At 42.0% G+C, this 72089-nt stretch overlaps 1 protein-coding gene across 1 annotated transcript; it reads right to left on the bottom strand.

Annotated features, from left to right (window-relative positions):
• Positions 1 to 33094: 33094 nt before the first annotated feature.
• Positions 33095 to 56112, bottom strand: CDX1 (caudal type homeobox 1). Its single transcript, XM_044277869.1, has 3 exons — positions 55680 to 56112; positions 34313 to 34458; positions 33095 to 33742 (listed from the first exon to the last, which is right to left on the bottom strand). The coding sequence occupies exons 1-3, from the start codon at positions 56110 to 56112 to the stop codon at positions 33530 to 33532; spliced, it is 792 nt and encodes a 263-aa protein (XP_044133804.1). The 3' UTR covers positions 33095 to 33529.
• Between the last annotated feature and the right edge of the window lie 15977 nt (positions 56113 to 72089).

Genomic DNA, 72089 nt, shown 5'->3' with positions numbered 1-72089 from the left:
ACCCAGTGTGCTGTAAGGGAGATATAACGTCCCTGACCGTGCTTACTGGTCCACATATCCGGACCTTGCCACAGATGGCGTTGCGCAGTGCACACCTGATTTTGTCCCCCACTTGTGCAGGGAAGGGATGGCTCGCCTGGAAAAGTAGTGGCGGCTGGGCACGACGTATTGTGGGACAGCCACCGCCATCAAATTCTTAAAACTGTTTGTGTCCACCAGACGGAATCACAGCATTTCAAAACCCAGGAATTTGGAAATGCTGGCATATAGGGCCAGGGATCGCGGGTGGGTAGGGGGGTATTTCCTCTTTCACTCCAGTGCTGAATGGTTCCATGGGACATTGTGGAGATGCTTGGTGACCGAGGTGGTGGCGTTGCTGGAACATTCTCTGTTTGCGGGGTGGCAGGTGCCACTGTCACTCCAGAGGGGGATGAAGAGCACGAGACTGCAGCAGGAGGAAGCAGGAGGAGCCAGAGACCTTTTTTTGTTTTTTGAGGTGTCTACTCCGCTGCATCTCATGCTTTGCACTTAGATGCCTGGTCATGCAGGTTGTGCTCAGGTTTAGAATGTTTATACCTCGGATCAGGCTCTGATTACACAGCGTGCAAACAACTTGTATCTTATCGTCAGCACATTGTCTAAAGAACTGCCACGCCAGGAAACTCCTTGGAGCTGGTTTTGGTGTGCTTGGTCCCTTGGTGCGGTGGGCAGTAGCAGGCGTACTGTCTAGGGGACAACCACTCTCTTTTGCACCCTGCTCCCTCTTTTGCTGTGCTGGTGGCTCTGTGCGACCACCGCCTCTTCCTCCGAACTACACAGGAGGAAGAGGCGTCCTCCTGTGTAGTCCTCCACATCATCTTCCACCCAGTCTTCACCCCTGCCCTCCTTGTCGGTCTGCACACTGCAGAAAGCCACAGCAGTTGGCACCTGTGTTTCGTCATCATCCGAGACGTGCTGCAGTGGTCCTCCCATGTACTCATCCTGAAACATAAGTGGTTGGGCATCGGTGCACTCAATCTCTTCCACTTCTGGGGCATGGCTATTTGGATGGCCCTGGGAAACCCTGCTAGAAAAGCATAAGAGACTGCTGCATGATTGGGGCTCAGACTGCTTGGCTGATTTGCAAGAGGGTGAGGTGAAAGACTGATGGCCATGGGCTGCAGGTGCCAACTCTGATCTTTCAGCAGGGGACTGGGTGGGAGACAATGTGAAGGAACTGGAGGCACTGTCAGGCACCCAATCTACTATCGCCTGTACTTGTTATGGCCTCACCATTCGTAGAGTGGCATTCGGGCCTACCAAATAATGCTGACGGTTCTGTCACCTACTCGCACCTGAGGAAGGTGTTTCACTTGTGTGTGTAGCTGGCACAGATCGACCACATCCTCTCCCTGCAACAGGAGCTCCACCAACACCAGCAGCACCACATCCAGGGCCACGTCCCTTATTTGACGCTCTCCTCATTCTTTGCGTTCACCCACCAAACTAACAGATGGTTTATGTTAGGTGACAATGTAACCGCCAATAATCAACAATTAAGTTCACTGACAGTAAGGCTATGCCGGTGTCATAAAGAGAAAAAAATTATTTAGGTCACACAACAGGCAAATTTAATACAATTACTTCATGGTCACAAAAAAATGTGAATTTGTCAACCAACAATGTAAAAGCAGTATTGACTGGTTTTATTGGACTGTCAGAAATGCAGCGCAGGCCGCAAATGTACTATCTAGCATAAAAAGGGTGTTTTATTCAAACAAAAATATAACAGCAGTATTTAACGGTTGTATTGGACTGTCAGAAATGCAGCGCAAGCCTGAAATGTACTATCTAGCACAAAAAGTTTTTTTTTTTTCAAACAGAAATACAACAGCAGTATTTAACGGTCATATTGGACTGTCAGAAATGCAGCGCAGGCCACAAAGATACTTTATGGGGAAAAAAAAAATTGACCCACATGTCCTAGTTGTATTAACTGATTATATTTCACTATCAGATTTGCAGTGTAGGCCGCAAAGGTACTTTTATAAAAAAAAAATATTTTTTTCACCCACAAATGAAAGAGATGGATTTCACAGATTTTCTTTCACTATCACAAATGCAGTGCAGAGCGCAAATGTACTTTTTAGCAATTTTTTTTTAATTTGTCCCCCCAGAATCTAACAGATGGGTTTACTGAATTGATTACACTCACATATGCAGCACAGGGGTACTTTACAAAAAAAAATGTGAATGTCACCCCCCTGGGTCCCTGAACTCACAGACGGATTCCCTATATTATTTTCCCTTCCCCTGGCACATATGCAGTACAGGTGCACTTAAAAAATGGGTATATGTTGCCCACTGAGCTAAAAGAACAGGATTAAATTATTGCGCCTGGCAATTATTGAACTTACACAAAATGGCCGCCGACGCCCACCTAACTAACAGACGGATAAAAATTATTTTTCTGTGTCACTGGGCTCAGGGCAGAGTACAAAAATGTTGCATTGCACCCACAAAAAAAAATAAAAAAATCGCTGTAGATTGCAGAGTTAACAACAAGTTCTGATATCAGATAAATTCTTTCCTATTCTCTCCCTCACAGCAGCAGCATCCTATCCCTACACTAGTAACAGCAGAGTGACGTGCAGCGCTACGTGACTCCAGCTTATATAGAGGCTGGGTCACATGCTGCACTGGCCATTCACAGCCATGCCATTAGTAGGCATGGCTGTGATGGCTTCTAGGGGCACACAAGTTAAGTGCAGCCTTTCAAAAAGTGCCATTAAATCGCTGAACCCGAACTTTTACTGAAATGTAAATCCTAAAGTTCGGTACGAACCCGAACTTTACAGTTTGGGTTCGCTCAACCATAATCATTACCTATCCTGTGGATAGTTGTAGACTGGAGATATAGCTAGTTTATGGGTGCTTGTTTAAAGTGCTTTTACATGCATGGGGGACGAATGATCATTTGTACGATTATTCATTCCCCATACAGTTTGCATATTGTCAGCAGCATATCCCCTGTTTATAGACAGAAATGTGCTGCTAACAAACACTGATTTTGGCCTCATGCACAGTTGTTTTTTGCATCCGCCAATTGTGCGTCCGTTAAAAAATACTGATGCGGCATCCGTTTTTTGGGGAGGATCCGTTTTTTTTCACAGATCCCTTGTAATAAATGCCTATCCATTTCCACAAATGTGAAAAAGTAGGACATGCACAATTTTTTTTGCTGAAGGGAAACACGGACAACGGACGTGGAACACCAATGGATGAGCTATTAGCATTTTTTGGCTGACCCATTGAAATGAATGGGTCCCTCCCCATCCTATCCGCAAAAAAAAAACAGAACAGAGGCCGAGTGTGCATGAGGCCTTTTACGGCAGCATTCAAGTTTGCATGAGCCCCAAAAATTTGCAAATGGGGGGGGCGTTTCAAATATTTTGAGAACAAGTATTGATGTAGTGAGTACAGAAGTGATCCTGTGAAGATAACCCATTTAAACAATACCCTATTAGGTAATATGGACATAGAAATATGGAACCTCCTTCTATGAGCCACAGCTGCTAGTAGGCTGTGGTCCCTTTCTGGTGGACTTGGGCAAATTAACTGAAAACCAGCATGTAATGCATTTCCCCTTTATCAGCTGCCATTTAGCTGATTGTGTCTTCGTCCAGAAATACTGTATGCCAGTGGGGGTTGACTATGATATTAATTTTTTTCATTTATTTTACTTATAGAGTTCCGTCACAGGGGGTCTATACTGGAAAAGAACTGATCAGGCATATCCCCATGCATTTTGAATGGAGAGTAAGTATACTTTCACACTTGCGTTGTTTGATTCCGGCAGGCAGTTCCGTTGCCTGAACTGAATGCCTGATCGGGCAAACTGTATGCAAACGGACGTCATTTTTTCTGACTGATCAAGATCCTGATCGGTCTGAAAAATGCCTGATCAGTCAGAAAAATGCATTCCAATACCGGATCAGTTTTTCCGGTGCCATCAGGCAAAACGGATCCGTTTTTTTTTCTTCTCGGAGATAAAACCGCAGCATGCTACGGTTTTCTCTTTTGCCTGATCAGTCAAAATGACTGAACTAAAGACATCCTGATGCATCCTGAACGGATTGCTCTCCATTCAGAATGCATGGGGATAAGCCTGATCAGTTCTTTTCCGGTATAGAGCCTCTGTGACGGAACGCTATGCCGGAAAAGAAAAACACTAATGTGAAAGTAGCCTAATCCGTTCAGGATGCATCAGGTTGTCTTCAGTTCAGTCGTTTGACTGATCAGGCAAAAGATAAAACTATAGCATGCTACGGTTTTATCTCCGACGAAAAAAACTGAAGACTTGCCTGTTTGCCGGATCCGGCATTTTTCCCCATAGGAACGTATTAGTGCCGGATCCGGCATTCAAAATACCGAAATGCCAGATCCGTCCTTCAGGCCTGCGCATGCGAAGACCGGTAAAAATTTGAAAAAAGATGCAAGACGGATCCGTCTGTCCGCATCCGGATCCGTCTCACAAATGCTTTCAGTCACATGCAAATTGGCGGATCCAGTGGGCAGTTCCGACGACGGAACTGCCCGCCGGATCACACTGCCGCAAGTGTTAAAGTAGCCTCACTTGGGCTGACATATTCCTCAGCGCTTTACAGACATTATAATCATTCGCTGTCCCCAAATTGTGGTCACAATCTAAGTTCCCTATCAGTATGTTGTGTGAGTTCTAGAGGAAACGGGAGTACTACAAACTCCATGCAGATGTTGTCCTTGGTCAGATTCCTCGGACCCCAGCACTACAAGGCACCAGTGCTCACCACTGAGACACCGTGCTGAAAGAGGTTGGCTGTTGTTCTATGAGACAACCCCTTTAATGACCTGAAAATAAGTATTTTAGGGTATATTGAGATGTATTACCATGACTAACGCTAAACTGTGGCAAAATACTTTGGTTTTGTGTCAAAAGTTGCAATAATTACAATTACTGTTCATGGTAATTGTGGTAAAAATGGGCAATTTCATCACATGATATTTCACAGCTATAGACCTGACTAATATATCAGGTGTCATATACTCTTAGATGCAAGCTTGTTAGAGAAGAACAACCAAGATACGTAATGGCAACCCAACTCTGCCAAAAGTTTTATAACCTTCACATAAATAATTTCACATGAATGAGTTTCTTGTTTTATGCATTTCCTGCACGTAAATTATTAATTTCAGTTTTTTTTTCTTCGTTAGGGCATTGACCTTTTCAACTTTAGTCCCTCACCGCTTACCTGTTGTCTGCTCTCCCCTCTGCCAGCTGCTTCCACAGATATCTCGGAATGCTTCAAGTTTATGGCAGTGGGATATTCAGTCTGTTGTAAGTCGTAGACACTGATTAGACAAGATTCTGGGACGTTGGTCAGAATCCAAAGATTTTATAAGGGCTTGGCCTTGTTCTTTGACCTCCTGTTGTGCTTTTCCTACATATGCTATCATCACACCTGTCCCACATGTTATACACCTTTCACTAGTTAATAATTAGAGATGAACGAATCGAAGTTGATGAAGTGGAATTCGATTTGAATTTCTGTAAAAATTTGATTCGCTCCGAAGCCGAATTTCCTCACCCTCCATGGTAACGATGCATAAATGTATGGAAAGATACATATGTCCTATTAGCCGTTCTGCAGTGAATTTTGATTGTTATACTTTTTTGGGGGGGTTATTAATGGTAAAAAGAATACGTCTTAATTGCCGTTCTGCTGTGATTACATTGTACTACAGCAATTTACGGGGTGTATTAAAATGAAATATATACGTACGTCCTATTAGCCATTCTATGGTGAATTGTGATTGCTATATGGGGGGTGTATTAATAGGAAGTTACATTGTACCTTCCTTTTTTGGGTTCTATTATTTTATTTTTTATGTAATTCTTTTATTATACAGTATGTCAAACAGACAGGTGACAGGCCCTTCAAGGGAGACAGGCAGTGGCCAAAATGTTTCTATCGCAGGCAGAAGTAGCAGCATAAGAAGGGGAGGTGATAGCAGGAGTCGCAGCTAGAGGCCTGAGCTCCCAGTGTTATCTAGCGGTTGTGTCTTGACCAGCAACCCAGCGGTGCTTGAATGGTTGACTCGGTCTTCGACTTCATCGCAAGTGGAATCAGACACACCCATCCAAGTGTCGGTGGGTTCCTCTGACACAATGCTTAGTTGGCATGGCCCAGGAGCAGGCCCTGTGCCCCCCACCTGTCCTGAACCTGCCTCTGTCATTTTCTTTTCCCTCAGCACGAGAAGCATTATATGCCATAGGATCGGCTCCACTTTTCAGCAAGTACGAGCTACTAGAGGACAGTCAGCGGCTACTGGCCAGCCAAGATATGGAGAAGACTCTGTTAGGTGAGCAAGTAGTGATGATGAGAGTTGCGTGGGAGCAGGTGTTGCGAGCGGTCAGGCTCCTGGCCCTGAGACCGTTGAGGGGGACATAAATCACGTGCAGACACTAGCGGATGATGATTATGTAGCCGATCGCACTTGGGAGCCAGGTGAAGAACATGGTGTCGGCTGCATCAAGGAGGGCTGAGCCATGCGCCCTGCATGGCGCACGTGTTCAATCTGGTTGTAAAGCGGTTCTTGAAGTCTTCAACCCATATGTAAGTCATCCTGAAAATGGCCAGGAAACTTTGCATGCACTTCAGCTACTTGTACACCGCAAAGCACACCATGCTTGAGCTGCAGCGGCAGAGCGGCATCCCCAAACATAGGCTGATATGCGACGTTTCCACCTATTGGAATTCCACCCTCCATATGTTGGACCGATTATATGAACAGAGAAAGGCCATAAACGATTTCTTGATGATGCAGCTGGACAGAGGTACTCCCCTATGTAACATCGATGTTAACCAGTGGCAGCTCATGCGTGACACCTGCCATTTGCTCAGGCCCTTTGAGAAGGCCACTTTATCTGTCAGTCGCCAGGACTACAGGATGAAGAACGTCATTCCACTGATTCATATCCTGGAACAGATGCTGCTAAATCTGCCTGGCCAGGGAACAGGAGACGTGGCGACTACATCTTATGGCCACATGAGTCCTGTGGGGGCTGAACTGGAGGAGGACATTTGAGCACAAGCAATGCATAGAGAAATGGGTGGTTTTTCTACTCAGGTGACAGAAGAGGAGGAGCAGGAGCAGCCAGAGGAGCTACATGGCGATGAGGAAGACGAGGCAGAGGACCCAGACACCCCGTGGCAGTATGCAGTGAAGATAGAGGCAGGGAGTCCCTCCAAGTCACTTACTCAAATGGCCCGACGCATGCTCACTTGCTTGCGTGATGACAGCTGAGTTTGCCCTGGACAAGCTTTTCTGTCCAGCCAGCAGTGTGGCATCAGAGCAGTTGTTTAGTGTGGTGGGGGCCATAGTTACCCCAAGGAGAACTCACCTGTCCACCCAAAATGTAGGGAAACTGACTTTTGTGAAAATGAATCGGGCATGGATCAGCCAGGAGTTTCAAACACCAATGACTGATGCATCAGACTAGATCATCCATGGTGAGACACCAACATTTTGACAAAAGAGACCTGTTTCTTTTGGCTACCTACTATTCTGATGCTGCCACCTGTCTGATGCCACACCTGCTGCCAGGTTCCATCAAGACCTTACTGCCAGCACCCATCTTCAGCTGGTACTGGTATTGCCCCCCACCTCCCCTACCTCAACATTCTGTCACTGGGCCACTCTGTGGTCTCCTCCTGCTGCCGCCGCCATCTTCCCACTGTGTCACTGGACCACTCTGTGGTCGCCTCATGCTGGTGCCACCTCCTTGCTATGTCACTGGACCACTCTGTGGTCTCCTCATGCTGCTGCCACCTCACCACTATGTCACTGGGCCACTTTTTGGTCTCCTCATGCTGCTGTCACCTCAACACTCTGTCATTGGGCCACTCTGTGGACTTCTTTTGCTGTTCCCACCCTCCCCACTCCATAACTGGCCACTATTTTGCCTTTTTGGCATAGTTGACATCGTCATTTATTTGACCTTTCTTCTGATCTATCAGAAGGAAGGAAAAATGTGATGCACAATGGATCCTGTCTATGTAGCATCTGTAAGGCCTGTATGACAAGGTCCCTATTTCGCATCAGAATTAGCTTATGATTTGGTAGCCAAAAGCAGGAGTGGGTGCAAAACACAAAAGACATGCAAATATTCCATTCACGTGTCATCTCTGTTTTGGATCCACTCCTGTTATTTTTGGGCTTTAGCAATACTGATGGATTACTGACCAAATGCTGACTGAGTGAAGGCGGATGCCCAACAGACAGTATCAGCTTTTTGGGGATTATCGTTCTGACGGTTTAGAGGAAGGGCAAAATAATCGGTGATGTCAACACAAATTTACTGTTGACACCCTCTCAACTCTGCCAGGGGGGCTCTACTTGTATAAGTGTTTAATAGAACAGGTTCTGTAGAAATCTATTCTGAATCAGGTGACGATGGTGTAATAGGAGTGAGCTCTTTCACACTATAGTCGGATCTTAAATAAATATAATATTGACTTGTAAGGCTGAGTTCACTTGAGTTATTTGGTCAGTTTTGGCCCCATAACTGCCCAAATACAGTCAGGTCCATAAATATTAAGACATCAACACAATTCTAACATTTTTGGCTCTATACACCACCACAATGGATTTGAAATGAAATGAACAAAATGAACTTTAACTGCCTACTGTCAGCTTTAATTTGAGGGTATTTACATCCAAATCAGGTGAACGGTGTAGGAATTACAACAGTTTGCATATGTGCCTCCCACTTGTTAAGGGACCACAAGTAATGGGACAGAATAATAATCATAAATCAAACTTTCACTTTTTAAAACTTGGTTGCAAATCCTTTGCAGTCAATTACAGCCTGAAGTCTGGAACGCATAGACATCACCAGACGCTAGGTTTCATCCCTGGTGATGCTCTGCCAGGCCTCTACTGCAACTGTCTTCAGTTCCTGCTTGTTCTTGGGGCATTTTCCCTTGAGTTTTGTCTTCGGCAAGGGAAATGCATGCTCAATCAGGTCAGGTGATTGACTTGGCCATTGCTTAACATTCCAACTCTTTCCCTTAAATAACTCTTTGGTGGCATTTGCAATATGGTTTGGGTCATTGTCCATCTGCACTGAAAAGAGCCGTCCAATGAGTTCAGCATTTGGCTGAATGAGTAGATAATATTGCTCGAAACACTTCAGAATTCATCCTGCTGCTTTTGTCAGCAGTCACATCATCAAAAAATACAAGAGAACCAGATCCATTGGCAGCCATACATGCCCACGACATGACACTACCACCACCATGCTTCACTGATGAGGTGGCATGCTTAGGATCATGAGCAGTTCCTTTCCTTCTCCACACTCTTCTCTTCCCATCACTCTGGTACAAGTTGATCTTGGTCTCATCTGTCCATAGGATGTTGTTCCAGAACGGTGAAGGCTTTTATTAGATGTCGTTTGGCAAACTCTAATCTGGCCTTCCTGTTTTTGAGGCTCACCAATGGTTTACATCTTTTGGTGAACCCTCTGTATTCACTCTGGTGAAGTCTTCTCTTGATTGTTGACTTTGACACACATACACCTACCTCCTGGAGAGTGTTCTTGATCTGGCCAACTGTTGTGAAGCGTGTATTCTTTACCAGGGAAAGAATTCTTCGGTCATCCACCACAGTTGTTTTCCGTGGTCTTCCGGGTCTTATGGTGTTGCTGAGCTGACCGGTGTGTTCCTTCTTTTTAAGTTGTTTTTGCTGTCTCTCTGATGTGTTGTTTTTTTTTTTCAGCCTAATGATGGCTTGCTTCACTGATAGTGACGGCTCTTTGGATCTCTTCTTGAGAGTTGAAAGCAACAGATTCCAAATGCAAATGGCACACTTGAAATTAACTCTGGACCTTTTATCTGCTCATTGTAATTGGGATAATGAGGAAATAACACACACCTAGCCATGGAAAAGCTGAGAAGCCAATTGTCCCATTACTTTTGGTCCCTTAACAAGTGGGAGGCATATATGCAAACTGTTGTAATTCCTACACCATTCACCTGTTTTGGATGTAAATACCCTCAAATTAAAGCTGGCAGTCTGCAGTTAAAGCACATCTTGTTTGTTTCATTTCAAATCCATTGTGGTGGTGTATAGAGCCAAAAATGTTAGAATTGTGTTGATGTCCCAATATTTATGGACCTGACTGTAAGTGAAGTGTGAAGTGATTCTAAGAGCGACGCCTGTCATCTGCGTGTCATACTGCTTCACTACCACGACTCCCTATGCGTGTTTATGCAAGGCACAGTGTTCTCCACCACTATACAGGCTCTCTGCAGCAAGGAAATAGCTGTTTCCTAACACGATTTGCCACAAATAAATTCGGACCGAATAAAATTTTTGAGAAATTAGCTCATCTCTATTAATAATCTAATTAACCTTTTCTGCACCTTGTTCTAGGATGTTATTGTATGGAAGATTTTAATAGAATGTTTATGTACATGTAGCCCTGCTCGTTGTCCCTAATTTTACACACTTATTCTGCTTGTGATGAGACAACAGTTGAAGGTAAGTAGTTTTCAGATACTTTTACCTCAACTGTCATATACGTTGATCAGCCATAATATTAAAATAATTGACAGCCCCTCCAAAATACAGCCCTATGTAAATAACATAACTCCCTCCCACAGCCGCCATCAACATACAGTCCCATGTAAATAGCATTACTCCATCACACATCCGCCTTCAACATACAGTGACATTTTAATAACATCACTCCCTCCCACAGCCGTCTTCAACATACAGTCCTATGTAAATAACATTATACCCTCCCCAACCTCCTTCAACATACAGTCCCATGTAAATAATATCCCCCTCCCCAGCTGCCTCTAACATGCAATCCCATGTAAACAACATCACCTCCTCAATACTCAGTCCCATCTAAATAACATCACTCCCTTCCCCAGCCGCCTTCAACATGGAGTCCGATGTAAATAACATCACCTGCTCCCACATCCACCTTCAACATACAGTCCCATGTAAATAACATCACACCATCTCTCCCGCCCCCCCAATATACAGTCTCATGTAAGAAACCTCCCTCTCTATCTACAGCCCCCTCCAAAATACAGTCCAATGTAAATAACATCACTTCCTTCCCACAGACGCCATCAACATACAGTCCCATGTAAATAACATTACTCCCTCACACATCCGCCTTCAACATACAATCCCATGTTAATGACATAATTCCCTCCCACAGCCATCTTCAACATATAGTCCCATGTAAATAACATCATCCCCTCCCCAGTCACAGCCAACATGCAGCCTCATATAAATAACATCAACCCCTCAACGTTCAGTACCATGTAAATAACATTGCTCCCTTCAGCCCTAACATACAGTCCCAGTTAAAGGGATTCTGTCACCAGGTTTCACCCCTGTCAGCTAAACATATGCTGATGTTCAGGGCCTCATCAGGATTCCTAATGTGGGCTTCTAAATGTGATCCGTAGCCTTATTTTGCTAAAAAAACTGGTTTTACTAACCTGTCATCCAAGGGGATGTCAAGGGATGCAAGGTGCCGGCCGCACCCACCGCCATTCGTGCCCAGCGCCGCCTCCTAATCCTCTGTACCACCTCTCACTCTCCCTCCCTCCCCCCTCCTCCTGCTGTGTTCTTCTCCACTGTGGGCGGGCGTGCTGCTTCTGACAGATCTTCGCGGGCTCTGAGAGTCTGGCGCCAGAGAGCAGGGCATACCTGGGTTGAGCAAAGTGCCGGCGCATGCACACTTCGCTTTAAGAAGCCAAATCGAGAAGTCCGCACGGCGCATCAGGCAGAGCCCTGTGCGCACGCGCGAGATCTTACAGCAGGAGGAGGAGGGGGGAGGGAGGGAGGGAGAGCGAGAGGCGGCACAGAGGATTAGGAGGCGGTGCAGAAGTCTGGAAAGGCGGCGCTGGGCACGAACGGCGGTGGGTGTGGCTGGCACCTTGCATCCCTTGACATCCCATTGGGCACCTTATTTCTTTGAGTGACAGGTTAGTAAAACCTGTTTTTTAGCAAAATAAGGCTACGGATCACATTTAGAAGCCCACATTAGGAATCCTGCTGAGGCCCTGAGCATCAGCATACAGACGTGGACAAAATTGTTGGTACCCTTTGGTCAATGAAAGAAAAAGTCACAATGGTCACAGAAATAACTTTAATCTGACAAAAGTAATAATAAATTAAAATTCTATAAATGTTAACCAATGAAAGTCAGACATTGTTTTTCAACCATGCTTCAACAGAATTATGTAAAAAAATAAACTCATGAAACAGGCATGGACAAAAATGATGGTACCCCTAGAAAACACAGAACATAATGTGACCAAAGGGACATGTTAATTCAAGGTGTGTCCACTAATTAGCATCACAGGTGTCTACAACCTTGTAATCAGCCATTGGGCCTATATATATGGCTCCAGGTAATCACTGTGTTGTTTGGTGATATGGTGTGTACCACACTCGACATGGACCAGAGGAAGCAAAGGAAAGAGCTGTCTCAAGAGATCAGAAAGAAAATTATAGACAAGCATGTTAAAGGTAAAGGCTATAAGACCATCTCCAAGCAACTAGATGTTCCTGTGAGTACAGTTGCACATATTATTCATAAGTTTAAGATCCATGGGACTGTAGCCAACCTCCCTGGACGTGGCCGCAGGAGGAAAATTGATGACAAATCTAAGAGACGGATAATCCGAATGGTAACAAAAGAGCCTAGAAAGACTTCTAAAGAGATTCAAGGTGAACTTCATGCTCAAGGAACATCAGTGTCAGATCGCACCATCCGTCGTTGTTTGAGCCAAAGTGGACTACATGGGAGACGACCAAGGAGGACACCATTGTTGAAAACGAATCATAAAAAAGCAAGACTGGAATATGCCAAACTACATGTTGACAAGCCACAAAGCTTCTGGGAGAATGTCCTGTGGACAGATGAGACAAAAATCGAAGTTTTTGCCAAGGCACATCAGCTGTATGTTCACAGACGAAAAAATGAAGCATATCAAGAAAAGAACACTGTCCCTACTGTGAAACATGGAGGAGGCTCTGTTATGTTCTGGGGCTGCTTTGCTGCGTCTGGCACAGGGTGTCTTGAATCTGTGCAGGGTACAATGAAATCTCAAGACTATCAAGGAATTCTAGAGAGAAATGTACTAGCCAGTGTCAGAAAGCTTGGTCTCAGTCGCAGGTCATGGGTCTTGCAACAGGACAATGACCCAAAACACACCGCTAAAAACACCCAAGAATGGCTAAGAGGAAAAAATTGGACTATTCTAAAGTGGCCTTCTATGAGCCCTGACCTCAATCCTATTGAGCATCTTTGGAAGGAGCTGAAACATGCAGTCTGGAAAAGGCACCCTTCAAACCGGACACAACTGGAGCAGTTTGCTCATGAGGAGTGGGCCAAAATACCTGCTGAGAGGTGCAGATGTCTCATTGACAGTTACAGGAAGCGTTTGATTGCAGTGATTGCCTCAAAAGGTTGCGCAACAAAATATTAAGTTAGGGGTACCATCATTTTTGTCCATGCCTGTTTCATGAGTTTATTTTTTTACATAATTCTGTTGAAGCATGGTTGAAAAACAATGTCTGACTTTCATTGGTTAACATTTATAGAATTTTAATTTATTATTACTTTTGTCAGATTAAAGTTATTTCTGTGACCATTGTGACTTTTTCTTTCATTGACCAAAGGGTACCAACAATTTTGTCCACGTCTGTATGTTTAGCTGACAGGGGTGAAACCTGGTGACAGAATCCCTTTAAATAACCACAACTCCCAGCCTTCCTCTGCCTCTCCTTTCCCTTACCTCTCCTGATGTAGCAGACCTCACCACAGCTTCTTCCCCATGATTTTTCTTTAGTGCCGTCTTCTCCTGTACTGGTCACATGATCATCATCGCATGTCCTCAACCACTGCCTGTTTTACTCGTCACATGACCTGTGATGTCATTACAGGCAGTGATGGCCAGTTCACATGCATTTTTTGCCCGCGAACATTTGCAGGGCTGCCATCTTTTTTCTCAAGTCCGGCGAGGCACAGGTAAGCCCTTACCTGTGCCTGTGTGCAAGCCGGTCTGAAAACAAGTGCGGTCAGCGGGAGCAGGCTGTTCTCGGAACTGCCTGCTCCCGGTGACCGCATTTGTTTTCAGACCGGCTCTTGGCACAGGCTTAGGTAAGGGCTTACCTGTGCCTCGTCGGACTTGTGAAAAAAGATGGCAGCCCGCATATGTTCGTGGGCGAACAATGCGAGCTGGCCATCACTGATTACAGGTCCTTCAGCTTTTCCAGTGCATTAGATGCAATTGTAGTGCCGTCTTGATGATGGCAATACAGTTATATCTAGCTGGGAGGCAGTACATTCGGGTCCTGGGACAAAACATCTGGGGCCCAGGCCCCGAATGTTTTTACCTAGCAACGCACCTGTCAGCAGCCCCTTTGACTATATGGAGTCTGGAGGATATCCACAACCTGGCAAATACGCCCGGATTCAGTCAGACAAAAACCGTTGCACTAATGCTGGCAATGTGAAACAAGCCTTACTGATACACTTCAGTTCAAAAATCTTGTAAAAAAGAAAATGAAAAAATAAATAAATAAGGATTTATCCAGTATGGAGAAAGATTCTGGCGAGTCTCGAGGAATTTTGAGAAAGTGGCTAGTGCCACTTTGATATTCTGAATTTAATCTATAGAGCAAACTGCAAACATTAAATATTAGAGAATGCCACAGTTCAACAACTAAATACTAATTAATATTGCAAATATTTTGAATATTGTATTGCAATTACCAACTCCATAGGATCCATTATTATGCTCTACTCTTGACCACATTGCCAATGACAGTGCTACAATGGCACTTTTCATTATTAAAAACTGTGCCACAATTAGGGATGTTTTCAAGTTCGACTTAAAAGGTTCGGGTTATCTAAGAATTCTGTATGGATTTCGCTACCACGGTAGCCTGATCGATAAGGGAATTCTTAGATATCCCAAACCCAAACCCTGTACGCCGAACTTAGCCACAATCACATGTATACAATTGAATCATTTGGTAGAGTTTTTTGATGTTATAACTTTGATCAGTAATGTACAGAGAGCACAATGGCGACTGAGTAGCGAATCTCCTGGACCAAGATCAGAGAGTTTATTTTTTACTTTTGGACCGTTTAGAGTTTTAGGTAGACAACTGTTAAATTGTCATGTATGACGCTGTTGGACATTAGGAAGGTGATTAGCCTGTTTTTAATACTAGAAATATTAAAATCAAATTAAATATATAAAATTATTCATTGATTTGTTTTGATTATTGTGGCGTCTGGAGTGCCAGTACATTCATTTCTCTTTGATCGTCATTAATCTTCAGTTATAAGAATCTTTACTGTGCACTTGGCCCTATCCATTATAACTGTATAGAAGAGCTACCTTTTTTCGCATTTGATGGATCTGGGTGTGCTTGTAGATCATAGACTAAAAGCCCCAATACACTTTAAGCAATTGCCAGCCAAACCATTCATGCTCAGCAGGACCAGCTGACATTCCAAAGTGTATGGGTCCTCCTGACTCTCTGCTAACAGATGATGTTGAGGGAGAAATGGGTCAAATGCTTTTCCCTATCCTATTGTACTTGTGACAGGGTTAAATTCAGACTTCCCAACAGCACAAAAACATAAGGCTGTCACTAGAGGGAGCTCTAACATGATTACACTGGTTGAGGAGAGTTAGGGCCTGGTGCTCATATTAAAGTTGGACATCAACTGAGCCACATGTCGTGTCTCTCCTCTGTTAAAACAGGTTAGTGTTATAACTATAGATGGAATATAATTGTTGTTATGTTAACCTATAGGGTTGCCTATTTTCTCTTCTGTATATTATTACAAGATACTGATATATTAAAGTTGGACATCAACTGAGCCACATGTCGTGTCTCTCCTCTGTTAAAACAGACGCTGTCGGCTGCATCGTGGCACTAGTCTGCACTACCACTACAAACACGGGTAACATTTGGGGGCTCGTCTGTGATATGTAATTATCGTGCAAGACAGTCACAGAGTGAGAAGGCTGCCATTACAGTAAAGGGAGAGAGGAGGCTTCAAGCAAGCTATACAGGATCTAAGATGGTGGACGCAGCATCAGTGAAGAAGCTGCAGTGGCAGATCCAGAAGCTGCTGCACACATTGTCTGAGGATCAGTTGCACTCACTTGCTGTACAGATTCAGGGAGATGCTGGAAAAGAAGTTCCCCAAGCTACAGGTTCAAGTGAGCAGGAGATCTGTGAGTACATCCTGGGACATTTACAGGGAGAAGCGGTGTACAGCATGGAGGACAGTGGCAAGGCATACCTGCTTCAGATAAAAGAACTGGCTGAGTCCTTGCTAGGAGAAAGACACTCTGCCACTCCACATGGAAGTGTGAACAGAGAGCACAGCACAATTCACACAATGGACAGGACAGGGCAAATGGCAGAAAGTGGGTTTACATTAAAGGACTTAGCAGCTTACCTGCCAAGAAAGGAGTTTAAAATTCATGGTGGGCAAATTTCAGACTGGGACTCTGAATTGACATATAGCAGTGTATGTAGACAGATTGATGAAGGTATACAAGAAAGATACTCAGAGTCAGAAATCATCAGAACTGTGCTGAAAACTGTGAAACCAGGAACTTTTAAGGAGATGCTGGTAAACAAGGAGGATCTTTCTGTAGCAGAGCTGAAGAGGTTCCTGCGCTCACATCTTCAGGACAGGAGCAGCACTGACTTGTTTCAGGAACTGATGAACGCTAAACAGCATGATAAAGAGACTCCGCAGCAGTTTGTGTATAGAATTATGGGGCTAAAACAGAAAGTTTTGTGGTCTTCCCAACAAGTTGGTGCTGCAATTACTTATGACAAGAATTTGGTACAAGGAGTGTTTCTTCACACGTTATATCAGGGGTTAAGTGAGAAATATAGTGAGATTAGAAGAGAGATTAAGCTATATATTTCTGACTTATCTACAAGTGATGATGTGCTGCTAGAAATAGTTACCAAGCTAGCCAGAATAGAAGCAGAGAGGCAAGCCAGATTGAGTGGCAGATCCAGGCTGACTACTGCCAATGTCATCCAGACACAGGATGGAGGAGAATCCAGACACCAGGCTGGTGACAACCAACCCTCTCTGGGAGAGCTGACAACACAAGTTGCTGCTCTCACAAAGAATGTACAATTGCTGCTACAGGCAGGGGCAATACAGAAGAATGAACATGGGCCGGTGAAGGTAGTGAAGGACAGTGTTAAACCCAAGACTGTGCCTAAATGTAAGCAATGTGTGCATGAGGGGAGAGAAAAATGTTGGCATTGTTTTAAATGTGGTCAGGAAGGTCACAGTGCACGTGGCTGCATGAAACAGAAAAGGTTCTCGGGAAACGAGGAATGGTCACAGGTGAGGGACAACCAGTGATCAGTTCTCAAGACAAGTCCCAGACAGTCACAAAACTTAGTGAAATGCCCCTCCAACCAAAGAGTGGGGACAGGAGGAAAGTAGCCAGGCTGATAGGGGATAAATGCTTGCTTACTTGCAGTTTGGGAGGTGTGTCCACAAAAGCACTTGTTGACACAGGGTCCCAAATCAGTATTGTGGCTGCAAGCTGGATAAAACAATACCAGCAGCACGCTACAGTGCAGCCTATTGGGAAATTGTTAGGAGAAAACGAATGCTTAACAATTAAAGCGGCAAATGGGTCTGTTATTCCTTATGATGGATGGGTTGAGCTTGAACTAAAAATTGAGAATAATAGAGAAAAGGTAACTATGGTTGTACCCATGTTAGTTAGCCAACATTGCCCCTTTACCCCAATTATAGGGTTCAATGCAATTGAAGAATTGATTAAAGAAAATGCTGACAGTGGTAACTCTGATCAAAGTAGTGTCACCATACTATTAAGTGAGGCATTACATGTAAGAAAATGTAAAGCAAATGCTTTGGTGGGTCTTGTATTGTCACCCATGAGTAAAGATAACGAGTTGGTACGTAGCATATATACAGGTAGTCAAAGCATTAGGGTCCTGAAAGGGAAATCATGTGAGATTCGGTGCAATGTTGGTCCCTGGCCTGGCGAGGAAACAGTGCTGTTTGAGCCACTATTGCCCAGTCAATGTCTTGAGGGTCTGGAAGCATTCCCTACACTTGTGAAGATACACAGGGGACGAACAAAACAGATAAAGATTCCCGTTCAGAACACCACTAAACATACTGTATACATTCAACCAAGGACTGTGTTAGGCATGATCTACCCAATTATGGAAGAGATCCCTGTGGATGAGATTAAACCTGCAAAACAAACGACACAAAAAAAAAATAGGAATACAATATCCATGATGCAAGCAAATGCCCAAAGCTTACAAGGCGAGAAATGGAATCCGCCAGTAGATCTACAGCATCTCACTGAAGAGGAGCAGACACTTGCTAGGCAGATGTTGTGGGAGGAGGCTGACATTTTTGCAAAAGAGGAGGAAGACATTGGGTGTATTCCTAATCTGAATCTGCAGATCAATTTAACAGACAAGATACCAGTGCAGAAGTCCTACAATTCCATACCAAAACCCTTATATCAGGAAGTAAAAGATTATATACAGAAGCTAATGAAGAGGGGGTGGATATGCAAGTCAAAATCATCTTACTCCTCACCTGTGGTATGTGTACGGAAAAAAGATGGCAGCTTGAGACTGTGCATTGACTTCAGAGAATTAAATAAGAAGACTGTACCTGATAGGCATCCCCTACCACGATCTCAAGATCTTTTAGATAATCTGAGTGGATTCTCATGGTTCTCTATTTTGGATCAGGGAAGTGCTTACCATCAAGGGTTTATCTCCAAAGAATCAAGGCACATGACAGCATTCAGTACACCATGGGGGCTACATGAATGGGTGAGGATCCCTTTTGGCTTGATGAATGCCCCAGCAGCATTCCAAAGGTGTATGGAAGAGACCCTGGAAGGTCTGAGAGATGAATGTTGCTCACCTTATCTTGATGACGTTCTGTGTTATTCTAAGACTTTTCCAGAACATATTGAAAGTTTAAGAAAGATTTTTCAGAGAATGCGTACATATGGGATTAAGTTGAGACCAAATAAGTGTGAACTTTTCAAAAAAGAAGTGAGGTTCCTAGGAAGACTTGTGTCGGGCAATGGGATTCGACTGGACCCAAAAGATACAGAAGCAATTCAAGCAGTCAGAGAGAAAACACCAAGGACAGTGGGAGATGTGAGAAAACTACTGGGGTTCTTGAGTTATTACCGCTGCTTTATACAAAACTTCTCCCGAATTGCGAAACCTCTATATGACTTGCTGCAGACAAAGAAAGAATCCAAGAAGACAAGTAGAAATAATTTAGCGAAGGAGAGGCTGCATGTAAAGGCAGGAAGAACACAACAGTTACCCTCAGGAACCTCAGTGCAATGGACAACAAAGCATCAGGAAACCGTTGACAAGATAATTGCGTTGCTAACCAAACCCCCAATTCTTGCTTATCCGGACTTTAACCTGCCATTTATTTTGCATACTGACGCATCACAGGATGGGTTGGGTGCAGTGCTGTACCAACATCAGGAGAATAAACTACGTATTATTGGGTTTGGTTCACGGACACTGACACCCACCGAGAAAAATTATCACCTGCACTCAGGTAAACTGGAATTCTTAGCCTTGAAGTGGGCCATTTGTGATAAGTTCCGGGACTATCTGTACTATGCTTCGACTTTCACTGTTTTTACCGACAATAACCCCCTGACCTATGTCCTCAGCTCAGCAAGACTAAATAGCGTGGGACACCGATGGGTAGGGGAGTTAGCTGATTTCTGTTTTGATATTAAATATCGACCAGGGAAGAAAAATGCAGATGCTGATACTCTGTCAAGGATGCCATTGAATACGGCCGAAGATGAAGATGAATTTACAAAGGTGATTCCATCACAGACTATCTCTGCTATATGGAAAGGAAGCAATGCAAGGGTTGATGAAGCAGATCTTTGGGCCATGTCACTAGCCCTAGAACCAGAAGTTGAAGAAAAATTTCGAGCTATTGATCCTCAGGAAATTATTACAAAGGATAAGCTCAAAACTGCTCTGGCAGAAGACAAAGATATTCGAGTGGTGATGGATCTGAAACTGAAGAAGGACGTACCCTCAAGGGAAGACAAAACGGACCTGGGAAGGAGAGGGAAACAACTCATACATGATTGGGGCAAACTGAGTGTGAAAGATGACATTTTACTACGGCAGAACAAAATAGTGGTTCCAGAGAAACTAACCCCAATAGTGTTGAAATACTTACACAATGACATGGGCCACTGTGGAGCAGATAAAGTGATGCAGCTTGCAAGAGAAAGATTTTACTGGCCTTTCATGCAGAAAGAGATAACAGATTATGTCACTAAAAGATGTAGCTGTCTCAAACAGAAGCATCCAACAGTACCAGACCGGGCACCTATGGGTGCTATTAAAACAAGTGCTCCCTTTGAACTTGTCTCAGTAGATTTCCTTCACCTGGAGAAGAGCAGAGGTGGCTATGAATACATACTGGTAGTCATGGACCATTTCACCCGTTTTGCCCAGGCATATGCTACTCGCAACAAAGCGGGAAAAACAGCTGCAGAGAAGATTTTTGACAATTTCATCCCTGTATTTGGATATCCTGAAAAATTACATCACGATCAAGGCAAGGAATTTGAGAACCACCTTTTTAGAAGGTTGAGACAGTTGTCAGGAATAGCCCATTCTAGGACTACACCGTACCACCCACAAGGCAACCCAGTTGAGAGACTGAACAGAACACTTTTGCAAATGCTTCGGACGTTAGAAGAAGAAAAGAAAACTCAGTGGAAAGAGTATCTTCCGCACATAGTCCATGCATATAACTGTACCAGGCATGAGGCAACTGGCTACGCCCCTCACTACCTGCTATATGGTAGGACACCTCGTCTACCAATAGATCTGATATTTGACCTGGATAATGGAAGCGGAGCAGCTTCACCTCAAGACTATGCTGAGAAATGGGCTTTGAAAATGAAGGAAGCGTATAGAATTGCATCTGAGACCAGCCAAAAGTCATCTCAAAAGGGGAAAAAGTACTATGACAGGCATGTCAAAGGAGTCGCTCTTCAGTCTGGTGACCGTGTTCTTGTAAGGAATTTGTCAGAGCGGGGAGGGCCAGGGAAACTCCGCACTTACTGGGAAAAAGATGTATACAGGGTGGTTGAACAGATAGGGCCAGAACATATTTATAAAGTTGAATCAGAAAAAGGCAATAAACCAACAAGAGTGATTCATCGCAATTTGTTGCTTCCTGTCAGAGATTTACCTCTGGAAAACACACCAAGAAAAACAGGGAAGAGGATTCACACCAGACCAGTAGCTAGACCTGAAGTTAACAGCAATGCAGAAAGCACAGACTCAGATTCTTCAGATGAAGGGTATTACTACTGTCCTGAACTGTTTCAATACAGTGAGCAAGGTATCACTCCTCAACTACGAGCTGAGGCTGAAGAATTTCATCCTAGGGATCTCAATGCCTCACAACAACAGCGGGAAAATCACAGTATGCGTGAGGAAAATGTTCAAGACCTGCCTGTAGAACTTGCAGAAGAACAACTGAAAAGCCATCGCTCATTAGATGAGGAAGTCCAAGACTTGCCCATAGACTTTACAGAAGGGTCTGTAGCACCATCCTCACAACAAGTAGATTCATGGTGTGACAAGGATGCAGTTATACCAAATGATCCTGAAGAACAGAGACATGACAGTCCTCCACGACAATCAGACTATTCTCAGAGAACAAGAATACCGAAGAAGATATTCACATATGAGACCCTGGGAAAACCATCTTTCCAAAAATGGAATGTTCATGCAGATGTGATCGAACAGCACTGTGATTTCCCAGAGGTAGAGGGGCCCATCTATATACCCTCATGTTCATACTTTTTGCCAGCAACATATGCCGATTGCGATGATCTGAACTATGGTTGCTTCCATGCATAAATGTCAGGAGACACTTATTAAAAAAACAGGGGGAGTGTGTGACAGGGTTAAATTCAGACTTCCCAACAGCACAAAAACATAAGGCTGTCACTAGAGGGAGCTCTAACATGATTACACTGGTTGAGGAGAGTTAGGGCCTGGTGCTCATATTAAAGTTGGACATCAACTGAGCCACATGTCGTGTCTCTCCTCTGTTAAAACAGGTTAGTGTTATAACTATAGATGGAATATAATTGTTGTTATGTTAACCTATAGGGTTGCCTATTTTCTCTTCTGTATATTATTACAAGATACTGATATATTAAAGTTGGACATCAACTGAGCCACATGTCGTGTCTCTCCTCTGTTAAAACAGACGCTGTCGGCTGCATCGTGGCACTAGTCTGCACTACCACTACAAACACGGGTAACATACTCTAGGGAGATAAGTCGCTGCCAGATGTGACTGGTAGCGGCTTTCTCCTCTCTCCTCTTTGAAAGCACAAATTTGAGCAACGTCACTGGTCTACCAAGAGGCCGGAGTACTTGCTGTAGTGCCACGGTCTCTTCAAACAGCTGAGCAGCAGGTGTACCAGGAGTCAGACCCCCACCGGTCAGATATTGATGGCTTACAATGAAGATAGGTCATCAGTATTAACCTCCTGTAAAACCCCTTTATAAAGCATATGTCAACATGACCAACCCTACTAAACCAGGCATATTGCCTGACTGGGTCAATCATGCTGAGTAATACATTACCTTATTCATACCTCTATGTTACCTTGTGCCCCAGAAAACAAAATTTTTATTAATATGCAAATTACCTTTTTGGAGCAACAAGGGGAAGGCCAGAGGCTACGGTGCACTCATTTCTTAATACCCCGCAGTTATGGCCGCTCTCCTATTCCACTGGATTCCGACTACAGATTCCTGAATATAGTAGAAATCTAACAGAAATGTACTTCTACTAAGGATCACCTGGATTTTATGATATAAAAAATGAGGAAGAAAATAAAAAACTACCTACCCATACATAAGGGATATTCTGGATCCTCTTCAATTTTCTAATTCACATTAAACATCAAACAGAATTCATCCTATTGTGTTACACTACTTGGGACAGATTCACGGCCCAGGTAGATACAAGTTTTCAGATAAATGAGCCTAAGGCCTCCTGCACACGACAGTATTTTTTAACGTCCCGCAAAACGTGGTTCCGTTGTACCGTGATCCATGCCCGTTTTTTTCTTCCATGGGTCTTCCGTGATTTTTGGAGGATCCACGGACATGAAAAATGAAAAAAAAATCTAAGTCAAGTTTGCCATTGAAATGATAGGAAAAAACGGACACGGATCACTGACACGGATCACGGACGCGGATGACAATCTTGTGTGCATCCATGATTTTTCACGGACCCATTGACTTGAATGGGTCCGTGAACCGTTGGCCGTGAAAAAAATAGGACAGGTCATATTTTTTTTTACAGCCAGGAAACACGGATCACGGATGCGGCTGCCAAACGGTGCAGTTTCCGATTTTTCCACGGACCCATTGAAAGTCAATGGGTCCGCAAAAAAAAAACGGAAAACGGCACAATGGCCACAGATGCACACAACGGTCGTGTGCATGAGGCCTAACTCTGTATTGGAAGCCAGAGTTTTAAATATATATATATATCCACTCACTTAAAGAATTATTAGGAACACCATACTAATACGGTGTTGGACCCCCTTTTGTCTTCAGAACTGCCTTAATTCTACGTGGCATTGATTCAACAAGGTGCTGATAGCATTCTTTAGAAATGTTGGCCCATATTGATAGGACAGCATCTTGCAGTTGATGGAGATTTGAGGGATGCATATCCAGGGCACAAAGCTCCCGTTCCACCACATCCCAAAGATGCTCTATTGGGTTGAGATCTGGTGACTGTGAGGGCCATTTTAGTTCAGTGAACTCATTGTCATGTTCAAGAAACCAATTTGAAATTATTTGAGCTTTGTGACATGGTGCATTATCCTGCTGGAAGTAGCCATCAGAGGATGGGTACATGGTGGTCATGAAGGGATGGACATGGTCAGAAACAATGCTCAGGTACCCCGTGGCATTTAAATGATGGTCAATTGGCACTAAGGGGCCTAAAGTGTGCCCAGAAAACATTCCCCACGCTATTACACCACCACCCCCAGCCTGCACAGTGGTAACAAGGCATGATGGATACATGTTCTCATTCTGTTTACGCCAAATTCGGACTCTACAATTTGAATGTCTCAACATAAATCGAGACTCATCAGACCAGGCAACATTTTTCCAGTCTTCAACAGTCCAATTTTGGAGAGCTCGTGCAAATTGTAGCCTCTTTTTCCTATTTGTAGTGGAGATGAGTGGTACCCGATGGGGTCTTCTGCTGTTGTAGCCCACCTTTCTTTCCCATTCTGACATTCAGTTTGGAGTTCAGGAGATTGTCTTGACCAGGACCACAACCCTACATGCATTGAAGCAACTGCCATGTGATTTTTTGACTAGATCATCGCATTAATGAGAAATAGAACAGGTGTTCCTAATAATTCTTTAGGTGAGTGTGTGTATATATATATATATATATATATATATATATATTAATACTTATTACACTCAACCAGTAGTCCACATACAGTACAGACCAAAAGTTTGGACACACCTTCTCATTCAAAGAGTTTTCTTTATTTTCATGACTATGAAAATTGTAGCTTCACACTGAAGGCATCAAAACTATGAATTAACACATGTGGAATTATATACATAACAAAAAAGTGTGAAACAACTAAAAATATGTCATATTCTAGGTTCTTCAAAGTAGCCACCTTTTGCTTTGATTACTGCTTTGCACACTCTTGGCATTCTCTTGATGAGCTTCAAGAGGTAGTCATCTGAAATGGTCTTCCAACAGTCTTGAAGGAGTTCCCAGAGATGCTTAGCACTTGTTGGCCCTTTTGCCTTCACTCTGCGGTCCAGCTCACCCCATACCATCTCGATTGGGTTCAGGTCCGGTGACTGTGGAGGCCAGGTCATCTGGCGCAGCACCCCATCACTCTCCTTCATGGTAAAATAGCCCTTGCACAGCCTGGAGGTGTGTTTGGGGTCATACAAATTTCATAGTCATGAAAATAAAGAAAACTCTTTGAATGAGAAGGTGTGTCCAAACTTTTGGTCTGTACTGTATATGGGGTCATTTTAAATTAGACGTATTTCTGGTGCAGATTGCAGCTCAAAGGTCTTTTGCACTGCAATCTGCAACTTTTCCCTGCTCACAGCAGGTCTAAAAAAGTGGGACAGGATGGCAGGACTGTCTCATTTACTATTTTCTACACCTGTTTTGGGGTGTGGAAAATGGTCTAAAAGTAAGACAGCTTCCTTACATTTAGAAGCAGCAGTGGACCTGCCAAAGTTATGTAGAGGCCGGCACTTCTACATAACTGCGGCGGATCCACCACGAGTGCAGGGCCTTTATTAAATGCTGGTCTTAATTAATGTGCCCCATAGTGTTAGTGAAGAGGTCTATGCTTCCTCCTATTCCTGGTCCGCGCAAGATTTTGCCCAAGCAAGATCCTTTGTCTACCAGTTTGTAGTGTTTGATTGTCTACCTCAGTAGAAGCCTGTTGATGGTGAAACTTAAGTTGGCCCTCTGGAGTTTGATACCTTATGGAGTTTAGCCGTGTTTATATGTAGTTTTCCACTTGTTGTGAATATGAATAAATGCTTTTAATCTGGCTGGCCCAAAGGTTATTGCACTATGTCTTATTTTATTGTTTCTCTGAACAGCAGAGATATAAACTGTGTTGACATCACCCTTTTAAATCCAGAGTGAAAAAAATATTTGTAGACTGGTTGCAGCTGATTGGGAATAACAGGTTTATAAGCAGACTAAAAAAGTGACTTTAGGAGCGTCCAATTATGTTTTGATCCCAAGTGTGTGACTTAAAGGGGTTGTCCGGAATCAAGATTTTTTTAAAAAATTAATAGCGGTTTGAAGGTCCCCCAGATGTGTTTAGGTGTTTTTACACTTCAGTAGGGCTCCTGCAGTCCCCCACTGATTGTTTACCTCTCTGTTTATGTGTGCGGTAACTTCCTGCCGCACTGCTTTCTGGGTACCAGCGCAGCGCATCATCGCGTTGTTTCAAGTGTGTGTCTGCTCTTCCATGCAGCTGCCCCCCTAATTCATATGCCGCCTCCTACCGCAACTACTCCTCCCCCTTAGTCACGCCCCTAAACGCCTTCTGCCTCCTTCCTTGCTAAGAATGCACCCTGCCCGGTGACGTCACTGCACCAGAGAGGCGTGGCTTAGTGCGGTGTGTTGCCGCCTAGTTACCGCCTCACCATGTGCTCGGAATAATTATTCAGGCTGACGGTGACATCATCGGGCTCCTTGTGAAGCGGAAGAAGACTGTGATAGAAACTGCACTTCCGGCTGAAAATTTGTGAGGTGAAAAAGGGCCATCAGAAATGTCTGGTAAGGGAAGGACAGGCATGAATGTAATATTTAGGGGACCATTGTACACATACACCAATGTCCCCAATACCGGACAACCCCTTTAAGATTACAGTTAGGTCCATCAATATTGGGACATCGACACAATTCTAACATTTGTGGCTCTATACACCACCACAATGGATTTGAAATGAAACAAACAAGATGTGCTTTAACTGCAGACTGTCGGCTTTAATTCAAGGGTATTTACATCCAAATTAGGTGAACGGTGTAGGTCAGTATGCATCAGGATGTCTTCAGTTCAGTCCCTTTTATGGTATTTGGTATGCTGTGGTATTTTCTTCGACCATAATTCCCCGTCACACTTGCCGGATTGCCGGATCGAAATGTATTCATGTCGGATCCAGTACCAAAATGTGAAAAAGATAAATACCGGATCCATTTTTCCGAATTGCACCGGAGAGACTGATTCGGTATTGCAATGCATTTGTCAGACGGATCCGCATCCGGGTCCGGAAACAAATTATATCCGTTTGCATATGGATTTCCAACGTTGCCGGAACTGCCTGCCGGATTGTTATAACACTAGTTTGAAAGTAGCCTAATACACACAATGCTCTCAACTACTAATAGCCCCTCACTCCTGTTACCGATAGCTTTTTACAGAGTTACGATATAAATGTATAAAATGCAGGTTTTACGGAATCTTTTTCACAAAGCTATATATCAATCTGCTCAGCTCCCAACTCCCAAATGTCATTCAAAAGCAAAATTTGACCAGCTTAGAGAGGGAATTAGTCTCACTAACTTGGACAACAATAAAAGGGTCAGAAAAAAGGAAAAAAAATATAGACAGATAATTGTTAGGAAACATTCTTTCCTGTATATTTACTTGTAGATAAAGTGAAAGTGCTGCCAATAATTGCAAGGAAGAGGCACTCCGATACAACCTGTATATCACATAAAGGATGGCCTCATTCACATTGTGGTACAATTGTTCATGTAGTGGGACTCCTACACTCATAAAGCTTATGCACTTTGTGAAAGGGCTGCCAAAAATTACAAGGAACCCGCACTCCAATACACCCTTTATTACACACAAAGGAGGGCATCATACACACGCTTGAAAAATTATGATTGATGGGCTGCTAGTGACCCTCAAACACATTAGGAGCAAGGGCCTGCTAGTGACCCTCAAACACATTAGGAGCAAGGGCCTGCTGATGACCCTCTAAAACATTAGGAGTGAGGGCCTACTGCTGATCTGACCTTCTAAAGCATTAGGGGTGAGGGTCTGCTGCTGAGCTTACCATCTAAAAAATTAGGGGTGAGGGTCTGCTGCTGAGCTGGCCATCTAAAACATTAGGGGTGAGGTTCTGCTGCTGAGCTGACCATTTAATAAATTAGGGGTGAGGGTCTTCTGCTGAGCTGACCATCTAAAACATTAGGGGTGAGGGGCTGCTGCTGAGCTGACTCTCTAATACATTAGGGACGAGTGCCTGCTGCTGAGCTGACCATCGAAAAAATTATGGTTGAGGGCCTGCTGCTGAGCTGACCATTAGAAAAATTATGCTTGAGGGTCTGCTGGTGAGCTGACTCTAAAACTATAGGGGCAAGGGCCTGCTGCTGATCTGACCATGGAAAAAATTATGGGTGAGGGCCTGCTGCTGAGCTGACCATCTAAAACATTAGGGGTGAGTGCATGCTGCTGATCTGACTCTCTAAAACATTATGAGCGAGGGTAGCCTAATAAGCATGTTGATATGATGGAGGTGGAGGACGAGAAAGGGAAGATTGAACCATATACCCTTTTTTTGTGGTGGAAGGGGTGCATGGGAATACAGTGTATTTAATACACCATAAAAGCCACATTTAAAGTGCCTTTATGTTCAGCCGCTTTCCTCTGGTGGAGTAGAGAAGTCAAGGGCAATCCAGGCCTTGTTAATTTTTCTAAGAGTCAATCTGTCAGCATTTTCAGTTGACAGGCAGATGCGCTTATCAGTTATTATGCCCCCAGCAGCACTAAATACCCGCTCTGACAAAACACTGGCGGCAGGGCAGGTCATCACCTCCAAGGCGTAGAGTGCCAGTTCCTGCCACATGTCCAGCTTGGACACCCAATAGTTGAAAGGCACAGAGGGATCATTGAGGACGCAGACACGATCTGCTACGTACTCCTTCACCATCTTAAAATTTTTCCCTCGTTGTGACAGTAGGCTGTGCATCAGGGTGAGGGTGCTGGCGGGGTGTCATGAAACTCTCCCAGACCTTGGAGAGTGTTGCCCTGCCTCTGTTGGAACTGCTGTGTGTTCCCCTCATCGGTTGCTCAAGGAATTACATACTCTGCCACCAGCGTTGTCAGTTGGAAATTTTTGGAGCAATTTTTCCACAAGGACCTTCTAGTATTGCACCATTTTGCTAGTCCTCTCCACCACAGGAATGAGAGATGAGAAGTTCTCTTTGTAGCGGGGGTCGAGAAGGGTGAACAACCAGCAATCGGTGTTGGCCAAAATGCGTACAATGCGAGGGTCACGGATAAGGCAGCATAGCATAAAGTCAGCCATGTGTGCCAGAGTCCCAAAAGACAAGATTTTGCTGTCCTCATCAGGAGGATGACGTTTCAGTAGACACAGAAGTGGGATGGAGATGCTGATAATAGCGGCATCGCTGCTCACCATCTATGTTGATTCCTCAAAGTTGCGTAAAACCTTACAGAGGTCAGAAATCCATGCCCACTCGTCGCTTGTGAAGAGCGGCAGCTGACTGGAAAGGCGACCACCATGTTGCAGCTGGTATTTCACTACTGCCCTCTGCTGCTCACAAAGCCTGGCCAACATGTGGAACGTGGAGTTCCAGCGCGTGCTCACTTTGAACAACAGATGGTGAGCTGGCAATTGCAAGTGCTGCTACAGCACTGCCAGACCCGTGGCAGCTGTAGATGTTTTTCAGGAAAAATGGGCACACACGCGGCGCACCTTCACCAGTAGCTCAGGCAAATTGGTGTAGGTTTTGAGAAACCGCTGAACCACTAAGTTAAACACGTGGGCTAGGTATGGTATGTGTGTGAGCTTGCCAAGCTCCAAAGCCGCCACCAAGTTTCGGCCATTATTAGACACAAATATGCCTGGTTGTAGGTTGAGTGGCGAGAGCCACAGCTCAGTTTTTCTCTTATACCCTGTCATAGCACTGCGGAGGTGTGCTGTTTGTCACCTAAGCAAATAAGTTTAAACTTGACTTGGCCTGTTGCTGCTTCCCCACTGCAGTGCTACACTGCTTCCAGCTACTGACTGATGGCTGACTGGTGCTGCAAGATGACAATTCAGAAGAGAAAGTGGAGGAGGAGGTAAAGGAGGAGAAGGAGGGGTTGCAGTTGCAATGCTAATGGGAGTAGGGCCTGCAATCCTTGGCGTCGGTAGCACCTTTGCCATCCCAGGGTATGACTCGCTCCCAGTCTCCACAACGTTCACCCAGTGTGCCATCAGGGAAGTGTAGCATCCCTGGCCACAAGCACTTGTCCATGTGTCAGTCGTTAAGTAGAAATTCTCAATAACTGCGTTGGTCAGGGTACAGGCGATGTTATGAGACACATGCTGGTGTAAGGCGGGGACGGCACACCAGGCAAAATAGTGGCAGCTGGGAACTGAGTAACGAGGGACGGCCGCCTCAATCAGGCCTCAGTGTCCACAAGCCTAAATGGCCACATTTCCAGGGCCAGCCATTTGGAAAGGTGCGCATTTATTGCTATGGCACGTGGGTGGGTGGCTGGGTATTTGCGCTTTCGTTCAAATGCCTGGGGTATGGACATCTGTTCGCTGCGCTGGGACACAGAAGTGGGTGTGCTAGCTGATGGTGCTTGCGAATGTCCAGGTGCAGAGCGGGAGGCATCCGGGCCTGCGAATTGGACAGGGGATTGGCCAGCATGAAACACAGGGGAAGAGAAGGCAGTGGTGTGACCCTCAAACATAGATTGTGGACCAAGGCGTTCGGCCCACCTATTTGGGTGCTTTGATGCCATGTGGTGGATTATGCTGGTGGTGGTAAGGTTGCTAGTGTTCACGCCCCTGCTCATTTTGGTACGGCACAGGTTGCAAATGGCAATTATTTTATCGTCCGCACTTTCATCAAAAAAGCGACAGACTGCGGAACACCTAGCATTTGGTTAGGGAGAATTCAGCAAGGGGGTGCTCCAGGGAACAGTTTGGGGGCCTGTTCGGTGTGGCTTGCTTTTTCCCTTTTGCCACCCCACTGCCTCTTCCAGCTTGTTGCGGTGCTGCGGATCCCTCCACCTCTGTACTGCTGTCCTCGCTCGGCTTGCCACCTTCCCAGGTTGGGTCAGTGATTTCATCATCCACCATTGACACTTATTGACATTTGTGTCTCATCCTCATCATCAACCTCTTGAAACACTAATTGCGGTTGACTTATTGTCAACTGTGTCTCATCATCATGCTCCACCTCGTGAAACACTAAGTTGCCGTTTACCACCACCATCTTCTTCTGTCTGTGGATGCTAAAGAGTTTGGGAATCAGGGCACATGATCTCCTCATGTCCCTCTTCAAGCGGGCTTGGCGAGAGGCCCAAATTAAGGAATGGCGATGAAAAGAGCTCCTCTGAATATCTCAGTGTGGGATCACCTGTTTGCAAAGACTCTCCATGGTGGGAGGAAGGGGGGAAAGGGGGTGAGGATTCTGTTGACCAGACTCTTGGCTACTGAGACTGGACATTGTTGAAGACAGGGTGGTGCTTAACCGACTGGAAGCATTATCTGCTGCAATCCAAACGACCACCTGGTCGCACTGGTGTGACTTCGAGAGGTGTCCTGCGCCGCCCTGCAAACTGGGACATGAAGCTAGGTATCGTGGATGAGTGTGTTTCTTGTGCTCTGGCAGCAGGCACAGTTTCACCGTGGCCAGGGCAACAGCTTCTGCGTGCACAATCATCAGCACAGCCACTTCCCCGTCCCTTACTGCTCGCCTTCTGCATATTAAATGGTATATATGCTTGCAAGTATGCTACGCGTACAGTAGAGCAGGTTTTGTAAGTGTATGCGCAAATAAATTAGACTGAATGTCACTGATATTTAGGAAGGGCAAATGTTATACAGGAGATGTAGCACACGTAATGTCGCTGACACCAGCAACAAAAAAATTTGACTGAATGTCACAGATATTAAGGATGCGTAAACGCTATACAGGAGATGTAGCACAGGTAATGTCGCTGCCACCAGCGGCAAAAAAATGACACTGAATGTCACTGATATGTCGGATGCGCTAATGTTATACAGGGGATGTAGCGCAGGTAATGTCGCTGTCACCAGTGGCGAAAAAAATTACACGGAATGTCACTGATATTTCAGATGTGCTAACATACTGGAGATGTAGCGCAGGTAATGTCGCTGCAACCAGCAACGAAAAAATTCGACTGAATGTCACTTATATTTAGGATGGGCAAACGTTATACAGGAGATGTAGCGCAGGTAATGTTGCTGTCACCAGCAGCAAAAAAATTACACTGAATGTCACTGATATTTTTAGGCTGCGCACACGTTACACAGAAGATGTAGTGCAGATAATGTCACTGTCACCAGCGGCGAAAAAAATTACACTAAATATCACTGATATTTCGGATGTGCTAACGTTAAACTAGAGATGCAGCGCAGTTAATGTCACTACAACCAGCAATGAAAAATTTGACTGAATGTCACTGATATTTAGGATGGGCAAACATTATACAGGAGATGTAGCACAGGTAATGTCACTGCTGTCATCAGCGGTGATTTTTTTTTACTGAATGTCACAGGTCTCTAACTACCAACCCTGCCTAACAAAAAAATAAAATTCTACTGAATCAATTCCCTACACTATCTGTCCCCTCTACAGCACAGCTCTCCCTGACTAGGACTGACCGAACCACGTGTCATCGGGTGCTTTATAGAACCCGATGACGCGTTCCAGCCAGCCAATCACTGTAATGCCAGTAACCAACATGGCTACGGCATTACAGTGAGTGGCAGTGTCTCCTGCGGGGAGGAGACTCGAGCATCGCGTTCAAGCACACAGGGTATTCGGACGAATTATAAAATGAGGATGCTTGGAGGAAATGTGTGTATGTGGGTAAGTAACTGGCTCAGTGATAGAAAACAGAGGATGGTTATTAATGATACATACTCAGATTGGGTTACTGTCACTAGTGGGGTACCCTAGGGGTCAGTAATAGACCCTATTCTCTTGTATATAAAAGATCAATATACACACACACATGGACAAAATTGTTGTCCACATGTGTATATTGATAGCATTCCTTAGATTATTTTGTGTCAGGAGCAATGCTATTTTCGATATAGCAGAGGTCTTGCTAGATTCCCAGCACTAGGCTCACAAGTCCCACCAGCCCCCAGTCACTTACCTGTCAGAAGTGTATCAAAAATGTACAACTCATTACAAGTGAGTGCAAAGGCTAGGTTCTAACATTAGTTGACTTTTATTCTATTACTAAAACATAGAATAAATTTGTGCAAAAATTTTCACCTGCATAAAATAATATCAAGTAATTTAATTATTGTTTAAAAATACATATTGTGTGTATTACAGAAAATTGCAATGACAATAAACCTTAATTTATAGAAAAGGAGCCTGTTTAGAACAATTAGGTTGTGTGATTTTTATCACTTTTTTTCAGACTCTCAAGAAGAAATGTAAGAAATTTTCCAACTCAAAAGCTCATAGCAGAAACTAAAAAAACAACAAAACCAAATGTACACAATAAAAAAAATTCCAGCCTTAGATTACACAATCCCTTCTTCTTTAAATATACAGCAACACAAATATATGTCAGATATAGTCCAGTAGCAGGCACAGGACACTTCTGCTTATTGTGGAGGAATTTATGTGACTAGTTCTTTATAAAAGGCATAGTTTCTGGCCCCAAAATGTGTGAGGTCCATTTATGTATTTCCTTGGAAACTCATTTGTATGGGTCACACATAGAGTTGGGCATTTTCTGCAGTCCTGGTGCCTGAAGGTCTGAATACTTCATGAGAGATATTCTTCTTTGATAGTCAGTGCTGTTGGTGATACCATGTTACTGTTGCTACTACTGCTACTGCAAATGCCTCCCATTCCTGCAGTGGTGCCAACAATAGGGGGAGTAGGTGTGGTGGTGGTGGCCTGTTGACTCTGCTGCTGCATCTTCTTCTTGTTTACTTTTCTTTCTTTTGCCCTTCGATTTTGGAACCAGATTTTTACCTGTAGAATAAGAAACATTCTTAATGTCAGTACAATTCTTCTATAACTATTGGCCCTAAATATGCTTCTTTCCATTTTCTTGAAACCACCCCACCACCACTCTGGATGTTGTTTCAAGTGAATGAGAACATTCTCATTTACATAAAGAGATCAAAAAGTTTTTGGGCTCATATCCAGCTAAAGCTGGCCAAACATATACTCTGTGTGCTGTCCGCATTCATTGCTCCGCTCCATGGCCCGCAAAAATTATGAAGTATTTCCTATTCTTGTCCGTTTTGTGGACAAGAATAGACAGTTTCTATAATGGGCCCCCTGTACCGTTCGGCACGGTCGTGTGCATGAGCCCTAAAGCTGTTGTGTATTTAGGTTAGTTAGATTGTGTTTGTCTATAATAGTGACTTAGATAACAATCAGACCACATTAATCTAGTGACCAATGCAGAAATCTGGGAAATTCCGAGGGGTTCACACACTATTTCTCGCTACTGTACACAGCCACATTGAAATCTGGACAGCCCACTTGAGAAGTTGCAAAACGTTTTTCATAAAGGCTATGGAGAAAATGGTTTACCTGTCGCTCTGTTAGTGACAATGTGGCTGCCAACTCTGCCTTTCTGCGTATTGTAATGTAGCGACTGTAGTGAAATTCTTTCTCCAATTCAAGACGCTGATGATCTGTGTATACAACACGGTATTTGTCTTTTGTTCTTGTCTTACCTAAAAGAGAACAAGACACATGTTACACAACAGTTCACCTAAAATGAAGTGATTGCCTACTTTTCACATCACTTTTTGTTTGAATTGTTCCCTAAATATAAACTGGTTCAATTCCATTGCAGCACCGCCATAATAACATTAGTGTTACATGGTGTTGGGTCCTGTAGGGCGAGAAATACTCTTTGTAGCCACCTTTGGAAGAGTTTTGCTCTGTTGGCTACAATGACACAAAAATATTGGCCTAGATTTACTAATCCTAACAATGGCTTAAGATTTATCACAGTGGCTTAGGCTAGATGATAAATGTGGTGCAGGGATAGACACTTTTGTCTGACTCTGGCAACTATTGTTTGGCCTACTATCAGATTTCAGATTTTTACACCCGAATTTCACCAAAATTTTGCTGCAAAATGGTGCATCTTAGGCCCCTCCCCTTCACACAGTGCTCTGCCCATTTGTACTAAGCTCTGCGTCTTCTCTGAACATGTTGGAAAAAAGTGTAGAATCCCTAGATGCGCCAAATGGTGCCAATTTGTGCAATTTTGCACCACTTTTCTATACCGCTTTTTGGCACAGATAAATTAGTAAATCTGGGCCTTTGTACCCTTTGTCTAATAGGAGTGATATAAGAGTAGCCACCTCTCCTGACTCCCCCCACCCTCCTCACTGTTGTGTATGGAGCAACACAGCAGCCAGCCTTCAATCACTGTGAGGAGGATGTCAGGGAGCACTGTTCCTCATCAGTGATGGCCAGTTCGCAGTGTTCACATGCGGGCTGCCATCTTGACTCACAAGTCCAGCGATGCACAGGTCAGCCCTTACCTATGCCTGTGCCGGGAGCCGGTCTGAAACAAATGCGGTCACCGGGAGCAGGCAGTTCTGAGAACAACCCGATGAAGGCCCCGGTGGTTGTTCTCAGAACTGCCTGCTCCTGGTGACCGCATTTGATTTCAGACCGGCTCGCAGCACAATCACAGGTAAGGGCTTACCTGTGCATCGCCGGACTTATGAGTCAAGGTGGTAGGCTGCATGTGTTCGCAGGTGAACACTGCGAACTGGCCATCACTGTTCCTCATGGCTACACTGGACTCATAAATTAAGGCTCTGATTTATCATGTCTTCCCTCCAGAATTATGGCTTCAATAAGTAGCAAAATGGGGCTTAAAATTTTTTAGATTGTTCACATTTTTGGGTATTGGTAACCTATGCTAATGAATTTCACTCCAGATTTATCATTGAGACTTTTTTAAAAGTTGCAAAAAAAGTCCCGCTCTCACTCTAGTAGGAGGGTGGAGTAGGGACACCGGAGCAGCTTTTCTGGGCAGAAGTGTTAGGTTTACAGATAAGACAAATGTATCAAATAACATATGACATTTGATAAATCTGTCATAAAATACGCCAACACAGTCTCTGTGTCTGGTATATTCTCTGATCAAACGGAACAGTATTTTTAAAACCTGTATCTGTACTTTGCAGCTTTTACAAAGGCACATACCTAAAGGACACGCACCATATAATAATATATTAAAATATAACACATTATTAATAAATAGCTAAAACTGTAAGGATTATATAAAAGGTGACAGTCACTTACACAGAGGGAGCCGCAAATAGTGGTAATAAAATTGTGAAAAATACACAAAGGGTGTACAATTCATAAATAAAAACTACAAGTAACAATGCTATGGTAGACATTAAAAATTGGGATCAGCAAATATCATATTTTTAAATTTGTTTTCAGTTCTTATTGTGGTATTTACTGAATTGCCTTATAGATACCGTTACCATGGACCATAACGCAATTCCATGATGGAAAGCATAACGGAATGCCTGTCTATGGCCTGCATAACGGATCAGTCTGGTTTCCGTTATGCAGGCCACAGACTTCTATTATGACGGAATGCCACTAAAGGCATTCCGTTATGCATTCCGTCATGGAATTGCGTTATGGTTCGTGGTAACGGAATCTATAACTTAATTCAGTAAATACCAGAACACAAACCGAAAATGAATTTCAAAATATGAAATTCGCTGATCCCTAATTATAATGCTAAGGATTATGAATCGCAGAAAATCCAACAGTTTGATTTTTGGTTGCAGGGCAGAAGTTGCACGATAAAGTCGTGTCCCAGTGCGACTTGCCTGCTACTTTATTGTGATTTGGTTGTGTTTCCTGACAGTGAGTTGCAGACAAGTGGCCAAATGTTTTTCTGAGACTTGCTGTCAAGCGAGTGTAGTCCCAGCCTAAATTTGGAATCATCTGTCTGCCTCAAGCAAAGCAGGAAGATTAGCATCTATTTTTTGTCTGTTTTGACCTTTTAAGCGTTTATATGTGGTTTTCATGTTTCCATAATGGGCCAATGTACAGGAAAAATTGTATTTGTCTTTCTGCCAAAGAAATGGCTGTTGTGTTATAACTATGTGGACAAGTATTAGGCCCCTTTCACACGGGCGAGAATTCTGTGAGGTGAACGCATTGCACCCGCACTGAATCCGGACCCATTCACTTCAATGGGGCTGTTCAGATGAGCGGTGCTTTTCACGCATCACTTGTGCGTTGCGTGAAAATCGCAGCATGTCCTATATTCAGCGTTTTTCACGCAACGCAGGCCCCATAGAAATGAATGGATCTGCGTGAAAATCGCAAGCAAGTGCGGATGGGGTGCGATTTTCACACATGGTTGCTAGGAGATTATAGGGATGAAAGCAACCCCGGACCCCATTAAAGTGTATTCCCTGTATTATTTTCCTTTATAACATGGTTATAAGGGAAAATAATAGCATTCTTAATACTCAATTCTTACTAAAATGTGCATTGAGGGGTTAAAAAATAAAAATACATTAACTCACCTCATCCACTTGATCGCACAGCCGGCATCGTCTTCTTTCTTCTTCTTTCAGGATCCTGCAAAAGGACCTTTGATGACGTAATCGCGCTCACCAAGTGGTGAGCGCGGTGACGTCAGCGCAGGTCATGCTGAATGAAGACGATGCCAGCTGCGCTGATCAATTGGATAAGGTGTGTTAATTTTTTTATTTTTTAACCCCTCAATCCACATTTTAGTAAGCATTCTGTATTAGGAATGCTATTATTTTCCTTTATAACCATGTTATTAGGGAAAATATTAAAATTAATATAACACCTAACCCAAACCCGAACTACAGTGAAGAAGTCCGGGTTCGGGTCTGGGTACCACATTAATTTTTTTCTCATAGTGCCGGCAAAACGCTGAAAAAACTGAACATCGGAACGCAATCACAGTCAAAACTGCCAGCAATTGCGTGCCTATTTGCGCGGTTTTACAGCAATGCACACGTGACGCATCCAGAGCAAATCCGGGACGCCCGTGTGAAAGAGGCCTAATTGCACCATGGTCAATATAATGTTTACATATATAGTATAGTATTTTTTTGCCTGACAGTCAAGGACATAGGATGACTAGCTTCACCTTGTACTATACGCTATTGTGGCTGCATGGTTTATATTTGTTTACATGGTTTTGATAAATGTTTTGCTTTCGTTTCCCACACACAAGATTATAAATCATCTTACAATCACATTGTTACATTTTACAAAGGAATCATTTTCACCTTTACAAGGCAATAATCCCACAGTTGTCGGATATTTCATGTTATGTAAAATTATCTTCTGTGGCACGAACATCTGCAGCCGACTGACTAGCGGGAAAGAGTTAATAGGAGCCCTTGTTCCTGATAATTGATCAGTATAATCGAGCAGCAGATCAGCCCAGTGGTCTAAGACCAATTCTAAATAAGTTGTGATAAAAACAGTTAGGGCTCATGCACACGACCGTATGTATTTTGCGGTCCGCAAAAATGAAATCCATAAAAAATACGGATGCCGTCCTTGTGCATTCCGTATTTTGTTGAACGGAACAGCTAGCCCCTAATAGAACAGTCCTATCCTTGTCCGTAATGCGGATAATAATAGGACATGTTACATTTTTTGGCAGAACGGACATACAGACATACGGAAACAGAATGCACATTGAGTTTCATTTTTTTTGCAGACCCATTGAAATGAATACGGTCCACAAAAAAAAAAAAAATATGGACACGGAAAGAGAATACGTTCATGTGCATGAGCCCTTAGCCGGGGTCACAAGTGAGAAGAGCAGATCGGCCCATGCTCATTTGTCAGCTGATGGGCATCTTTCATCACGATGGAAAATGCCAGATTATCGGCAGTACATCTCCTTGTGCAATTAGGGATGTGCTGCTGTGGTCGATTTCAGTTTGCATCAGCCAGTGCAAATGAGCACCGATGGATGTGTTATCATCTATCAGTGCTCACACTGCCCCAACATCAGGCAGTGTAATACAGCCCTAAGAATCTACAGAGGTGGAAGTAAGGAATGGGGAATTTATTATTATTATTATTATGAGCTAGCAGAAAGATAATGCCATGAAGACAAGGAGACGTCAAGAAGTCCTTTCACGACTCCATCACGAGTGCATAAAAAATAGTGAAGCATGCAGTGTTAATATTTTATGGTAAAGTGATGGACACCATGATGGAAACCTGACAGATCCCATTATGAGTAAATGGGGTCCGTAGGGCGGAGGTGGTATCCAGGCTCGGACTGACCCACAGGGGTACAGGTAAATCCCCCGGAAGGCCCCAGAGCACTGTGGGCCTCTAGTCTCCCACCCCCTACACAAATGGCACATAACACAGTAGACTTACTGCACTACATACATATGTTCAATGTACAGCACCTCAACCAGCCTATGTCCATATAGATTATTAAAGAAACTCCCCAGTTTATTATTATAGACACGATCAGAGCTGAGATGACTTCTAGGTATAGAGGAAAGCTGCCAGTGTCCTCTTCTCCCCAGGACCTACCTTCTGAAAGCTTCTGCAGGGACCCCCATATTCAATCATCTGGTAGCATCTTATTTGAATATATCCATACGGTGGGCCCCCCAAAATAAATGTTACTGGTGCGCCCTAGGCTCCCCAGTCTGATACTGGTGGTGCCATCATATGACTGATCCTGTTCCCTGTCATTTTCACTGCTATGATGGAACACAACAACAGGTGTGAACCTAGTCTAAGATAGCCTGCCTAGTTTGCCAAGTTTAAAGACCATCTCTCAACAGGATCAGTTCTCTAAAATCAGACATACTCTCCAGTAGGGATGATCCTCCCTGAGTAAAATGTCACAAAATGGGATGTGGAATTTCAGAGAAACAAGACTTTTATTCTTTATGAAAAGGAGGCTAAGGCTACTTTCACATTAGCGTTTTTAATTCCGCTATTGAGATCCGTCATAGGATCTCAATAGCGGAAGAAAACGCTTCAGTTTTGTCCCCATTCATCGGGGACAAAACTGAACTGAACGAAATGGAATGCACCTAAATGTATTCTATTCCGTTTGGTTGCGCTACCATTGCAGACAAAATAACGCTGCAGGCAAGACTGCGGAGCAAGACGGATCCGACACACAATGTAAGTCAATGGGAACGGATCAGTTTACTCTGACACAATAGAAAACGGATGCATCCCCCATTGATTTTCAATGGAGTTCATGACGGATCCGTCATGGCTATAGAAGACATAATATAACCGGATCCATTCATGACGGATGCATGCGGTTGTATTATTGTAACGGAAGCGTTTTTGCAGATCCGTGATGGATCCGCAAAAACGCTAGTGTGAAAGTAGCCTAAAGCTAATGAAAAACTGAGGAACTGAGCTGCAACAAGAGGTTAAGACCCCATCTCTTTTCATTGAACCCTCACATAAAAGTCGCTTTGGTATAACAGAACAACACAGATCATTTTAGCAGGCTCAACCCTACCAGGCAGTATGCTTCGTTTAGTAGGGTTGATCGTGTTCACAGGTGCTCTTTAAGAGATGACATTACCAGGCATCATCCATGAGGTGAGGTGAACACAGTGCCTTTGTTGCCACCCTTTTCTGACTGTAGGGGGCTGCATTTTGGTAGATATGCAAGCCTGGCCCTGCAGTTTTCCATCTTCAGTTTGGGAAGTTGGTCATTTCAGTTATTATGAAAAAATCTAGAAGCGCCCACACACAGTATCTAGTTATCTGAAGAAATGATACAACCAAGAAGTTAGGAAGTTTACAACTTAAAGGGATAGGTCATCAGTATCAGATTAGTAGGAGACAGACACCCAGGGCCCCGATCAGCTGTTTGAGAAGGCAGAAGCACCGCAGCCTTCTCACAGCTTTTCCTGGGACAAGAGACGACACATTCCTCGGTCACATGGCCTAGGAGCAGCTCAGCCCCATTGAAGTGAATGAGAGAAAACAGTGCCTTCTGAAACAGCTGATTGGAGGAGGACCTGGATGAAGAACACCCACCAATCAGCTACTGAGATAATATTTCAGAAAACCCCTCTAAGCTGCCCATACACATTCAATAGCTGTTGTTCGGCCAACATCCATCTCTCCCGACTCCCTCCCGGCCTCCCCATACACGTTTGGCTCAGCCAAACATGTATATGAATTCTATGAGGAGAGTGGAGAACTTCTGGAGGTGGCTTATCTCCAAAGAGAACAAAAGGATTGGACGTAAATATTCATTTAGCCTTTTCTCCCCAGACATCATCTGTCAGGGTAGTTGGATGCTCCCCACACAAATTAGTGCATCCGATGAGCCTGCAGTTCTCAGCGGGTTCGACAAAAGACTAATGTGTATGGCCAACTTTAGTGACCTGATTTGGCTCGCTTGGATTTGCACACTCATACCTGAGGGTTAAAGAGGGTTTATTGTCACCCTTTAAGATCAAAGGACCATGTAAAGTTTGTCTAGCACTTAATTATTGATTTATTTCTCTGTCAACATATATTAGCTTACCCTTTTTTAACATGGAGGCCTGCTGTCTACATCCATATCTAAATCATTACATTTACTAAAATCAATAACTTAAGATCTGTTGCCCTGCCTGCAACACTTTGCTTCAATATCTTGGTTAAAGAGGACTTGTCACCACTCCTGTCTATTTTAGTAAATGATAGTATTCCACAAGAAATGACAATTCTGGAGCAGTTCTTCTTATGACTATGTTGTGCCATTCCTCTATTTTTCCTGCTAGAAGTTCAAGGATAAAAGTACAGATGGTTGTTACAGTTGGAGGTATGTCTCTGCATAGCCTGACACCGTCCAATCAGTTCTGCCAGTGTCATACCGTGCCAGGACACAACCCCAACTGGTAACAGATGAACCTTTATTCATAGACTTCTAGCAGAAATAATAGAGGTAGAGCAAAACAGTCATTAGAAAAGAATTGTTATTACATGGGTAATGCAAGTAGCTACTAAAACAGACATCATGAAAGAAAGAAAGAAAGAAAGAGAGAGAGAAAGACAAAGGAAAGACGTTAAGAAGGAATCTACCATCTTTGTTTTAAAGGAAGTGTGTCACTTTGACTAGGTTATGCCATCTGTACAATTCCATATAAAAGCTGAACTATCGAGTGTCATTATTAGGGATGAGCGTATCGACTTCGGATGAAACGTTCAAAGTCGACTTGCATAAAACTTATTGTTACTATAGTATACTGTTAGAATACTGTACTGAGCGCTCTGTACAGTATAGAATGTATTGGCTACTGATAAGCCAAAGTTATTACTTTGCGAAGTCTCTCGAGACTTCGGGTAATAACTTTAGAAATTAATTTCTATTGTAAAAACTTTTTACCAAACTGGGGTTCGGTTCCAAGGTAGCATTTATTGCGCTACTGGCGCAATATTAATACTTAGGCAATTTTAGTGGCAATATTATTAATGACGGCATTATAGGGGTCTTTATTACTGGGGGCATGATAGGGAGCATTATTACATTATTATGTGAATCACCAAGGAGAGCATTATTACTACTGGGGCACTGTTTTTAAATCAATATAGTATATGACGAGCACAACGAGTACAGTCTTTAGTTAGCACCAGGATGACACTTTTGGGGCACCAGGATGGGGAGTTTGTGATGAGAAGGTGGGGAAGATGATTTTAAAATAAGAAATCTAAAATGTCTGTGTAATAAACTCTGCAGAGATGAGATGTGGCAGATCTGGACTGACAGACATTTCTGATGGCAACCCTGTTATGTAATGGCTTCTGAATGGCTAAAAGGGTTCACAGAAAGGAGAGGCTTAATTGTCAATCTATTTCTCAATCACCTGACTTTCTCTTAGGTTGGCCATACACTTCAGATATCTATTGGCCCAATGCTGATTTGGCCAACAACTATCACTTCCAGTCCCATCAAAGATATGCTCACTAGGCTTGGCCGAGCGTGAGTGTCTCATGACTGAGGAGAGATAGAAAGCTGCTGCTAAATACCTCTAGCAGCAGCTTATCTCCCTGGAAAATAATAGGCATGTTCAATTGAAAACCAACTGCTCTTACCATCTCACTCCATACATCTGCCTTTGGGAGAGAGCTGCAAGGCCCTCTTGGACATTAGATGATCAGCTGGACCATTCATTTATTGTGTATGGTCTTCTGTTGTATGGTTGGGCAGTCCACAGGTATGACCTGCAGCCTTCCTGTATTCTCAGCTCTTAGGCAGTGGTCCTCACTCCTCAGGACTAGCCAGTGAACTTTTATAAGTGACTTACTGTTGTGAAACATTCTCTATGCATGTTCCCAGACAAGTCAAGACAACAATTTAATGGTAGCTAGCCAGAAGATACATGTAGATCCCCCCATTCAGCAGGGATAAAGAGGCTTTGAAGGTGAACGGATCACCTAAATTCCAGGGGTATTAACTTCTAGGGGTTAGTGTTCATGACCAATGAAACATTGTGAGAAGATATCTTGAGCGTGGGGAAGGGAGGACAATTTAAAGGAAATGTGTCACCAAAAATCGTATCTGCCAGTTAAAACCAGATAGTGGCACATATCCTTTTTTCTCATCTGTTTTTATTTTCTGATTGCAGATTTTTTTATTTTGCTTTCTGAACATGATTATGGAGGCGGCCATCTTGCCTGTGCTGTTCTTAACATTTACACTACATTAAGAAAATTGCTTTAAGTCAGCCACATGGTCCATAGACACAATGGTCAGGAGAGGACCTCATTGACTTCTATGGGAGAGTTTTCTAGGCATGTTCTGTGCCCTTGTACAAGGAAAGAATAGAAAAGCTCTGACAATCAGCTATTGTGAATGGCGGATCCTGTCTCACCTGTCATTTTAATACTGACTGTAATGATATCATCTCTGTGCAAGGGTCCAGGTGGATCTGTTATATCTCCACCTATAACCAAAGTCCTGGTGTGTACATAGATCCTGATTATACCCGATTCCATGTACAAACACTGAGAGCGGAGGCGACCCCTTTGAGTCATTTTCCCATTAGTATCCATGTATGCCGTCTGTTTATTATCAGTGTTAACGAGTCACTTCATTTATATTCCTCTGATGTATAAAGATTTATAACCATCCATGTGATAAGCTTGGTATTAATTTCCTTTCCCAGCTGCAGACAACTGTCTAATCTTGGCAGCGTTCTGGAACCCACCTTTATTGATTTCTACAGAAGTAATAATCAGCAGCACCTTAACCCTATCACTAATTATGTCAAGTAAGAACATTGAGAGATGGAGATAGTCTACAGTCTACTTTTTCTACAGGTTAACACCCTTCTTCTGAGTATTGCCACAACCAATCACTTCTCCGGACATATTTGTTTTAGAAACTTGCAATTCTCAGATAATTTTGGGGCATCTTTTGACATACAAAAAAGAGCCCTTTACACAGGTAGTGAATCCTAACAATAATCGCTAACAAGCACTCATAGGAACGTTCGTTCGCGATTATGTGGCGGTGTAAATGTACCACCGATTACCATATGATCATCATTTGTTGGCAGTGAATCGTACCATCTAGACAACATGTTAGTATGGAGACGGGCAATGGCATTAGTGTGGCTCCTTCCCATACTCCGGAGGAGATCGCTGCATGTAAATGCCGCAGTCTCCTCCACCGGCAAGCAGCAATAATCTGCTGCTCTGTGTTAATCTGCTCCTTAGTTATTGATACCAGAAGTATGCCAATTAATCTGCAACTGGGTGTTATCTGTAGTGAATATCCTTGCACTGGCTGCACCAGTTGCACTGCTAGCACCACATTGCATATTCATTCATAAAGATCTAGAAGCAATAATTGAGGAACAGGACAACATAGGGCTATTTAAAAGTTGCTCCAATATTGTTATAAAAATTATTTAATAAAGAAGACAAGTCAGGAGGGATAACAGTTCCTCTTTATTGGGCATTTCCCTTCAATAGTTGTTGTCTGGCAGTTCCTCTCTACCTTCCAATACACATGCATGCTCAGCTTACCTGAGAATGCAGGTGTTCAGAAGGGGGGTAATGGAATTGGCTGCTGCCAGACATCTCTGACACTGGCTGATCCCCCCTGAGAAAAAAGGATCAGGATCAAGTATGATTCTCCAGACAAGGAATTGTACAGATTTAAGGCAGTTTTCTGGTTTAAAAAAATGTATTTTCAAATATTTTACTAGGGAATTGTGAAGTAATAGAGGAGGAGGGTCCTACATTCGGGAACCTTATCCATTAGTAAGAGTGAAGAAAAGCTGGAGAGAGTAGCTCTCTTTCTCTGAAAAACTCAACGCATCCATGCTGTACATGCACAGTATGCTGATTTTGATGGGAACCATGTAATGCTTCTCTTCACCAGTAGCAGCTCTGTGTTGGAGTTAAAAACTTGCTGAGGATTCAGGTTACAGCTGATTCTTTAAAGACTGTATGTAGACCTTGCACTTGGATGCAATGTGGCTCTTAGAGTGAAACTGTTGCTGTAGTGATGTGGAAATTTTGACACTAGTCATAAATTATTGGTGTATTATCAGAGGACAGACTAATGTAGAAACATATTGGCACATTTTATTTCTTAAAGGTAGAGACCGTACCTGTATTTTGGTCCGTAAACCGCGGATCCGCAAAATATGGTTACCTTCCGTGTACAAAACAGACCTATTCTATAATTTGGGGAACTACCACACAGGGCTGCAAAAATGTGGATTTGTGCTAGGCCCCATAGGAAACAATGGGTCTGTATGCCATCCACAAAAAATATGGATAGCACACTGAATAAAAATAAATTTGTGTGCATGAGCCTTAAGGCAGATTTAATAAGCGAGGCCTAATATTGACTCGTGGAAGGAAGTCCTTCTAGTATACCCCAATTTTTTTTTGTCATCTGCCCTAACCCCGATCCATGCTAAGGCCTAGTTCACAGTTCTCTGATTTGGTCAGTGATTTCCATCAGTGGATGGAAGGAAACACCCCTTCACAGCAGTCACCTGCTCACTAGCAGAAGACACTGTTGCTATTACATGCACCTATCTCCTCCACAGCATGGGGAGGAGCAATTGTTATACCATCACTCGTCCCTATGCTGTCCAGTTGTTTGCCGGCAGCAGATTGTGATTAGACACCACGATCTGCCACCGGCAAACCATAATTTTTAAACCTGTCAAAAGATTTGGATTGCCCGATGAACGAGCTCGTTCATCTGATAATCAGCAGCAGTATTACACTGCCAGATCAATGCTAACGACCGTTCATATAAAAGCTTGTTAGCGATACTGGCCTGTATTACAATCGCCTGGTGTAATACAGACTTTACACAAAACTGCTTTTTTTTAGGCTATTGAGGATAATCTGTAACGGAAATATGCAGTTGAAACTCTGATTTCTGCCATAGATTGGTAGGCAGATCCACGTTCATCTGTAGCTGTTCAGTACTGTATGTATGTTATGGATTATGTAATCATGGTACTTATACTTATTGGCGATTTTTAAGGTGGAATTGGAAATATTCTTAAATATTACAAAATAAATTCCAAAAAATGTACAATTGTTTCCAAAAATTGTTCTACAATGGAGGATAAAAGACTCTTCTACACTTCCCGAGCTAATCCATTGATATGTTATATGGTCTTAGAAGAGTTTGCTGTTTTTCATCAAGAGGAAGTCTCGTAGCTTTGGCCAGTAAGACGGAGCTCTGTGGACTTTCTCATGCAATTTTTCTTATTCTGTATTTTCAATGACCAAGAAGAACCTTCTGAATTTAAAATGTTAGAATTGTGTCGAAGATCAAAGTGTCTTCCTCCTGTATCTCCACCCAGAACAACTCAAGACAAAGTCAGAGAACAATGATATTTATGAAGAGTCCTGCATCTCTCCTCCCTCTTCCTGCATACAAGTCTCTCAAGGATCTCACTGTACTAGATTTGCATTAGAAAAACAAGGACTTGTGAAATTTTGATTTCTCTAAAGAGAACTGCTTTCGATTCAACAATTAGTGTACAGTTGGTCATACATGATGTAGTTTTTGATAATTTGACCGCATCAATAATGTGATTTAAAGTAAAAAAAATATTAATGGAAAGTAGCAGACATCTGTGACATTATTTTCCTGGATTCTCCCTCTGCAAACAGAGGATGCGCCAAAGTTACGTAGAGGTGCACGCCTCTTATAGATTTGCCATATCCTTCCTCTGGTCTTGTGGCAGATTTAAATGTAGAGCAGCCTCATATCTGCCATAGATTTCTGTCTTTATTCATGCCAGAAAATTGGTGTGAATAAAGATAAATATGCCAGGCCTACTGTCCTTCCCTCACCACCCCACTTTTTTGCCACTTCTGAAAAGTGGTGTGAAGGGTGAAAAGTCATATTTTGTAACAAAAATAGTATGCAACAAAATCTAATGGTTTCCAACAACTGGAAATGTGTTCCATTCAGTGAAACAGCTATAGGGTTTATTTTTACTTTCACGTTTGCTTCAGTCCCAAATGAATAATAAGGACTAGAAAATGTACAGTATATACACACTAAAGTCCATAAAAGAAACAGATTGGACATTCCACATTTGGAAAATCATTCTTACGTTTTGTCTATCCTTACGTTCCAGATGAAAAGATAGAACTCTAGATGGATGTGAGCAGGTCTTCTTGTCTAGAATTTTTAGAGGCTTATTGTGGCCATACACATTAGTCTAAAATGGACTAAAATTGACATTTTCAATCAAAATGATCATTCATTGGGTGAAATGTAATAACTAGCAATCATTTTAGCTGACTGATGACAGACCATCATCATCATCTGAAAAGAAGTCGACCATGTTTAATATTTTCATCCGTTAGATGAAAGATCTTTCATTCTAAGAAAGATTGTTCATGGACAAAATATCTTTCTTTGAAGAATGTTCCCAGAAAGATTTTTCATCCATCACTGGTTTCATTAAACATGTATGACCAGTTTGAACAACTGTAATGGCCAGTATGGACTAATGTGTATGGCCATTTCTGTGAAAAGAACATTCACTAGATGTTTGCTTGTCTAACTGCTTTTCAACCAGCAACCAACTTCTATCTAATATGTATGACATATATGATCCCATGGAAATTTCACAATTATATATTTACATTTTAAAAAATACCCCCCAAAACTAAGATAAATTTAGCATTTAAAGACCCTTAAAGGTAAAAGACAGAATTCACAAAGTCAAATTGATGGCTATACAGATTAGATATTTGTAATGGGATCTTGTCGATTTCAGTTGGATCATGTATTTTGGCCATCCAGTATGTTCTGATGGGTTTTCAGCTAAAGTCAGACAGGGTGGATTTTTACCCACTTGAGCCTTTGTTTTTCTCAAGAGATAAAAGTTATGATATGAGTTCAGGCCTTATGTTTACGGTTAGACAGGTGAACTTAGCTGTTGGAGGAATTATCGGATATGTTATCATATATGTTTGCCCAGATTTATGCTGACCATGTATGTTGAAATATCTGGTTTTAAAGGCATAAACTATTCAGTTTAGACTGACCAACTGAAAGAAAGTTTTTAAGTTTTTTTTGTACATTTTATTTTAGTTACCAACTGAAACAAGTAAAAAAAAAAAAAGTAAAAGCTGTTTCTGAGCTTGTTAGACACTACAAGGCTAATGCTAACAACCCACAAAGACAATAGGTCTGTTAAAATAACAGGGTTAAACTACTATCTTCTTTCAGATGCTGCCCAGGCAGCCTTTGAACTGCAATTTGCAAAACTTGCTTATTTGGTTTTTCATGGAGACTTGCTGCCACTTTCTAAGGTTAAAAAAAAAAATCTGTCTTACCTTGTCCGTGCTCCTCACCCTTGCCTGGGATCAATACAAGATTTTCTATGAGACAACAGAAATTATATGTAATCACAAAATATTCCTGACAGCTAGGAATACGAATTCCAATGAGTATAAATGGAAAACCAACCTTTTAAATAAATTGCATAAACTCATGATACATAACAGTCTAATGCATTAATACATTACAATCTGCACTTGTAGTGTGCCCACAAATAATGGCATTACATTTACAGTGTATTATTATGTGCATCATACATGAAGATTTTCAAAAGGATATTAGTCCTACCAGATCAAACTAAATAAAATCTATCTATCTAGCATCTTTTCCATTGTAGTTATATGTGAATTTATAGAAAACACAATTAGGGAAGACACCATAAAGAGCAAAGTACAAATGTATTTTACTACAAGGAAAAGTACCGTATATTTCCGGTGAATATTATGAATATCCTAGAAATGTGTGTATTGGTTGGAAGCTCCAACTGTTATCTTGATAATATAGTAGCAGACAATGGACTAACAATAATTATGGTCCTATACAAGACAACAACAATAGCCACTTAAGTTCATGCCAAAGGCTATAGCGACCACTTCAGTTTCTGAAAAATGGATGTGGTATCCAAAGGTTTAATGAGGACAAAAGTGATTTGAACATCATCTGTTTTATAGTAACTGGGCAAGTTATCATAAATGATTACAAGAACCTTAAAAGTCTATGAAGAAACAGACAATATAATATTATTTAATCTCCACCCTACCATGTGAGGGTCATATCATCATTCCTTTTAAGTAATTCATAGACTTATCCAATGCAGTCATTATATGAATGCAACTGCTAAACTTATGATTATTTTTGAACAGTCATCCAATGGAACAAAACACAATTTTTTCTCAATCCAACATAAAAAATATTGAAATGGGAGGCACATGGAGTTAGAGATGGTCCCCACACTGCACAAATTGGCCATGAGCCGTAAATACTCTATATTGCAACATATATTGCTGTTCTCACAGCAAAAAATGTATTTAATGCATTGCCTTTCAGTATAAAATAATCCTTACTATCTATTTATGGATTCATCGATCAATCTGTCTATCCATCCATTTGTCTATCTATCACAATAATATATCTTATTTATATCGTCTATCCTAATAATTGTAAATCACTGTCTTCTTATTAAGATTGAAGTATTTGCTTTTACTATATTTACAGTACTATTATTGCATGGTTTCTTGCAGTGCAGTAATATGCTTTAAAGTGTCCGCATTTTAAACTTTACCAGCATGATTTATGATTAATGTTTAATGACCAATGACAATTTAATGGATTAAATGGTCTAAAGTATATACACCTTACAAAACCATATAAAATCACCAAAGCAAGGTAAATACTGTTATGCAGAGCATGAGAGCGTAAGGTAAATTCTCATATCTCAACAATATATTAAACTGTGGGATCAAGTTTAAATACTAAAGCTGGCCAAACAATTCGGACAGCTGTTCCCCTGACACCCCTATATGCATACACGCTTGGCGTTGTCCTAAATGGAGGAACAGGAGTAAGCAATTGTTTCAGAAAAATAAATCTACAACCTGATCCTTTTTTGTTCCCCCCAACATCTGCTGCCAGAAAAATCACCCTCATGCACAGGTCGCCCCTGAAGGGAGTTTTCCCAGTAAAAATAATTTTTTAACAAGTTCCCACAGCATGGTCCCTGAGACAGAATATTCATACTTTCCTGCTCCCCGCTAATCCTGTCCTCCGCGCTGCTTCTGTTCTCTCCATGTTCCGGTCCCGGCACTGTTTACTTCCGGCTGAATAGTCACATGCACCGCTCCAGCCACTGACTGAATTCAGCTGTGACGTGCTGCTTGTGGTGGCATCACTGTCAAAGCTAGTCATTGGCTAGAGCAGTGCATGTGACCCTGGCCATAGCCAGTCGAATGCAAACAGTGCCAGGACCTAAAAATTGAGAGAGTGGAGGCAGCGCGGTCCACCAGAGTGGCATGGAGCTGAAGATTATAATGTTCTGTTATATGTTATATTGTAATACTGTAATTAAGGTATTTTATTTTTATATTATTACTACTACTATTATGCATATTAGCTAATCTTGTCTGTAAGAGCCCTTTTAACATGGGCCAATGACCTTTGTCCCCCATTCAGTTTGCATCAGGCCATGTAGAAACTACATTAATATATAGATTAATATATATATTGTCGATTAACTTGGGCTCAGGGCTGAAATTGCCACATGTAAAAAAATACTCTAACCTACCCCAACTGTATTACTGAAAGGAGAAAAAGAACCCCGCTGAGTAACCACTGTTAACCCCCAGATGATGGTACACCAAAACACGCGTTGGGGTGGAGCCATTCCAAGCTGCGCACACCCTAACATTATTATATTGCTAGTTTAGTAATACCTTATTATCATTTGGGCTTGTGCTGCCTTTGACTAAGGGATATGTGATGTTGTTTCTGGTTTCCTTTGTTTTTATTTTGGGGCCTTATATATACTCAGGCTCGGACTGGCCCACAGGGGTACAGGGGAATCCCCTGGTGGGCCCCTGAGCAAGGTTGGCCCCTAGTCTCCCACCCCCTGCACATAACACATTAGATTTAGTGCACTACATACATATATTCAATTTACAGCACATCAACCAGCTTATGTTCATATAAAAAACGTGTTAGATTATTTATTATATTTGAATGTATCTGTACGGTGGGCCCCCAAAATAAATTTTGCTGGTGGTCCCTAGGTACCCCAGTCCGACACTGTATATACCTGTAAGGGGACCCAGGGTTAACCTTTATACATCTTTTCCCGGTGGTCTACTATTTATTTACTGACCTTATAATCATTATAATTTGTGTATCTTTGGCCTCCCTGGCCATAGTAGTACATTTCATAGTTACCGATTTATTCCCATTAGATGTGTGTTACAAGAGATGTCTCCTTTTTCTCCTTCCTCTCATGATTGTCTTATTTCATTGTATTTTTTGAACTATTTATGGCAATAAAGATTCTTTAATATTTTGGTATATTGTGGCTTCAATTTTTGTAGGTTAGGTAAATTTTCTGAGCCCTTGCCCAGTGTTATCTTTAGAAATATTTGGGAATAATATGTACCATTGCTGTTTGGTTTCTATATGGTACTATTAATTATTATTATTATTAGTAGTAGTAGTAGTAGTAGTAGTAGTAGTAGCAGTAGTAGTAGAATGCTAGTCATCACAATTTAGAAACAATCCATGGTGGACTAATTAACAATAATAATAACCATGATAATAAAACTCTGATTTATGCCATGTTTTCTAAGGTCAAAAGGTTTTATGGTCTACCGTGATCTTTTCATACTGACTAAAATTTTGCTGTAATTTATCATTGCTTTTTTTATATGCATATAAAATATAATAAATATTTTGTAAAATACAATGCTATCTTACTTTCAGTGCTATTTTATTATCTGGTGTAAAAAAGAAAACATTGTATTTATGTAAAATATATATAATTTTTACATTATTTCTTATTTATGTAGAACAATGCTACTTTATCTTTGCTGCAATACAATTGATATGGTAAACTCCATTGTCATGAAAGTATGGACATTGTAGAACTGTTGACTCAGAAGTACCTGATTAGATTTTATACCTGGTTCTTCAAACTATTTAGCAGTAATTTATTTTTCTTTCCCTCATTAGTTTCATTCAATGGTAGAGACACAATAGCTATTTGTTAGCTATAAATAACATTTACAAAAAAACTAGAAAAAGATAAACTTATTAAAAAATAAACTTAATGTGATTCTGGAAATGCCCTTGTAATCCTGCCTTATAAATTAGATAGAGAGCTCAAAACAATAAAATGTAACTCTCATTTAATATATGTAGTAAAATACCAAAAATCACTAAAGTACATCCACAATAATAGTACAAACAAATGAGGTTAATGCTTTGTAGGATATTAATGTGTATTAATGGGAACAAGCAGATGTACATTTCAAGTCTAAGGTGACTTTTTATGATTTTTACCATGCAATTAAAACCAACAACCTGAGCCAATTGAAAGGTCAAATATACCTATTTTTAATATGCCAAAGCTTGTCATACACATTTAATTTTTCTCAGTGGATCCCCTGATTTCAGTGAGCTCCAGTATATAACTGGTTTGTATGGAAGCAACTATATTTTAGCCTGTCCAATCTTTTATTCCCAAGGAAATTAAAGGGCTTCTGTCACCCCACTAAAGTCATTTTTATTTGGGGGGGGGGGGGGGCTAGTTAAATTCCTTATACTGCGATATATGAAAATATAATGCTCTTACTTTCCTTCAACAGTTTCTTCTAAAAACAAACTTTTATAATATGTAAATTAGGTTTCTACCAGCAAGTAGGGCGTCTACTTGCTTGTAGCCATCGCAAAAAAAACGCCCCCTCGTCCTGTTGATTGACAGGGCCAGCCGCAATCTCCTCCTCCCGCCGTCTACTTGCTGGTTGCCGCCACAAAAAACTGCCCCCTCGTCCTGTTGATTGACAGGGCCAGCCGCGATCTCCTCCTCCGGCCGGCCCTGTCAGCATTTCAAAAATCGCGCGCCTGTGTTCATTTGGCGCAGGCGCTCTGAGATGAGGAGGCTCGCCTCCTCAGCACTCCCTCAGTGCGCCTGCGCCTATGACGTCTTCTCTTTCGGTGATGTCATTGGCGCAGGCGCACCGAGGGAGTTCTGAGGAGGCGAGCCTACCTCATCTCAGAGAGCCTGCGCCGAATGAACACAGGCGCACGATTTTTGAAATGCTGACAGGGCCGGCGGGAGGAGGAGATCGCGGCTGGCCCTGTCAATCAACAGGACGAGGGGGGCGGTTTTTTGTGGCGGCTACCAGCAAGTAGACGCCCTACTTGCTGGTAGAGACCTCATTTACATATTATAAATGTTCGTTTTTAGAAGAAACTGCTGAAGGAAAGTAAGTAAGAAGCATTATATTTTCATATATCGCAGTATAAGGAATTTAACTAGGCCCCCTCCCAAAAAAAAATGACTTTAGTGGGGTGACAGAAGCCCTTTAACCAGCACAGATGTGTCTGTTTTATCTCTTACCCAATACTACTGCCCATATGGCGCCCTTGTAACTTCTATAGCGCTCAGCCAAAAGCAATCTCCCAACTCCCTCATACACGTATACACTAGGCTTTGCCAAATGTGTATGCGTTTTTAGTGGGTAGAGTAGATTAAGCCGCTGCCAGTTACCTCTGGCGATGGCTTACTCCCAGGAGAACAAAAGAATCTGACGTTGAAGTTCAATGCGCTTCATTCTTTTCATGTCCGACATCTTCTGTCAGGAAAAAGTTGGGAGCTCAACATACACATGCTGACAATACCCTGATGTGTATGGGGGATTTTTATTAAGAGTCAAACACATTTTTCAGGTGTAGTATTGCTCATCACTGTGCAATACTTATTTTCCAAAGATGTGAAAACCACTGAATCTAAAGGTGACCACAGATACTAGTTAAATATCATAACTGACCATAGATATTATGTATATATATATATATATATATATATATATATAACAACCATTTTGTGTGAATAAAATAACCTTATTTTTTGAAATTTTTGGAGGGTGCTGATGATTTTTATCAAGTGGATCTGTGGTCAAGTGTGCTCATTCAGGGATCCTGTCATTTGTGCAGGCACCTAAATGATCATTTCTGGACAGCAGATTGTGCTGTCTAGACAGTACCACAATAGCAAGCCCTGGTTCTCATACTGTGGAGGTGATCACTGCATGTGAATGCAGCGCTTGATCCCCAATGCGCGAGCAGCCGACTGCGGGAAGGAACACTTCCTTTTTGACAATCGACTTCTCCTTGGTGCGTTTAACCTGTGCTTCTGGATTTTTGTATCTCTGTGCATATATATATATATATATATATATATATATAAAAGACGGAAAAAGCCAGCAGCACACCATTAAGATCAAAAAACACGTGCGGTTTATTCACCCAGTGTCATGTAGCAGCAACATTTCAACCGCTTGTTGTGGTCTTTCTCAAGCTATGAAGCGGTTGAAACGTCGCTGCTACATGACACTGGGTGAATAAACATGCACGTGTTTTTTTATCTTAATGGTGTGCTGCTGGCTTTTTGCGTCTTATTGAATGAGACCTTGGTGCTGGTTCATATTGGCCTGATTTTGCACACGAGCGTAAAGTGTGCTGCATCTTCATCTTCCTTTATATATATATATATATATTTTATTTTTATAAAATGAGATAGATGTAATGTTACTACATCCACTCAAGCCTTCCCTGTAAGCAAGAACCAGGCCCAATAAAAAGCAGCTCTACTTGTGAAAGCTTGTTAATACATCAACTTTATTGCCCAAATGCTTTAATGGGTGCTGTATAATGTACCAGTTTCCCTGCAGGTAATACTCAACAAAAATGAAGATTTGACAGTTGATCTTTCAAAAACAGCTGATTTCAAGCTCTCCAGAAAAAGGGCTCTCAAAATAGCCTCAACATCAAAGAAACCTGCTTTGTGCTGAAGGATTGTCCAAAAAGGACTCCCCTTTTAAGATCTAGCACATATATTTCAACAAAAAAGACCACATATCATCATCAAATGACAGAAACTGATAGCGCTTAAGAAACTCTTTTGACTATAATAGAATGTCAGGTTTTTATTTAGAAAAACCCGGCATTTTACTAGACAAAATAGAACTATATTTTTTACATAATTGCTGTTATAGTTACAACAGTATCCAGATAGAAAATAATGTAAGTGTTTACTCTATAGGAAGAGTAAGCAGTCAGAACAATTATCAATCTACGTACTGTAGATATTCTGTAAATTATGTCAATTTCAGATAAAACAGTACAATTTTTTCCAAAAAAGGTGCAAAAATGTGTCAAACTATTCTAAATGAACTTCAAAACATTCATTAAAAATAATTCCCAAGCCAAAAATCTAACAAAAAAATATAGTTTTTAAAACATATGTCACCCGACATTGATAACTGAACATGTTTCCTTCTATCTAGATAATCATGAATGCACTGTACTCACCATTACTGGGGTTACTTTGTGGAACTCCACTGCGCCTCATCCATTCATAAGGATTGCGCCTTTGTGCATTAGGGGACAAAGGAGGAGCACTGCTGCTCATAGATGGCGGTAAAAGTCCAGAGCCTGGTGGTTGAACAGGATTGAAATCAGGTGGGCTGAATCCAAGCTGTCCAGGGTTGGCAGAAGATGCTGTTGGTCCTGGTCCATAAGCATGCCAGTCATCTCTGCTAGAAGCATATGGGGAGCTCCAGGTGCCACCAGGCTGTCCATGATGTGGATCACTGTTAATCCCAGGGACGTGATGATAGCTGGCGAAATCCGAATACTGAGGAGGTGCAGGAACATAATTTTGGGGGCTGAGATTCAGACCAGGGTGCCTGACAGGGTTGGGGTACATATTGCTGTCCTTATCCAAAAGATAACCCACGTACATTTTCAAAGATTAGTCCAGTGCACATAATGTGCCTCCCAGCTGTGTCATGAGAGTTTTCTTCTCAACTCTGCTCTACTTCTTCCTGGTTGACTGTTGTTCCCTTCACCTTCCTTGGCAGCTCACTAGCAATCACTTTCATAAGCACCTCCCTGTCTAAACCCTTTTATTGGGCCAGTAGGCCTACGATTTGCATTGAAAGGAAGCTTTTGCATTTCAAAGAGACTCAAGTGCAAGAATCAAAGTGGAAGCCACTAGGTGAATTCAAATAGTACAAATTGCTTAACAGATAGCCCTGGTGTGTGAGTGTGTGTCTCCATGAAAAAAAAAAAAAATCATCCCAAGGACAATACTTCAAACTCAATTAACAAACCAAAGCACTTGGAATCCAAGTCAAACACTGGAAAGTTTTTACTATGTTAAACTTACAGACTTTCCAGGGTTCACCATGACAAGATAAGTCATACAGAAGAACAGGTGAACGCTGCCCTTGAAATACCAGCTCCACTCTCCAAAGGAAGTTGTTAATTGTGCATGGCAACTTCTGAAAAGTAATGCAGAATAAATGTTCTATCTTTTGTATTTCTTTACATCTTGAGTTGTTGATCTCAATTTTTTATCTTATCTTGCTCGTTTAAAATCGCCTTTGTCTATTCAGTCTTACAATTGGATGTGTTTGTGGAGTGTGTGCTTTTCAGTACATACATGCCAGAATAGTGTTGTTTATGAGATGTGTCTCGCATTGAAGTGGTCAAAGGTTATGCTTATGTATGCACATTATTTCACTTCGGAAACCTATGCAGCAGATTATATGAGGATAATCATAAGCTATTCTTATTTAAAGAGGCTGTTCAGGGATAGAAAAAAAAAAGATTTAATTTTTTTTTCGGAAACTGTTTTGTCGACGTTTGTTATATAGTGCAACTTTAACCGGGATAAGCTGCAATACCAGACCCAGCCCATGGATAAGAGTGGCAGAGTGCTGCTGTTTTTGGATCAGACCATTTTTTCTAATCTCAGTCAGCCACTTTAAAGAATTTAACCATAAAAACCATAATTCATACCTAATATTTTACAAAATAAGACTTTATGTTGAATTGGATCCATTGCAAGAAATTAAGGAGAAGAACATGCCGATTTACAAGCAAATTTTTAAATGTTAGGTTACAATTGTTGTGCAGATTAAAGGACTTTATGCACATTTGAGTATTATTAGCTAAACCCATGGTTTTCTGTAAAGCTGGCTGATGTGTACAGGGAAAGAAGGATCAGGACCATTGAATTTCAAGGCCAATCATTTTGTTCTGCCAGAAGATAAGTGTCTGGTAGCAGCTTTCTCCTCTCACCCTTTTGAAAACACATACACGTTGGCCAAGTAAAGGGGGCCAAATGACCTTGTTAAGTCACAGCTATTAAAGTTGTATTGGTGCCTTAAAGGGATTATAACATGATTGCTTTAAAAAATAAAAAAATCTAATATCATAGAGTACATGACTCTTTCTAATGAATCCAGAGTTAACCTGTACCTCACATTAAACCAAAGATTGCTCCAACAGTTCTGCTAGATTTATTTCAGGTTAACAGCTCAGGAATATATCTTTTCTGCATCACCTCTATTACAGCTCATGGGGTATATCCTTTTGGAAGTATCTATCTCTCCATCACTGCTAAGGGAGAGAGAGTAACTTTCACCGTGTCTAACAGAAGATTTAACCTGAGTGTGTGTGACCACCTCAGTGAGGAAGACTAGGAATAAAGAGAATAATAAACAGCAGGTGGCGCTATACAGATACATTTTATTGAAAAGCTCAGTGGGTATACCACATTTTTAATTACATGCAATTAAAAAAGTATTCAGATCCAGGTGTTCATTTGATAAATGATGACTATTTTTCATAGCACCTTTAAGGGTAGTATTTAGGGCAAAATCATTCAATACCAGTAAACAAATTTAGTTTAATCAAAATTGAAAGGACATGAATGGCCTAGGAAGTTGATAGTTTCCACATATAGAAGAGGCTGGATATTTTGCTTTCTCCATATAGGATCAATTGACTTATACAGGTTCTTCTATTTCCCTTTAGCGATAGGAAGCAATCATACTAAATATGGCCTAACTGACAATTATTCTCACTGCACACCAGCAGCCCAAAAACATTTTTTTGGGTCCTTGAAAGTGAAACCCTGTAAAGCAGGCTGTGGAAGGAATTATTCAAATTAGATCAGTGCATTGTTGGCTGAATCTGCCAAAAACAGGTAGGTTCATCCAACAGTCTTATGCGTATGGGGAGCTCTTCCCCGTCAATTGATGTCAGATGAGAGAAGGATGATGCAAAATTTATATTTTTGCCCAGTCCTTTTGTTCTCCAGGGAGATAAGGTGCCACAATAAATGTGTGGCAGCAGCTTTCTTTCCTTTCCTCATTGAAAACTCATACACGTTCAGCCAAGCTGAATGTATGTGTGTTTCGGTGAGCCAGGAGGGAGTCAGGAGAGGTAGCTGTCAGCCGAACAATCATTTCACCGACAGCTATTGAATGTGTATGTCCAACTATGCAAATAAACGTGTATAGGACTAATAACAGATTAACATAATGGATCTTTTTCAGCTGTAATGACTATACACACACAAGTGGTAGTGGAGGAGTCCAGTCCATGTACCTTTGGTTCAGTCCAGTTCATGTGGTTCAGTCCAGTTCATGTACCTGTGGTTCAGTCCAGTTCATATAATTATGATTCAGTCATATGCATGTGGTTCAGTCCAGTTCATACACCTTTGATTCAATCAGGTATATGTGTTTATGTCCAATCCATATAACTATGGATCTGTTTAGTCCATATACCTGTGGTTCTACCCAGTCTACGCGTCGGTGGTTCTGCCCAGTCCATATACCTATGGTTCTACTCAGTTCATATGCCTGTGGTCTCATCCAGTTCATGTACCTGTGGCTTTCTCCATCCAAGTATCTCCAAGATCAAGGATTTTTTAATGACTTCTAGAGATATTGTTGGTGAAATTAACACCATCATTCCATCTTTTTGAACTTCTGGTCCTACCTTTAATTTTAGTGCTTAAATATTGCACATTATTAATCTCACAGCTGAGAAAAATTCTGTTTTCGATTGCTGTAAGAGCTTGTATCTTGCCAGACACAGCCTGATTCTCAGTTATTAAACTGATTCCAGGTTCCTGATAGGGAATCTATAACCATTTTTTGAAGCCCTAACTAAGCAAAGCATAAATTAGTGGTGACATATATCCTTACCAAAAATGCTGACCAAGCTGTATTGCACAGCTCCAGCAGATTCGTCCTGCATGAGGTTCCCACTTCCTCACCTCCTGGCGCTGATATATATGTATATGAATACAAAGTATATGTAAATCAATGTCAGTGTAGAAGAGGTTGAGAAAGCTGGGTCCTCATGAATATCAGTACTCATTGGCTTGCATTGTATATTGAACATATTTAGTTTTGTACAATACAAGATTTTAGGAGAATGGCTGGTCAGTTAAAGAAAATGGCCCTGCTATTTTCTTAAGGGATCTGTCACTAGTTTATGCTGCCCTTAGTTAGGACAGCAAAAACAGTGACAGATTCCCTTTACTGAGAACCTGTCACCACAAAATGCTAATCAATATGCAAGCAGCATGTTATAGAACAGGAGGAGTTGAGCAGATTGATAGCTTTGTGGGAAAATATTTGTAAAACTTGTCTTTTATACATTTATATGTCTGCTATTTGTGAATACATTTTTCATGGAGAGGTGTAATCAGCGACTGACAGCTATGTCTTAATATACATTTACACAGAGAATGCTGTCAATCACTGATAACAGATCCTCTGTGTACAACTATCAGTGACTGACAGCTATGTATACACACTTACACAGAGAAAGCGATCAGTCACTGATAACACCTCCCCTATATACAACTGTCACTGACTGACAGCTATATTTGTATACACACTTACACAGAGAATGCTATTAGTCACTGATAACACCTCCCCTATATACAACTGTCAGTGACTGACAGCTATATTTGTATACACACTTACACAGAGAATGCTATTAGTCACTGATAACACCTCACCTGTGTACAACTATCAGTGACTGACAGCTATCTCTGGACATACATTTACACAGAGAATACTATCAATCACTGATAATGCCTCCCCCATGTGTAACTATAAGTGACTGACAGTTATCTCTGTATACACACTTAAACAGAGAATGCTAGCAATCACTGATGACACATCCCCCCATGTACAACTATCAGTGACTGACAGCTTCTCCGTATACACACTTACACAGATAATGCTATCAATCACTGATAACCCCCCCATGTACAACTATGAGTAACTGATAGCTATCTCTGTATACACATTTACACAGAGAATGCTATTAATCACTACACTGATAACATCTCTTCTGTGTACAACTGAAGTCAGAAACAACAGAGATTCAAGTGTAAGTATAAATTACACGTTTTGCGCAATCTTTACCCACAAAACTATTTATCAATCTTCTTAGCTCCTTTTGCTCCATAGCATGCTGCCTGCAGGCATTTTGTCATGACAAGCCCTCTTTAACATGGCTCCAACTTGACTAGTCCTCTATGGTAGGGTTGATTCAAAGATTACCTATGTTACTAATAATTGTGCTACTAGGACATGAGTCAATATCACAAACTGAATAGCACTAGATACAAAGAGATGAGGGAGTGTAGAAGTAGAGGTCACACTCAACCCTGTTGCCTTGGGGGTAGCAGTGGTTACTACTCTTCTGTCAAGAAGACTTCATGATTATAAAGACACATAGTATTTTGAAACCCTATTCATCTTTTGCACTGGGTCTCAGAAACTTGCAGTAAAGGTCTGTTTGCATAGACAGATGACCTGCTCATAAACATGCACCAATGATTGATACTCATTTAGTGCATTGGGTTGAATAATCGCTAGTATGATTGTTCTTCTTCATCTCTGTACAGTTTGAAAATGTTGAGAGCACATCCCCACCTACAAGAAAGGGAAGTGTTGCTGACACGATTTTTATGACCACATAGAAGACATGATCAATAGCGAACAAGTGTTTGCTTATGTTAGTTTGTCAATTGATCACAGGACATGCTTACATGCATATTCATTTAGCCAATCATCAGCCCACGTAAATGGAAAATACAGTATGCTCAATGGAGCCATCTGAATCTGGGGTCTAGTAGATATCTGAACACCTAGCTGAAGGAACACAAAGGTAGATAGATCTTGTCTTATTTGATCAGCCCAGGCCCGGCGCTATAATAAGGCAGACCAAGCGGCTGCCTTAGGGCGCAGAGATGGGGGGAAAGTGGGGCAAATACTAATGAAGCGCTTCCATCCTTCATTAGTACCGGAGGACCGGGAAGCGGTGAAGGATCTGTACTCACCACTTCCTGGTCCTCCGCTCGGCTGTCTGCTGTGCAAGGCTACGCACTATGTGACCTCACTGTGCGCAGCCTTCACAGCTGACAGCCGAGAACCAGGAAGAAGAGAGAGAGAGCGCTGGTGGTGAGGAGTGGCAGCATCCAGGAACAGGAGAGGAGGTAAGTTTTTTTTTTTTGCACTGATGGCTGACATGGGGGGGGGCATGATGGCTGACATGGGGGGGCATGATGGCGGGCATGATGGCTGACATGGGGTCATGATGGCTGACATGGGGGCATGATGGCTAACATGGGGGGTTAATGGCTGACATGGGGGGTGATGACTGACATGGGGGAATGATGGCTGACATGGGGGAATGATGGCTGACATGGGACCATGATGGCTGACAATGGGGGCTGATGGCTGACATTGGGGGCTGATAGAAGGGGGCTTATGGCTGACTTGGGGGGCTGATGGCTGGCATAGGGGCATGATGGCTGACATGGGGACATAATGGCTGACATGGGGGCATGATGACTGACATGGGGGTATGATGGCTGACAATGGGGGCTGATGGCTGACATGAGGTGCTGATGGATGGGGGCTGATGGCTGACATGGGGGGCTGATGGCTGACATGGGGTCTGATGGATGACATGGGGGCTGATGGCTGACATGGGGGCATGAAGGCAGACATGGGGGGCATGATGGCTGACATGGGGGCATGATGGCTGACATGGGGCATGATGGCTGACATGGGGGCATGATGGCTGACATGGGGGCATGATGGCTGACAATCGGGGCTGATGGCTGAAATGGGCTGATGGATGAGGGCTAATAGTTGACAGGGGGCTTATGGCTGACATGGGGGTATGATGGCTAACATGGGGGCATGTTGGCTAACATGGGGGCATGATGACTGACATGAGTCATGATGGCTGACATGAGGGCATGATGGCTGACATGGGGGGTTGATGGCTGACATGGGGGGGATGATGGCTGACATGGGGGTTGATGGCTGACATGGGGGCATGATGGCTGACATGGGGGCATGATGGCTGACATGGGGGCTGATGGATGGGGGTTGATGGCTGACATGGGGGCATGATGGCTGACATGGGGCATGATGGCTGATATGGGGGGCTGATGTATGGGGCTGATGGCTGACATGGAGGCTGATCTGAGGCATTGGAGGTCTGATCTGAGGTCTGATTAACATTGGGGGTCTGATTGGGGCTGTGAGCTGAGGTCTGATTAAGATTAGGGGTCTGATTGCTGGTGTGACCTGTGGTGTTATGGGAAATATTTTTTTCTTATTATCCTCCTCTAAAACCTAGGTGCGTCTTATGGGCCGGTGCGTTTTAGAGGGAGAAAAATACAGTCCTCAAACCAGCAATTGTCTGAAGCAGAGAGAAGATACCAGGACCACACAGAGGAGAAGCCAACTGCTGCAGACGGGGCCAGGGCCAGGTGAGCTGTGAGGGGGGGGGGGGGGGGGGGCGCCAAGATGTAGCTTTGCTTGTGTTGGCAAAAATCCTTGCACTGGGCCTGGGTCAGCCACATTTGGTCAGATTGGAGAATTATTTAGTCATCTGCAGCAAGATTGCCCAATGACTGCTTAGATTTATGTAACACTTGACAGTCCAAAGTACAATTTTATGTGCCTGATGTAGAAGAAAACTGCAAATGTGCACATGTAAAGAGAGTGAATACAGAGCAATAAAATCAATCTATCTCTCTGGTATAACATAAGGATGCATTCATTTCTTGAGGGTTCTTCTGAGCAAAATAGTTCAAAATGTTTAAAATCACAGCATTTCAAAAGTCCCATGTAAATTGTGGTATGTTCAATGCGAGGGTTTGGCTCCATACTAAAGCCTTTTTAATACAAATTACTGTACTTATAGCTATACTGAAAATCCATATAAAAATTTACTAAACCAAATTTTTTTTTATTCTGGAAAACAATCCAGCAGGTCCAAACGTGACACCTACCAAAACCACGTGGCTTGTAACCTGGCAGCTCGTTGATATATGGCCCTCATTATAGCATGCTTATTGAGCCGCGTAGCATAAAATGGCGCCATGAAGTGTGTAAATTGACCATAAACATTCTAAGTAAAGACAAGGCCCATTAAGTTATTATCCAAAATCTGTGAAAAGACTTAACTACAACATTTTATGGAAATTACGTGTTGATTAGAGTCTGTCTACCACAAATGGTTCTGTTCTAAGAAACTGTGCAAATACTGAATGTTGAAGGAAGCTTTAGTGCAGAATCACTGACCTTTAAATTATAATAGACCATAATGACCAAAATACTGCACTGGTGATTCACCCATGCAACCAAAATAATACAAGAGGTATAAGTAAAAAGAAAAAATACACATTAGAGTTAGTAAAATAAACACTCCAATTATATTATCCCTTTGGTAATAGACACCTGAGGAAACACTGTCAGGAAGATTTTTAAGATTGTAGTTTTAAAGAAGATCTATGAGACGAAACTTAAAGAGGTTGTTCCGCAAAACATATTCTACAGTTTTCAAACCAGCATCTGAATCATTTTGTAATTGCATGTAATTAATAATTTTGTATAGCCAGTGAGCGATTCAATAAAATGTATCTGTATAGTGCCACCTGCTCTTTGTTCTTATTCTTATTTCTTTGACCTGCTCACTGAGATGGCCGCACATGCTCAGTTTCATCCTTCAACTGCCTCCTGGTTTGTGATAGGGAGAGCATGGACACTCCCCTTGAGCTGCAGCAGAATAGACACTCCCCTTGATCTGTCAGCTTGATATAAATATAGCAGTGTAATGAATGGGAAGATCTCTGGATCCGTGTGAGGTACAGGGCTGGTTCTAGCTTTGTTAGAAAGATATTTCAATGTATATGAGGTCTAATTTTAATTTTTACATTAATCATGGGCTAACCCCTTAAAAAAAGGCTCATTAGTGTATATTACACATTTGAATGTTATCTTTTAAAGAGTTTACTTTAATGCTGAGAATTGATCATTTGAAATTATAGGCCCAAAGCCAGTGGCTGCACGACTGAGAGATGCCCATGACATGTCCCATTGTTGTTATGGAGATGTTGTGTGCATCCAAATCAACAGATACATTTATGTCTACACACAGGCTTTCCAATCATCCAGAAATTTCCAGACAGTCTATGAAAATAGGGGACATTTTTCAAGTTTACATGAAAATAAAATAGTTGTGTCTGTGATTTTTTTTTTTTTAGACTAGTGCTACTTGAACAGATCACTGTGATTTGTAATCATCATCATTTACAATTCAGAGAAAAGACTGGTAATGACTGAGTTCATATCAGTTTATTGACTTATACTGTAGACATCTATTATATATTTTCTTTAACATTCATTAAGGTTTACCAGTTTGTCTATACAAAAAAGTTGGGTGTTCTTGATTTTTGGGTCAGTTGTTCAGAATTAAAATTCGGCTTGTCAACTCAACATACTGTATGCATGCATAACTACTAGTGTTGTGTGCTTTAGAAGAGCACTTTGCGATGCTCAGTTGTTCTACCGAGCACAATGGAAGTCAAAGAGAGAACCCCAGGCACCCCCTTCTCTGAAGAGGGGAAGGTGTCTAGTTTGGCTTAGGAGTCCCTGCTCTGTCTCCATATATAGCTATATCCATATATAGAGTCAGTGCTTGGGGACACCCCAGTGTATTTGAATCTAATTTCTAAAAAGTATCTGCTGGTATTTGAACTCCCAAGCTTGTACATTAGAGGCAATGACCTTATACACTCATCTATAAAGCTGAACACTAGACTGTGTTACAAAAACCTCATAGTAGTTTCTGATATAGTGATTATTCCTATTCAGCAGAAGAATTATTTTATATTTCTGTGCAGGTTAACATGTAGCTGTATAGTGTAGTGGTCAAAGAGGACCTTTCACTCGTATACAAGCTAAAAACTAACTCTATCAGTGGGCAGGGCGGCGCCCAGGGGTCCCCCTGCACTTACTAGTATGCCTGGGCGCCGCTCCGTTCGCCCGGTATAGGCTCCGGTGTCACAGCTCCGTCTGTTGTATTGGACTGATTTTTTGTAGGAGGCGTGTCCCTTGCTGCAGCACTGGCCAATCGCAGCGCACAGCTCATAGCCAGTCTATGAGCTGTGCGCTGTGATTGGCCACCACTGCAGCAAGGGACATGCCTCCTACAAAAAATCAAATGTCATCACCATTTGCTTGAGAGGATTGAAACGTTGCTGTATGTCTGGTGAATAAACATTTTTGTTGCTTTTTCTACTTCTGAATGTGCTGTGGAGTTTATCAATTTTTGTAAGTAAGGTGGGTGGATCACCCCCACAGCCGCTGGCACCCTACTACATAAAAAAAAATTGCTGCTTTTCTGCTGTGCTGCCCTTGTTTTGTAATATATATATATATATATATATATAGAGAGAGAGAGAGAGAGAGAGAGAGAGAGAGATATTCATACTTTTGATATATATGAATGCATAATATGTGGGAAACTACTACTGATGTTTTTAGCCATAATATATTTGCATGTATTATAATATATTATATATTCTAAGTATATAATAATATATGTAAATATATTAAGGCTAAAAACTTGTATATATATATATATATATATATATATATATATCTACAGTACAGACCAAAAGTTTGGACACACCTTCTCATTCAAAGAGTTTTCTTTATTTTCATGATTATGAAAATAGTAAATTCACACTAAAAGCATCAAAACTATGAATTAACACATGTGGAATTATATACATAACAAAAAAGTGTGAAACAACTGAAAATATTTCATATTCTAGGTTCTTCAAAGTAGCCACCCTTTGCTTTGATTACTGCTTTGCTCACTCTTGGCATTCTCTTGATGAGCTTCAAGAGGTAGTCACCTGAAATGGTTTTCACTTCACAGGTGTGCCCTGTCAGGTTTAATAAGTGGGATTTCTTGCCTTATAAATGGGCTTGGGACCATCAGTTGCATTGTGGAGAAGTCAGGTGGATACACAGCTGATAGTCCTACTGAATAAACTGTTAGAATTTGTATTATGGCAAGAAAAAGCAGCTAAGCAAAGAAAAACGAGTGGCCATCATTACTTTAAGAAATGAAGGTCAGTCAGTCTGAAAAATTGGGAAAACTTTGAAAGTGTCCCAAAGTGCAGTCACAAAAACCATCAAGCGCTACAAAGAAACTGGCTCACATGCGGACTGCCCCAGGAAAAGAAGACAAAGAGTCACCTCTGCTGTGGAGGATAAGTTCATCCGAGTCACCAGCCTCAGAAATCGCAGGTTAACAGCAGCTCAGATTAGAGACCAGGTCAATGCCACACAGAGTTCTAGCAGCAGACACATCTCTAGAACAACTGTTAAGAGGAGACTGTGTGAATCAAGCCTTCATGGTAGAATATCTGCTAGGAAACCACTGCTAAGGACAGGCAACAAGCAGAAGAGACTTGTTTGGGCTAAAGAACACAAGGAATGGACATTAGACCATTGGAAATCTGTCCTTTGGTCTGATGAGTCCAAATTTGAGATCTTTGGTTCCCACCGTGAAGCATGGAGGAGGAGGTGTGATGGTGTGGGGGAGCTTTGCTGGTGACACTGTTGGGGATTTATTCAAAATTGAAGGCATACTGAACCAGCATGGCTACCACAGCATATTGCAGCGGCATGCTATTCCATCTGGTTTGCGTTTAGTTGGACCATCATTTATTTTTCAACAGGACAATGACCCCAAACACACCTCCAGGCTGTGTAAGGGCTATTTTACCATGAAGGAGAGTGATGGGGTGCTGCGCCAGATGACCTGGCCTCCACAGTCACCGGACCTGAACCCAATCGAGATGGTTTGGGGTGAGCTGGACCGCAGAGTGAAGGCAAAAGGACCAACAAGTGCTAAGCATCTCTGGGAACTCCTTCAAGACTGTTGGAAGACCATTTCAGGTGACTACCTCTTGAAGCTCATCAAGAGAATGCCAAGAGTGTGCAAAGCAGTAATCAAAGCAAAAGGAGGCTACTTTGAAGAACCTAGAATATGACATATTTTCAGTTGTTTCACACTTTTTTGTTATGTATATAAATCCACATGTGTTAATTCATAGTTTTGATGTCTTCAGTGTGAATCTACAATTTTCATAGTCATGAAAATAAAGAAAACTCTTAGAATGAGAAGGTGTGTCCAAACTTTTGGTCTGTACTGTAAATACATATATGTATATATACATTTTTCTGCCGGGATTTGAACTCCCAACCTTGTACTTTAGAGGCAAGGACGCTAACCACTACACTATACAGCTACATGACAACCTGCACAGAAATATGAAATATGAAGTATTTTGCTAAATAGGAATACTCACTAAATCAGAAACTACTATGGGTTTTTTTCTGACACAGTTTAGCCTTCAGCTTTATAAAAGAGTGGATAAGGTCCTTGCCTCTAATGTAACAAGCTTGGGACTTTGGAACCTGGCAGAAACTTTTCAGAAATAGATGCTAAATTACATTTAAATACACTGACTTGAGCATTGTGCTCGAGCACACGCGGTGTTGGGCTGAACTCCGCGATGCTCGAACCGAACTAGTGTTCGGCCGAGCATGATTGCTCAACACTAATAACTACCAAAAGCCCAAGAAGAATATAGATGATGGTTTGGATTTAAACATCTGTGAGAACAATACACAGGACAGAACTCAACATTAATAGCTCCTAGGACCTTGGGTTTGTAAATTCAAACAATCATATCTCAGCATGGAAGTGGTGTTTTTTTTACATATTAGTGTAACCTAAAAAGGCCTTTATCAGTAAACTATAAAATATTTAGCATTAGCTATCTCTCCATGCAGATCAATGTCCCAAGTCAGAATTTTTATGTCATTGCTGATTATTGTAATTATTAAACCAGAAAGTCTGATAATCTGTTATTTGTTTCCAGCACAAAACTGTAAATATAATATAAAATTGTATAAGTATAATATAAAATTTTATTCGATCAAAGGTTGAAAATGGAGTGGAGAGGAGTTACAAAATTTCCTGTTAACATGCATTGCTATTTTAAATATTTTTCTATTGCTATAACTGTAATTACTTGAATGTTCAAAGAGAAAAAAGAAATAAATGATCCATGTGATCCGCTACCCAATTTTTCTATTTCCACGTGGAAAAAGGGCTATAACAAAAGCCTTCAATTCCGGAGGACTCTGTATGTCTGTGCATTACTACGGGTCCTACTACACTGCCTGGTGTTCATGGAGGATCTCCAATAACTAATAAACTCATCAATTGGCATTGGTTTGAATAGGCCTATTGCACTGGTCGATATAAAATATATGGGGGAGGTTTGCTACCACGATCATTCTACCCCATTCAGCAGTACAATGAGTTTAAAACAATGGATTTGCATGTATTATAAAAATCCCATCTAAGGGCTGTGTTACACTGACCGATGATCTGGCTGTGTAACACTGCTGCTGATTACTCTATGAATGAGTAATCAAGATTTTGGCAAACAATGATTCAGTATACGGATAAGCGATGGCATTAGCCATCACTCTTTCTCATACTGTGGAGGAGATTGCTGCATGAAAATGCAGAAGTCTTCTCCACTGACGAGAATTCTTCCCTCCTGAAAATCGCCTGGCTCATTGCGTAATATAATACAGCCCTAAGGCAATTTTACACAGGCCGATGATCAGCCAAACAACTGTTCCAAAGAAGGACTATCTCAGTCATTGCCCAAGGTAAACAGGGCAGCGATCAGCAAACACTCATTTGTTGGCTGATCGCATCTTTTACGCGGCCACAAAAATTATCATTTGTTGACAGCAGAAGGCCCTGTCTAAATAGAGGATATGCTGCCAAAATAGCATTTAGGGTATGGAAAGTGGAAGCATAACGAGCACTAATCTGCATATTGTCCATTGGCGCTCATTATGGGCAGAAAATGATCTGCATATTGTCCTTTCGCGCTCATTATGGGCAGAAAATGATCTGCATATTGTCCTTTGGCGCTCATTATGGGCAGAAAATGATCTGCGTATTGTCCTTTGGCGCTCATTATGGGCAGAAAATGATCTGCACATTGTCCATTGGCGCTAATTATGGGCAGAAAATCTATATCAGTTGTTACTTGTCTTGGTGAGACCTGCAATATGAAAAATAATTTGTACATTGTCATTAATGAATAAAGGCGCATTTAGATAATTACCGGGAAGGAACCGTTTGTTTTTGAAAATTGCCTTCTCACCAGTGGATTTGAAGAGCTGCATTACATACAGCAATCCCCTCCACTGTATGGGGACTGGTGATGGCTACTGCAATGTCGTCCTCATACAGATTCATTATTTCTGGGCAGCAGATCGCTGTTCACACAGCACAATCTGCTGCCCAGAAACGATGATTTAATGTGCTGCATGAAAGATTATTTCATCCGATGAGCAAACGTTTTGCTGGTTCATCCGGTGCTCGGCGGCATATTTACATGGGCTTATTATCAGTAACATATATTCGTTGTCACTTTTGTTCCCGATAATCGGCCAGACAAATCTGCCGTCAAATAACACAGTATTATTATTATTATTAGTAGTAGTAGCAATATTAGTATTAGTAGTCATAATACTAGTGTCAGCATTAGTAGTAATAGTAGTAGTCATATTACAAGTATTAGTAGTGGTAGTATTAGTAGTAGTATTTTTTACAATATTCCGTTTCAGCTGCTTCTTGACGTTAAAGCAATATTTCTATGAGTTTTGTCCAGTTCAGCGACATGCTGTATTATTATGATTATTATGTACAGTTCATTATAGCCCTTGCTTATTTGTCGTTTCCGCTTCTGTGACATAAAGATCAGAATCAAATGCATAAACTGCCATAATTACTGACTATAACCATAAATATAACACCAGCTATTTGTTTTAATCAATACAATTGCTGCAATATACAAGTTGACTTCAGATACAGGGATAATTGCTCACAGATTTATGGTGATGAAGTTACTAAAAGAAGGTGATTCCTTAATTGATGGCTGCACTCTGTTTACTACTATTATCAGCCGTTGTAAGGTGGTTATTAAAATTGTTTGTTTGTAGGTGATGGTTAATACTATTTTTTATTGCTACTATAGGTAATACCTTCACAGCAAGAAAATCTACAGTAAAAGTACAGAGGAATACAAATACTATAGCAAGCAATATAAATCCAATATCGAAACCTATATATAAATAACAGTTTTAGGCTACTTTCACATTAGCGGCAGCCTTCTCCAGCAGGGTGTTCTGGCAGGGGAACAGCCTGTCATATCTGTGCTGCCTCTTGCGTAGCTGCCGCACGTGACATGTAGTAGTTTTATTCCGGCCGCCTCTTGGCAAGTTTGCAGTGCTGTGGCCGGACCTCCGGACCGCCCCCATTATAGACAATGGAGCCGATGCGGACTTCCGGCAGCACGCGTGCACTAGCAGCAGCACGGATCTGGCAGGCTGTTCATCCGCCAGGAACAGCATGCCTTAGAGGGCTGCCGCTAATGTGAAAGCAGCCTTATATGGCTATGACCTATTGACTGCAAGTCATGCTGGAACCTTCAAGTTGTGTAGAGCCATATTATGTCACCCAAATAATCTTCCGGGCCTTGCTGTGCCCAGTATGCCTGCAATTGCATAGAAATCTGTGCCACATTCCATCAGATGATACGTTATGGAAGCACTACTGATATGTTCCACTGACGTGGCCTTATCTCAAAATACTGTATTTCTGCAAGGATAAGGCTGTTATAGGGGTTTACCTACAACAAAGGGGCCATTTTTTCAGCTCTTTCCCCATGTTAAGTAGATTGGAACTTCCTGATTTTAATATTGTCCCCCACTGGGTATTATTACTACAAGAGCAGCCAGGAATGCTTATAGACCAGTCAAGATGTCATTTTCAGGTTTTGCGGAACCTTGCAGTGCTGGAGCTTCTGGGTAGATAGAGGAAGGGTTAGTCAGATGACGATAGCGTGAGTGATGTGGTAATCTGTAGAACCAAGAGCAATATTTAATCATGATCCATAAAATCTATAAATAACATCAGGGAAATTCCAGGAAAGAAATCTCTCGTAATGTTCAGATTGCTTAAAATGATTTACACGGGACTGTAAACCGCATGCCATAGTTGTGCTGAAAAGCCCTAGCCGGCCAGGACTGTGGTGCAGCATTGTGTTGGTGGCACAGTAGCACGATACATGAGATGTCAGCGAACAAACGTTGCACTTGAAGTTAACCTTTATACAACCAGCAGTCACTGTAATTATATGTACGACATGTGTCACTGTTACTGAAAAGTAGACCAAGCTTTTCATGCTCATGCCAGGGGTATTCGATTCTCAAATGACCTAAGTCCACGTCATCTAGATCTTTTTCACAATTCAACAGAAGTCAATGTGATGTCCTGTGAACATAGTGTGAATTTCATAGTTGTGCATTGCATATCACTATAGTACAAACTAGTGAAGTGTAGCCCAAGTCTATGAAGAGGAAAAATATTATTAAAATGATATGAAAGTTGCACAAATTTGGGAAAATGGCACCTGTGGTGATC

Source organism: Bufo gargarizans, chromosome 2 (genome assembly GCF_014858855.1).
Source record: "Bufo gargarizans isolate SCDJY-AF-19 chromosome 2, ASM1485885v1, whole genome shotgun sequence".
NCBI classification, from domain to species: Eukaryota; Metazoa; Chordata; class Amphibia; order Anura; family Bufonidae; genus Bufo; species Bufo gargarizans.
The sequence above is the reverse complement of the archived record's forward strand: the minus strand, read 5'-3'. Positions and strand labels throughout refer to the sequence as shown.

What these genes read in the sequence shown, in the direction of transcription:
- CDX1 (XM_044277869.1), bottom strand. Translation starts at nt 56,112, where the DNA reads ATGTACGTGGGTTATCTTTTGGATAAGGACAGCAATATGTACCCCAAC. An exon ending in ACAAAGTAACCCCAGTAATG is followed by an intron (nt 34,459 to 55,679) that starts GTGAGTACAGTG and finishes GTTCTCTTTTAG; the next exon opens with GTAAGACAAGAACAAAAGAC. An exon ending in TGTCACTAACAGAGCGACAG is followed by an intron (nt 33,743 to 34,312) that starts GTAAACCATTTT and finishes CTTATTCTACAG; the next exon opens with GTAAAAATCTGGTTCCAAAA.